The 69,360-nt window shown below is 50.4% G+C and overlaps 4 protein-coding genes and 1 long non-coding RNA gene across 6 annotated transcripts in view; 4 read left to right on the top strand and 1 right to left on the bottom strand.

Moving 5' to 3' along the window:
• Positions 1-1,617, bottom strand: part of LOC135978476 (alpha-mannosidase 2C1-like) — a 9,401-nt gene extending 7,784 nt beyond the window's left edge. The window contains exon 1 of the mRNA XM_065579408.1: positions 1,415-1,617. Within this exon, the coding sequence (XP_065435480.1) occupies positions 1,415-1,515 (101 nt within the window). The 5' untranslated portion in view covers positions 1,516-1,617. The remainder of the gene's footprint in view (positions 1-1,414) is intronic.
• Positions 1,618-30,951: 29,334 nt separating this feature from the next.
• On the top strand, positions 30,952-32,970 carry LOC135978479 (uncharacterized). The gene is made up of 3 exons (XR_010595894.1): positions 30,952-31,106; positions 32,251-32,331; positions 32,756-32,970. It is a non-coding gene; the product is annotated as an uncharacterized LOC135978479 (long non-coding RNA).
• Positions 32,971-33,981: 1,011 nt separating this feature from the next.
• Positions 33,982-41,880, top strand: LOC135978475 (maestro heat-like repeat-containing protein family member 1). The gene is made up of 12 exons (XM_065579407.1): positions 33,982-34,093; positions 34,641-34,736; positions 36,030-36,180; positions 36,387-36,616; positions 37,169-37,310; positions 37,777-37,826; positions 38,164-38,271; positions 38,424-38,540; positions 38,748-38,873; positions 39,640-39,786; positions 40,976-41,095; positions 41,782-41,880. Exons 1-12 carry the CDS (start codon positions 34,004-34,006, stop codon positions 41,878-41,880), a joined length of 1,476 nt encoding a protein of 491 aa, XP_065435479.1. The 5' UTR covers positions 33,982-34,003.
• Positions 41,881-42,272: 392 nt separating this feature from the next.
• LOC135978478 (maestro heat-like repeat-containing protein family member 1) lies at positions 42,273-45,927 on the top strand. 2 transcript variants are annotated; one of them, XM_065579412.1, is made up of 7 exons: positions 42,273-42,485; positions 43,225-43,320; positions 43,817-43,921; positions 44,045-44,171; positions 44,578-44,672; positions 44,908-45,057; positions 45,743-45,927. In XM_065579412.1, exons 1-7 carry the CDS (start codon positions 42,291-42,293, stop codon positions 45,899-45,901), a joined length of 927 nt encoding a protein of 308 aa, XP_065435484.1. In that variant the 5' UTR covers positions 42,273-42,290; the 3' UTR covers positions 45,902-45,927. The 2 variants fall into 2 exon arrangements, with proteins under 2 accessions (XP_065435484.1, XP_065435483.1); XM_065579411.1 differs by lacking the exon at positions 42,273-42,485 and having other exon boundaries at positions 42,704-43,320.
• Positions 45,928-47,194: 1,267 nt separating this feature from the next.
• Positions 47,195-56,054, top strand: LOC135978477 (maestro heat-like repeat-containing protein family member 1). The gene is made up of 11 exons (XM_065579410.1): positions 47,195-47,342; positions 47,432-47,598; positions 48,285-48,416; positions 48,561-48,675; positions 49,021-49,176; positions 49,360-49,542; positions 49,899-50,051; positions 50,897-51,031; positions 51,306-51,375; positions 52,088-52,147; positions 53,285-56,054. The coding sequence occupies exons 1-10, from the start codon at positions 47,226-47,228 to the stop codon at positions 52,105-52,107; spliced, it is 1,248 nt and encodes a 415-aa protein (XP_065435482.1). The 5' UTR covers positions 47,195-47,225; the 3' UTR covers positions 52,108-52,147; positions 53,285-56,054.
• The last annotated feature ends 13,306 nt before the right edge of the window (positions 56,055-69,360 follow it).

The raw sequence follows: 69,360 nt of genomic DNA, 5'->3' as shown, positions 1-69,360 counted from the left end.
CGCTTCTCAACTGTGAGGGCTGCTCTCAACTTGGTATTCTGGTGCTTCAGGGCAGGGGAAAGCAAGTCACAAAGTTCCATGAAAGTGCCCTTACGCATGCGAAAGTTTCACAGCCACTGGGAATCGTCCCACACCTGCAACACTATGCGGTCCCACCAGTCTGTGCTTGTTTCCCTGGCCCAGAATCAGCGTTCCATGGCATGAACCTGACCCATTAACACCATGATTTGCACATTGCTGGGGCCCGTACTTTGTGAGAGGTCTATGTCCATGTCTGTTTCCTCATCACTCTCGTCGCCGCGCTGCCATCGCCTCCTCATCTGATTTTGCCTTGGCAGGTTCTGGTCCTGCATATACTCCAGGATAATGCGCGTGGTGTTTAAAGTGCTCATAATTGCCGCGGTGATCTGAGCGGGCTCCACGATCCCAGTGCTATGGCGTCTGGGCTGAAAAAAGGCGCAAAACGATTGTCTGCCGTTGCTACGCAGAAGCCCCATTAACTTCAATGAGGCTCAGTCTCCACGCTGGGGTCCTCCTGAGCAGAGCCAGTTGCAGGAGCAAGGATTTACGTGACAGATGCCAGGAACAGATGCAGTCATGGTAGGGTCTATGAAAATAGTATTTTTGTTTAACTATGTGAGAGCTAAATAACATGAAGATTGCGGTGCTGGTAAGACAGATGGGTCTGTGAGAGGATCTCTGTTATGAGTGCTCCACAGGGTGAAAAGGAGAACCTCCTCCTACACTGTGAGAAACCCAAAAGAATTGTCAGAATGGGAGAGAAAGAAGCAGCAAACCTGAAACTGACCAGCCTAACTGCAGATTGAAACAGCAAAGGGGAAAGAAAGAGCAGCAGCCTTTGATTTTTAAAGCCTTTAATTTTAAACGCACAATAAAGGATCTTACAAGTATCCCTTCGCACACCCAGACAACCCAAGCCTGCTCCAAGCTTTCAGAGCAGTGACACCCAGACAACCCAAGCCTGCTCCAAGCTTTCAGAGCAGTGACACCCCTCCCGATCGCCCCCCTCCCCGGGGCACGGCTGGAGTCACTGCGACTCTCAGGCAGACCCACAGCCGGGCCAGCAGGAACCAGGGGCCGGTGGCGGCTCGGGTCCCCGCCGGCCAGCGGGGCTCGCTCCGCTGCTCGCTCGCGCGCCCCCCCGCCAGCGTCCCGATCCAGCCCCGCGCCCACCTCGCTCCTGGCACGCCGGGCCGGGCCGCTCCAGGCACGGGGGGGGGGCGCTAGAAGTGACGGCGCTGAGTGGGGGAGGGGGGCAAGCCCCGCCGCAGGGGCTGGGGGCGGCCGGACCCTGCCCCGAGCGGGAGCGCAGGCCCGGCCCGGGGGATGCCCGCGGGCCGCTGTTTCCCGCCCGGAGGGGGCGGAACTCGCGGCGGACCAATCCAGCTCCCACCTGCCCCGGAGGTTGCAGTCGGGGAAGCAGTGCTCGGAGAGCAACTTCTCGGCCCGCTCCAGCGCGGTGCGCCGCCGCTTCAGCACCAGGGACCCGGCCATGGCCCCGCGGAGCAGCTCGGACACGGGCCGAGCCACAACTCCGGAGCCCGGCAACGGGGAGCCTGTACCTGTGGGCTACTGCGCATGTGCGGGGCCGGCGGGGTACGGTGGGGAGTGAGCGCCCAGCAACGGGCAATCCGGCTCCGCCTCCGCTCCCCTGTCCCAGATTCCTGGCCCGGGTTCCCCCTGCAGACGCTGCGGGGAGAGAGCAGGACGCACACCCCTGTGGGGTCCCTCACACTGCTCTGGGGAAGGTTCCCCCAGGCCCAGCTGTCAGGGCTGGCCTTATAGATTCATAGATTCATAGATTCTAGGACTGGAAGGGACCTCGAGAGGTCATCGAGTCCAGTCCCCTGCCCGCATGGCAGGACCAAACACTGTCTAGACCATCCCTGATAGACATTTATCTAACCTACTCTTAAATATCTCCAGAGATGGAGATTCCACAACCTCCCTAGGCAGTTTATTCCAGTGTTTAACCACCCTGACAGTTAGGAACTTTTTAGCCTTCCTGAAATCCATTGTCTCTATTTTGCTGTTCTCCCTTCTACCCTTCCTTAGAATTGCAAACTCTATGATTTCATGATCACTTTCACCCAGGCTGCCTTCTACTTTCAAATTCTCAACGAGTTCCTCCCTATTTGTTAAAATCAAGTCTAGAACAGCTTCCCCCCAGTAGCTTTTTCAACCTTCTGAAATAAAAAGTTGTCTCCAATGCAGTCCAAGAATTTGTTGGATAGTCTGTGCCCCGCTGTGTTATTTTCCCAACATATATCCGGATAGTTGAAGTCCCCCATCACCACCAAATCTTGGGCTTTGGATGATTTTGTTAGTTGTTTAAAAAAAGCCTCATCCACCTCTTCCACCTGGTAAGGTGGCCTGTAGTAGACTCCTAGCATGACATCACCCTTGTTTTTTACCCCTTTTAACCTAACCCAGAGACTCTCAACACTTCTGTCTCCTATGCCCATCTCTACCTCAGTCCAAGTGTGTACATTTTTAATATATAAGGCAACACCTCCTCCCTTTTTCCCCTGTCTATCCTTCCTGAGCAAGCTGTACCCATCCACACCAACATTCCAAACATGTGTATCATCCCACCAAGTTTCAGTGATGCCAACAATGTCATAGTTGTATTTATTTATTAGCACTTCCAGTTCTTCCTGCTTATTCCCCATACTTCTCGCATTTGTATATAGGCATCTAAGATACTGGTTTGATCAGTTTTGTCCTGACCCTCCTTTCTCTCTGACAATATAGCCCACACTCCCTCTCGTTTCTGACCCATCTCCCCGGTCTCCATGTTCCCCACTTACCTGTGGGCTTTGCTCACCTGTCCCCGTCGAACCTAGTTTAAAGCCCTCCTCACTAGGTTAGCCAGTCTGTGTCCAAGTAGGGTCTTTCCTCTCCTCGAAAGGTGAACGCCATCTCTGCCTAGCAGTCCTTCCTCGAATAGCATCCCGTGGTCTAGGAAGCCAAAGCCCTCCTGGTGACACCATCTTCGCAGCCAGGCATTCACCTCCATGATGCATCTGTCTCTGCCCGGGCCCCTACCTTTGACAGGAAGAATTGAAGAGAATACCACCTGCGCTCCAAACTCCTTCACCCATACTCCCAGAGCCCTGTAGTCACTCTTGATCCGCTCAGTGTTACACCGCGCAGTATCATTTGTGCCCACATGGATGAGTAGCATGGGGTAGTAGTCAAAGGGCCGGATAATCCTCGACAATGCCTCCGTAACGTCTCGGATACGGGCTCCCGGCAGGCAGCATACCTCCCGAGGTGTAATGTCAGGGCAACAGATGGGCGCCTCCGTCCCCCTCAGCAGAGAGTCTCCGACCACCACTACCCTACGTTTCCTATTCACAGTGGTGGCAGCAGACCTCCCAGCCTTAGGGATATGAGGCTTCTCCTCCTTTACTGTAGGGAGTGATTCCTTCTTTCCTGTATCAAGAAGAGCATAACGGTTACCTATTACCACGGCAGGAGGGTTCGGAGCAGGGGTGGAGCACTGCCTGCTGCCAGAAGTAACCAGCTGCCAGTGTCCACCCTGAGCCATCTCCTCCTCCACCAGTGGTGTATCAGCAGTCCTGTGTACTGGGACAGCTACCTCAGCTGTCTCCACATGGACACTGTCGAGGAATTGCTCGTGGATTCGGTTGCTCCTCAACCTAGCCACCTCCTCCTGTAGCTCTCCCACCTGCTGCCTGAGAGATTCCACCAGCAGGCACCTCTCACATTGGATGGTCCCCCCAGCCTGGATATCAGTAAGTGGAAATTGCAAGTTGCAGTCTCTGCAAAACCACACCAGGATCTGGGTAGAAGCATCCATGCTCAGGCGCTCTGTCTGGCTACAGGCACAGGTGGAGGAGACAGAAGCAGTGCTGGCACAGGTGTTGCGGGTCTTCCTAACCATCGTAAGCCTCTCTCTGTCAAACTCCCGTCTGCAGCCCCCTGTCCGCTGAAAGGGTTGTTTAAGCAAGAAGTTTTGAATGTAGTTGGTTTATAGGTATTAAGGGGAATAAAGAGAAAACAGATAGAACCGACAAGGGACCCTCGCCCCCTTCCTAACTCCCTTGAGAAACTCCCTGTTAGCAGCCCCTGGTCGCAAAAGCTCCCTGGTCGCTTGTGCGCTGCTTTATAAAGCCCTGGCCTGTATGAATCCCCCGCCCACTGATTAAGGCTCAGCCACTTACCAGAGGCTTCTAGCTTTCAAGCCTTCCTTTGAAGCTCACAGCTTCCAACTGCCAGCCACAGCACACGGTCCTTCAAACAACCAAAACAAACAAACAGACTGACAAACACAAGCTCAGCACACAGCAAGTAACCTCAAACACAAACAAACACACACTACAGACAGTCACTTACCCCAAAAGGGTGCTGTATTGCTCTTCCTTCACCTGGAGAACTCCCTTGCGAAACTCCCTGTTAGCAGCCCCTGTTCGCAAAAGGCCTTACTATGAGGCGAGCTGAGGCGGCCATCTCAGGTGCCAGATGGGGTGGAGGGCGCCACTAGGACCCAGAGTGTAGAAAATTGTATCTGCTGCTGGTGCACAGAGATGGTGGAGTGCTGTGGTGGAGGAAAGAGGGCACATGAGACATAACAGGCAGGCAGGAGAAAAGGTGAGAGGTGATAACAGAAAGCAGCAGGAGCTGCAGGGAGAGAGAGGAGGAGGAGCCTCTTATCTACCTCTCTAGCACCCCCAGGAGCCTGGATTGATTACACTGCTCTACAGCCAAAATGCTTCTGAAATAAATGTAGTCAAACTTTACTAATTCTGGGTCACTGAGAACGAAAATGATGCTTAAAATAGTTGATTGGCTCTAGTTTTCAAGATATGCTATTGGGTCAGTATATACGACCATTGACTTGGGAATGGCGGAGGATAAGTGAGTTATAAAGGGAAGGGATCTCAATTTAAACCAGAAATGACTAAAATACATCTTTAACTGGATCTATGAATAAATCTATGACTGGGTTTGGACAGTACTTGCTTTTTAGGCAAAACAATGAATGATGCAATCTGAAGCTGGTATTGCATCATACATGATATGAATTGCATCATGTTATTCCTAGAAGTCATGTTTTGCCATCAATTCCAGTTGGTCATGCAGTCCATATGAAGGAAACCTATGACAACATGAAACAACTTTTGAGGTGCATAAACTATGACCAACATCAGTGGCAGCTTTGTGGCAATTTGAAGATTGTTGCTCTCTTGCTTGGTCTGCAGACTGGATACACAAAGTACTGCTGTTTTCTCTGCGAATGGGATAGTCGTGCAAGAGATTCCCACTACATCAAGAAAGATTGGCCACTCTGACAGTCATTGGAGCCTGGGAGGAAAAGTGTTCAGCATCCACCACATGTTGAATCAAGGAAGATTTTGTTACCACCCTTACACATCAAGCTGGGTCTGATGAAGAACTTTGTCAAGGCCATTGACAAAACACAAGCAGCTTTCAAGTACCTTCGTGGAAAATTTCCAACGTGAAGTGAAGCTAAGATAAAGGAAGGTGTCTTTGTTGGTCCTCAGATTCGTGAACTTCTTCGAGATGATGCATATGACCATGCACTACGTGGCAAGGAAAAGATGGCATGGAAAGCCTTCCAGTTAGTGGCAATAAATTTTCTCGGAAACAACAAGGCAGACAACTACAGGTTGTTGGTGGAAAACCTCCTCAAGGCATACAAAAGCCTTGGTTGCAACATGTCACTAAAGATACATTTTTTGCACTCTCATCTAGATTTTTTTCCACCGAACTGCAGAGCAGTGAGCAACAAGCACGGCGAGTGATTTCACCAGGACATTGCAACAATGGAGAAACACTATCAGGGCAAATGGAGCCCATCAATGCTTGCAGACTATTGCTGGACAGTGACAAGAGAGGCTCCATTTAATGAATACAAGAGACAAGCCAAGAAGCACCAAGTAGACACTGAATAGGACTAAACTATGTACATAATAGTTTTTTGCCTTTTGTTTCATAATAAATTTTATTTATATAACCCTTTTGCTGATTTTTAAAGTGTTACATAAACAGGACAAGTGAAATATTATCATGTAAAGCAACCATAAACATATGAAAAGACCTAGGTTTACAATTTATGATTAAAACTCTACTATCTTCACAATATACATAGACATAAAATGTAAAAACTTAAATATCTTAGAAACAGTAGCCAATCAGTTGTTTTAATTGTCATATTTGAATTCAGCACATCAAAATACATAATAAATAGCACATTTTATCTCTGAAGCAGACGACTTCTCAAAAATTGTAGACCAGTGTTAACACCAGCTTCTCAGGGAGCTTCCTGTTTCCTGCTGCTTCCCTGAACCACTTAGGAGAACAGGCAGTCAACTGAAGTAGTAGGTAGGGTTACAATATTTTAAGTGTCCAAAAAGAGGACACTCCACGGGGTCCCAGCCCCGCCCCAACTCCGCCCCCGCCCCACCCCTTCCCGGCCCCGCCCCAACTCCGCTGCTTCCCGCGAACATTTGATTCGCGGGAAGCCTGAAGCAGGCAGCAGGTAAGCTGGGGCTGGGGCTGGGTAGGGGGGGTGCAAGGAGGCGCGGCCCAGTCTGGCCCCCCCGGCCAAGTGGCCGGCCGGTCCAGGCCAAGAGGTTCTGGACCCAGCGTCTCCCGCCCGGCTCGGGCTCTGGGGCGCCGGCCCCTGGCCGAGCACTGCCGGCCCCCGGCTCCTGGCCTTGCACCGCCGGCCCCCGGCTCCTGCCCCCGCACCGCCGGCCCCGGCCTCTGGCCGAGCACCACCAGCCCCGGCCCGGCCCCTGATCCCCGGCCGAGCACCGCCGGCCCCCAGCTCCTGGCCCCGCACCGCCGGGCCCCGCACCACTGGCCCCGGCCCCGGGCCGAGCACCGCCGGCCCCGGCCCCTGGCCCCGGGCCGAGCACCGCTGGCCCCTCCCTCCCTATTTTCCCCAGACATGTCCGGCTTTTTGGGATTTCCTCCCGGACGGGGATTTGAGGCCCAAAAAGCCGGACATGTCTGGGAAAATCCGGACGTATGTTAACCCTAGTAGCAGGAGCCAGTTAGGCCCTTAAGATGCTGATATCTTCCCTCACTCAGGCCCTGCTACCAGCCTGCTTATTTGTCTCCTTCAATTGAGTGTTAAGAGCCACTATAGCTGGCACAGAACAGGAGTCATGAGTGAAAGAAGAAAATGCCCCTCTGGGGCAGCATTCAAAAAAAGAAAGAAAGCAAAGGAAGCTTTTCTAGCTAAGCAGGAAGGAGCTCTCCTGAGATACATAGACACAAATGTTCACGGTGAGCCTTCTGGCCCCAGTGAGGATGTGAGTGCAGAGGAGATACCTGATCTTCCAGTTAGAGTGCAGGTGACCTGGCATCTACTTCAGAATCCATATCTCCATCTCAAATGGATGTAACCATGCACATTCCTGAAGAAAAGTGTAGATCAGAGAAGAGTGTGGTGGAGGTGCAAGAAGCAGCTGCTGCTGAGTTTAGTTCCTTAGGTCTAGATGATCCAGGACTGTGGACCCACTTGAGCAGTAGCCTGAGGGACTTCCTTGTACTGCATGGGCCACAGCAAGTGAAAAACTTCATGTTCCCCAAAGACAATGAAAATAGAAGTTTCCATCCAACACATTACTGGCGTGAAATCCCCAATGGTGACAAAGTGGAGAGGCCATAGCTTATGTGCTAAAAAACCCAGAATGCTGCATACTGTTTTTGTTGCAAACTCTTCCAGTCTAATGTTCCAGCCACATTGGGTTCTACAGGAACAAAGGACTGGAAAAATCTGGCTAGAAATCTGGCATGCCATGAGAAGGCAGCAAATCACCAGAGAGCATCCCATAGGTGGAAAGAGCTTGAGATGAGACTAAGGTTAAAGGCCACCGTAGATGATCAGCATCAAGAGAAGATTGCATCAGAGTCTCTTTACTGGCAAAATGTTCTGAAAAGGCTCATTGCCATTGTGAGAATGCTTGCTACCCAAAACCTAGCACTGCATGGCACTTCAGATCAGCTGTATGTGCCAAACAATGGAAACTTCCTTAAAATTGTGGAGCTGATGGCTGAGTTTGATGCTGTACTCCAGGAGCAGCTAAGAAGAGTCGCCACCCAAGAAATGTACACACACCACTACCTTGGAAAAACAATTCAAAATGAGATCATACAGTTACTGGCAACAAAAGTCAAACAGAAGATTGTGGCAGATTTGAAGTCAGCAAGATATATTACTCTGTTATTCTGGACTGCACACCTGACAGCAGCCATATGGAAAAAATGACTTTAATGGTGCGTTTTGTAACAACAACAGAAACTAGTGAAAATGTCCCTGCAATGGTGACTGTTAGCATTTTCTAGACTTTATTGACATTGATGATACTACAGGAGCTGGTATGACAAATGTGCTTCTTAAAAAGCTGGAAGATACGGGAATTGCGATAGCTGATGTGAGAGGTCAGGGCTACGATAATGATGCCAACATGAGAGGAAAGAACAGAGGAGTGCAGACACGGATCTGAGAGTTAAACCCTCAAGCTTTTTTTGTCCCATGCAGTTCTCAGTCATTGAACTTGGTGGTCAGTGATGCAGCATCAGATTCTAGTGAGGCTGCTGAATTTTTTAATGTAATTCAAAGCATCTATGTATTTTTCTCTGCATCAACTCATCAATGGCAAATTTTGAAGCAACATCTGGGAACATCCTCTCTGACACTGAAACCACTGAGTATCACACGATGGGAAAGTCGAGTGGAGGTGATAAAGCCTATCAAACACCAAACTGGGAAGATAGATGAAGTCATAGTTGCCATTATGGAGGATAATGCTATGACAGGAACTGTTCGTGGGAGAACAGTGGCAGAGGGAAATGGAATCACCAGAAACATACATAACTTCAAATTTCTGTGTGGCTTAGTCTTGTGGCATGACATACTGTTTGAAATAAATGTTGTAAACAAGAGACTCTGAGGTGTTGACCTTGATATAGCTGGAGCAATGGAACAACTGGACAAAGCAAAGTCATACCTACAGTCTTCCCGGTCAGATGAGGGGTTTCAAAACGTTCTGAAGAGAGCACAGAAGTTGGCAGAGGAACTTCACACTGAAGCTATTTTCCCACACATTCAAAAAAACAAGAGTCAGCGAAGAAGAAGACATTTTGATTATGAGGCACGGGATAATCCCATAAGAGACCCAAAACAACAATTCAAAGTTGAATTCTTTAACCAGGTGCTAGATTGTGCAATACAGTCAGTTGAAGAACGTTTCATTCAGCTCAAGGAACACAGCATTATATTTGGGATGTTGTATGATATTCCAAAACTCCTCACTATACCTGAAGAAGATCTACACCAGCAATGCAGGGTACTAGAGACTGTGTTGACACATGATGACATGCGCGATATTGATGCGAGTGATTTAGGTGATGAACTGAAAGCCCTTTCAAGATACATTTCAGCAGGATCAACTCCAAAGGCTGTTCTGGAATATATGTGCACAAATAAGATGAACACCCTCTTTCCAAATGCTTTTGTTGCTCTGCGCATACTTCTAACACTTCCTGTAACAGTTGCCAATGGAAAACGCAGCTTCTCCAAGCTGAAGTTAATAAAAACACATCTACGCTCCACAATGACACAGGAGAGGCTGGTCGGCCTTGAAACCATCTCAATAGAGCATGAGCTGGCCCAGACTGTGGACCTTCAGCAGGAAGCAGTTCAAATCTTTGCAACCAAAAAGGCACAGAAAGCACCACTTTGATCATTCAAACAGATAAAAATGCCCGTGTTTATGTCTATGCAGACAAGAAAAGTTACATTTGCTGTTCAGGTGTTTGAAAGTTAAGGGTTACTTACAATTTTTGAACAAGGCATTTTAAGTTGTTAGTTCTCCTTTATTGGGGTAGGTAGCAGAGCAGTACCAAGAGAGGAGTAGTATAGGAAGAAGGCAGAATTGAGACCTTTCAAAATTTTGGCCCAAGCGAGGGGGCATGGGGGCGTCATTTGAGCTCCCCGCCTCAGGTACCAAAATATTGTGGGCTGGCCCTGCCGGCTGTGAACAGCCATGGGGTCAGCCCCGGGATTGCCGTGGGAACCAGGTCCTGCTGTGCTGCAGGCTCCCAGTGTCAGGGTGGGCCAGTCACTTGAGCCCAGATCCTCATGGGTTTAGGCACCTAAATCCCATGAAGTCCTACCTTCTCTGTGCCTCAGTTCCCCACCCCTGCAGTGGGGGTTACAGCCCTGCCCTGCCTCCCAATAGTGGTGTGAGGATAAATACCTTAAAGACTGGGAGGTGCTCAGCTCCTACAGTAATGGCGCCACAGGAGTACCTAAGACAGACTACAAACAGGCAGAGATATGAGAAAATACACACACACACACAGATGTGAAACACACACATTCCAAAACAGAACCATGCAGGGTAATGTATGTTATAAAACACACACACACACACACAGAGGTGAAACACACACACTCCCAAACAGAACCATATAGGGTAATTTATGTTATAAAACACACACACACACACAGATGAGAAACACACACTCACCAGTCCCAAACAGAACCATGCAGGGTAATGTATGTTATAAAAAACACCAACAAACCAACCACACACAGCTAGCCCATGGACCAGGCTGAACTTGTTCCTGTCACTCTCATTTCACAGGCCCTTTCCTCCTAGTGTTTGTCACACTCACTTCTTGCATCACTGGCCAGGATTTCACAAGCTGCCCTGTGCACTCAAGTCTTTACACCTACAAGGAACTCCATGGAAGCGAAGGAGGGTCTGCCACATGCATGCAGGGATCCACCGAAGTGGACCCGTTTGTGGGATTGTGTCACTTCTGCATGAGTTTGCTCATGTGAATAGTTTAATTGACTTCACTGGGGCTCTGCACATGCACAAAAGTCCTTCCATGTGGATCAGTTAGAGGATCAGCGGCTTTGGCCCCCAAACTTGTTTGAGCTCCGTACAGCCGCAGGGGTCCACCCACACTCATCTTATTGTAAAACTGGGACCTTTGAAAGAATACGGCTTTTTCATCTCAGCATTTACAAACATCTCCCTTTAATGTGCTACTTTATAGTCATCACTGCACGAAGAGAGATGATTAATCCATTTTAATTAGTGATAGCACTGGGACTTCGACTGAGTTTGACCCCATTGCATGGCAATTTTACACCTTCAAATATTTTTACTCACATCACTATGTTGTCACTGTTACATCAGCTGCATTGTAAATGAATCCTAGGTAGAAAGGGGACCCCATTTCACACACTCTCAGGCTCAAACCCTGCTAGCAGCTCCGTGTAGGTGGACGCCCGCAGAGTCTTCGGCGAGCTTCATCCTAGGTGCAGTGAGCCACCCACAATGATCAGCTTGTAACATCGGGGCCTTCGTTGTGACAACTTGTTTGATGATCAGAACAGTTGCTGAAATCATTCCCAGAAGTGTGAGCAGCCAGAGAAGCTTGAACTCAATCATGGATTAAAATATACACTCTCTATCTCCACTTCTGCAAATGTGCTCAATAGGCATTCACATTGTTCCCTAAGAGTGTAATAAGCTTGGGCTATTATGGGGCTAGAAATCAGACAAGGGCAGTCATTTAAAGATACATCTCTGTAAGAGAAGAATTTGGGCCCTGTGAATTCCCCATGTTGCAGAATTTGGCTTCCAGAAAGTAGCAGAGTACAGAAAGTTCCACACCGTCGTTGCTTGTTCTCTCCATTCACTCATACTGCACCGTGATCCTTTGTCCAATGAGGGTTTTGATCTCACCCAAATTGTTTTCAGGATGCAGTTCTTTGGGATTCTGCGGCTAAGTCATCCCACCCCCATGGTCAAAGCCATGGTAGAAGGCTCTGCGGGAGGAAATCTCCATGAGGAGACCCTAGCTGAGATACCTCCACAACATCCTGGTAGGGGGCAAAGAGGGAACAAAGCCACAAGGCCCACCCTCAAGCCCTGCACATCCCCAGAGCACCGCAGAAGGCCAGGGCTCTCCATGCAGAGGCCTTTTACCTCCAGACCAGCTCTATCCCCAAATTCAATTGAAGGCAATAGGAACACTGGCTCCACAGCCCCACTGAAAATCAGCCCCCAGGTGTCCCCAGTTGGGCACAAGAAATGAAGGCACCCAAAAATCAGTAGCTGTTTTTGAGAACACTGACCTCCCCCTCTCCGTGTCTCAGTTTCCTCGTCTGTAAAATGGAGATAATACTCCTCACCCACCTTGCTAAAGCACTTTGAATGACAAACGCTTGGTAATGCCTGTTGGAGAGACCGTAGAGAGAGAGGAACTTTCCTCACACACGGATCAGAGACCTAGCAGCAGCCATATTGCTTCCCACCCCTTTGACTGAGTCCCTGGAATGCCCAGTGAAAATATGCGTCCACTGAACAATTCTAGACTGCCTTTGCATCTCTCATGGCCACTAAACTGCTCCTCAGTGGTACATTGGAAGAGCAGATGCCCCTGACAATACTGCCTGGGGTTGGGGGGACAAGATACCCTTGTTACAAAGGAACATTGAGATGATCAGAAAGCCGGAGCCAGGGACCATCCTATAATTTGGCAGCTTTTCCTTAAGAGATTCAAGAGCTTTGATTCATTCTAAATTAGACTCTTCCTCAGTCACTCTGTGTGAGTGTGTGGATAGAGAGAGAGAAAGTACATGGGTGTGTACCTATATGGGTAGGAAAAAGCAGGGAGAGGCGGCAGGGAGCAGAGACAGGCACTAGGGAAAGACACCCATGGGGAATGGGGAGCAAGTGGGTTGGGGGAGGAAGAGCCAAAAAGGGACAGAAGGAAAGAAAGGAGGGGGGGGGGAAGAACCCACAGGCCCCAGGGAAAGGGGTTGGAGGAGGTGCAGAGGAAGAGAACAGAAAAGAATGAGAGAGAGAGAGGGAGAAGATGAAGGGGGAATAAGAATCATAGGGAGAAGAAGGGATAAAGAAATGGCTCAAGGGGAGGAGAGAGCAAGACAAGCCACCACGTTATGATCCAGCTGGGTTAGTGGAGCCTGTTGTAATAATTTGGGCCTCGTACGCCTACCCCGATTGTAAGCTTAACTTTGGGTAAGTGGATAAAAAGTTGATCAAATGTTCCAATAACTCATAACAGGGAATGTTGAGGAAAGGGAGAGAGACTGAATGAACCCAAACGGAAAGGCCAACTAGTAACTCAAGGACAGTGTTAAGATCATGCCTGGTCAACAAGAGAACTGTGGGGCTGGAAATCAAGGGACCAAAACTGGTGTGTCGGAAATGAGGTCTAATTGGTAGACAAAATAATAAGGGGAAGGACTATTCCACCCATCGCTCCCTTTGGGGTCCATTAGAAAAAAGACCTTTGGGGAGAATGAAGCGCTCTGACTAGCTGGGAGATGGGTGGACAGGAAGAAGTGAACTTCACTGCATGGCTGCCACATCCACCATCTCCTCGGGACCTCAGGATCCACCGTAACGCTGTTGGGCCTTCATGATCCTGATCCTGATGCTGAGAAATGTCCTGTCCAGACCAGGCCTGAGAGAGAGGGACTCAGATGACACGGCCACCTCCACTGGCTCCAGCCAAATCCCAAACACCACCTGGGATGTAAGGGGGTGTTTGCTGTGGGACTGAGCAGACCAATGTCTGTGTGTTCCAAAATCCCAAGCCTTGTTTCACTGTTTAGTGCTGTACAGTGGCAGGAGTCATGTTAACACCTTTCAATCTCTAGGCCAATATATTCCATTAAACCGAATACAAAAACCTTCCAGGCTATGGCTGCCTCTCTGCCCCCAATTCATACTAGCCCTTGGGAGAGCTGCATTGCCCAGCTGCCCCACACCCTCCCCACAGCCACCCTCCTCTCCATCAACCCCACGGTCTCAACCTTGGGGTCAGCTACAACTCTACCCCTCCCCCTTGCCCCACCCCACATCCAGGCTGCTGCCCAATCTTGCAGTCATAAAATCATAGACTATCAGGGTTGGAAGGGACCTCAGGAGGTCATCTAGTCCAACCCCCTGCTTAAAGCAGGACCAATCCCCAACTAAATATATCCCAGCCAGGGCTTTGTCAAGCCTGACCTTAAAAACCTCTAAGGATGGAGATTCCACCACCTCCCTAGATAACCCATTCCAGTGCTTCACCATCCTCCTAGTGAAAATGTTTTTCCTAATATCCAACCTAAACCTCCCCCACTGCAACTTGCGACCATTACTCCTTGTTCTGTCATCTGCTACCACTGAGAACAGTCTAGATCCACCCTCTTTGGAACCCCCTTTCAGGTAGTTGAAAGCAGCTATCAAATCCCCCCTCATTCTTCTCTTCTGCAGACTAAACAATCCCTGTTCCCTCAGCCTCTCCTCATAAGTCATGTGCTCCAGTCCCCTAATCATTTATGTTGCCCTCCGCTGGACTCTTTCCAATTTTTCCACATCCTTCTTGTAGTGTGGGGCCCAAAACTGGACACAGTACTCCAAATGAGGCGTCACCAATGTTGAATAGAAGGGAACGATCACGTCCCTCGATCTGCTGGCAATGCCCCTAATTATACAGCCCAAAATGCTGTTAGCCTTCTTGGCAACAAGGGCACACTATTAACTCATATCCAGCTTCTCGTCCACTGTAACCCCTAGGTCCTTTTCTGCAGAACTGCTGCCTAGCCATTCGGTCCCTAGTCTGTAGCAGTGCATGGGATTCTTCCGTCCTAAGTGCAGGACTCTGCACTTCTCCTTGTTAAACCTCATCAGATTTCTTTTGGCCCAATCCTCTAATTTGTCTAGGTCCCTCTGTATCCTATCCCTACCCTCCAAAGTATCTACCACTCCTCCCAGTTTAGTGTCATCTGCAAACTTGCTGAGGATGCACTCCACGCTATCCTCCAGATCATTAATGAAGATATTGAACAAAACAGGCCCCAGGACCGACCCTTGGGGCACTCCGCTTCATACTGGCTGCCAACTAGACATGGAGCCATTGATCACTACCCATTGAGCCCGACGATCTAGCCTGCATTCTGTCCACTTTATAGTCCATTCATCCAGCCCATACTACTTTAAATTGCTGGCAAGAATACTGTGGGAGACAGTATCAAAAGCTTTACTAAAGTCAAGGAATAACACATCCACTGCTTCCCCTCATCCACAGAGCCAGTTATCTCGTCATAGAAGGCAATTAGGTTAGTCAGGCATGACTTGCCCTTGGTGAATCCATGCTGATTGTTCCTCATCACTTTCCTCTCCTCTAAGTGCTTCAGAATTGATTCCTTGAGGACCTGCTCCATGATTTTTCCAGGGACTGAGGTGAGGCTGACTGGCCTGTAGTTCCCCAGATCCTCCTTCTTCCCTTTTTTAAAGATGGGCACTACATTAGCCTTTTTCCAGCCATCCGGGACCTCCCCCGATCGCCATGAGTTTTCAAAGATAATGGCCAATGGCTCTGCAATCACCTCCGCCAACTCCTTTAGCAGGGCTGGCTCCAGGCACCAGTGCAGGAAGCAGGTGCTTGGGGCGGCCAACGGAAAGGGGCGGCACGTCTGGGTCTTTGGCGGCAATTCGGGGGCAGGTCCCTCACAAAGTGAAGGACCCGCCGCCGAATTGCCGCCGAAGAATGAAGCGGCGTGGCAGAGCTGCCGCCGAAGTGCCGCCGATCGCGGCTTTATCTCCCCCCCACACTTCACCGCTTGGGGCGGCAAAAAACCCAGAGCCGGCCCTGTCCTTTAGCACCCTCGGATGCAGCGCATCTGGCCTCATGGACTTGTGCTCGTCCAGCTTTTCTAAATAGTCCCGAACCACTTCTTTCTCCACAGAGGGCTGGTCACCTCCTCCCCATGCTGTGCTGCCCAGTGCAGTAGTCTGGGAGCTGACCTTCTTCATGAAGACAGAGGCAAAAAAAGCACTGAGTACATTAGCTTTTTCCACATCCTCTGTCACTAGGTTGCCTCCCTCATTCAGTAAGGGGCCCACACTTTCCTTGACTTTCTTCTTGTTGCTAACATACCTGAAGAAACCCTTCTTGTTACTCTTAACATCTCTTGCTAGCTGCAACTCCAAGTGTGATTTGGCCTTTCTGATTTCACTCCTGCATGCCTGAGCAATATTTTTATACTCCTCCCTGGTCATTTGTCCAATCTTCCACTTCTTGTAAGCTTCTTTTTTGTGTTTAAGATCAGCAAGGATTTCACTGTTACTTACTATTCTTTCTACACATCGGGATGATTTGTTCCTGCAACCTCAGTAAGGATTCTTTAAAATACAGCCAGCTCTCCTGGACTCCTTTCGCCCTCATGTTATTCTCCCAGGGGATCCTGCCCATCAATTCCCTGAGGGAGGGAAAGTCTGCTTTTCTGAAGTCTAGGGTCCGTATTCTGCTGTTCTCCTTTCTTCCTTGTGTCAGGATTCTGAACTCAACCATCACATGGTTACTGCCTCCCAGGTTCCCATCCACTTTTGCTTCCCTACTAATTCTTCCCGGTTTGTGAACAGCAGGTCAAGAAGAGCTCTGCCCCAGTTGGTTCCTCCAGCACTTGCACCAGAAAATTGTCCCCTACACTTTCCAAAAACATCCTGGATTCTCTGTGCACCGCTGTATTGCTCTCCCAGCAGATATCAGGGTGATTGATGTCTCCCATGAGAACCAGGGCCTGCGATCCAGTAACTTCTGTTAGTTGCCGGAAGAAAGCCTCGTCCACCTCATCCCCCTGGTCTGGTGGTCTATAGCAGACTCCCACCACGACATCACCCTAGTTGCTCACACTTCGAAATTTAATCCAGAGAGACTCAGGTTTTTCTGCAGTTTCATACCGGAACTCTGAGCAGTCATACTGCTCTCTTACATACAATGCAACTCCCCACCCTTTTCTGACCTGCCTGTCCTTCCTGAACAGTCCTTCCTTTACCATGTCTCTACAATTCCCCTCATCCTCTCCAGCCCACCTGCTCCAGGCCTTGATCACCCATCCCATTAACTCTGCCCTCCCCCCACATCTCCTCTCATTCCCCTTCAGAGCCCGCTGTAAAATCATCTCACCCGTCAGACCAGCCCATTCTGATCCCTCCCCGGGCTCCCTCGCAGGTCCTACACTAGAGCTAGCAAATTCCCCAAAAATGCATCTCTCAGGGCCATCCAAACCAGGTGCGAGTTCAGCAAATCCTTTCAGCCACACACAAAAAGGGAATGTTTTGTTTTAAAAGTCAAACCAGTCTGTTTGGACCATTCCACAGCAAAATGTTGTCACTTTTCATTTTGAAATTGAGGCAACTTTAAAAAAAGTGGGGGGAGAGTTGAAAAACACCCACAAACAACCTGAAACGAAAAACCAAAACAATTTTGTTTCAGGCCAAACCGAACCAATATTTATTTTTTTTGTATTTCTCCAACTGGCCCCCAAACTGAAAAGTCACTGATTTGCTCAGCTCCATTCAGCACCCGAGTGCAGCTCCTTGTTGAGTCTTTGCAAACTTCTTCCCCACCTAGCTCTCCAGGCTCATTCCCCCGCCACTCTCCCAGCCATTCCCTTTGTGTCCTTCCCTGGCTCTCCCTTGCCAACCCCCTGCCATGCTGCTCCTCAGGCTCCCTTTCTCCTGCCCCAAACTTCCCTCTCTTCCTTCAAGTTCCTGCGTAAACAAGATCCTGCTCAGGAGAATGGGAAATCAAATAAACCAAGCAAGAGATTCGCTGCTCTTTGGGGTCAGGCCTGTGCCCTCCCCTGTGTTGTACAGCCCCCAGCATGCTGTTGGGACTCAATAAATACCCACGGGTCCTGCGCTCTGACTGCCTTTGATTGCAGACTTTAGGAATGGGATTTAGTGTCTGTGTGTATCCTTAGGAAAGAATCTTCTCAGCCCTTTTATTCTCTCGGCCCAGGGCACCGATGCAGCTGTGGCTGGACTAACAATTGGAGCGCCTCACGCTGAGACGGACGGTCAGTCCAATCTCATGCTTCAGGGATTCCATGGTCACTGAGGGGTGAGGAAGAAATTTTTTACCCATATGTCAGAGAATAGCAAAGCTGGCCAGGTGCATTGTGGGGATTTCACCTTCCCCTTTGCTGCTTCAAGAGGCAAGATACTGGAGTGGACTGACACAAAATGATTTTGCACCTTGTGGTCGAATCTCCTTTTCTCATGACACATTATACAGACTGGGTTTGTGGGGAGGTCCCGGGGCTCCCTTGGATTAAAATTCCCAACAAACGCCAAGAGCAATCCTCCCTTAATCCAATCTGGGGGATGCAAACCCCAAGGGCCCTAGCCAGACAGCCCCAGCCCACCTTGTCTCTGTGATGTCAGCAGTGGCCCTGTGACACGAAGGGGGCAGGCAGCCTGTGGCTCAGTGTGCTCTGGGAGCTGGAGGAGGGAGCACACGGCTGTCTGGGCTCTGCTTTTCAGACAGTTGGGAGCGTTTTTGGGAGCGCATAGCACCTGTTTACACAGAACTCGTGAAGGAATCCACATCCTCACTGTCATCTGTGATTATATGTGAGACATCAAAATTCTTCTGTGGCTCGACCATCCCAGCACAGGGGTGAGGGACCTTTCCTAGTGTATCCTCAGGGTTAGGAAAAAGAAGTACGAAATTATACCAAGCTCTGAGAATCAGCCTTTCTTTAGGTAAATATCTAAAAAGCAAAAATGGAAAACAAGTTTAAAATCACTGATTTAAATCAAGATTTCCTGTGCTTGCTGATTTAAATCACAATGAAAATCATTGATTTGACTCGCTCTGATTTAAACCAGTGCATACTGCCGTGAACTTGGTGTGGGGTGGAAAGGGGTCATTTTAAATTGTGTTGGATGTCAAGTAATTTTATCCCAAAACTTAGTACAAATATTTAGTTTAGAGAAACAAGAAATGCTAGGCTAGTTCTTACTCTCTCTTTTTCTGACAATTCAGGGTGTGACTCCACTATTTTAGTCACAGGGGCTCTTTTACATACCTTAGAGGACACCGTGATTAAAGCCAAGCAAAATAATCACTGTTATTAACCATGGCTATTTAAAGAAAAGAAAACACTAAACAAAACGACAAAAGACAGAACACAAATGATAAAAGGCTCATTTCTGTCCAGTCTCATCTGTATGCTTCTCTCTGGAGAGCTTTTAACAGATTACACCTTTGTGAGCAGGCTTGCCTTTGATGGGGCACTTTTCTTTTGGTAAATTGAAACCAAGGTCTTATTTCCCAAAATTATTGTGAGTCATAGATACTAAGACTGTTTATGGATGGGCAAACATAATTTTGAGAGCAGGCGGATCCTATTAATAACTAGACGGTTTATATAGATGGGCAAAGTAAGCAATTTTAACTCAATCCTCTGAAATAGAAGAAAGTAGTAAAATTACTTAGTTAAAAGAAACCATTTAAGGAGCTGTCTTGAGACTGGCCAATTAACAAAATATTTAGAATCTTAAATTCAGTTAAATCCCACTATTTCTCCGTTTCCCAATGATTAGCCCTTGTCTCTTTCCCAAATGCATGGTCTAAGCATTTAGTGGTTAACAGGAGAAACTGTTAACATCTTAAATTACAACAGCATTTCCATATCACAGCAAAACTGTTGCAAGAGTTTATCACTCTAATCCCTTGGCAGGGTTTTAGTTAACTTCTCTTACCAGCACATGCTGAAGTTTTGGGGAGGTTTCCTTGGGCTGGTTTCTTCCCGAGTCTTCTCTCTTCTGTCTGTGTCAGCTTGCTTGTAGAGAGGGAGAGGATGAGTTGAGTTTGAGCAGGGTAGCAGAGCGTGTGCAGGGTGCTCACTTAGAGTTTTTATACTCGTCTCTTCCCTATTTCTGTGCAATTTTAGAAAAACACACCTCTCTCGCCCTTTCATTGGCTCCGTACATTCATGGAGCCTCTTCATCTTATGGACAGGTAGTTTGTTAATGTGTATATGTGTTAGGGTTGTACGTCTTTCTTGACAGTTATATTTCCTTTGTTTTTGTTGGAGAGATTCTCAGAACATCTTCAAATTTAGTCTTTTAACTCTTAACTTATTCAGTTCATTTTCTGAGGTATTTCTTCAGTTTCATTAGGGTTCAACAGGAAATGAAATTCTGTTTTTAAAAAGTCCAAACCTGTGGTTTATGTACAGGTTTTTAGTTCTCGAAGCAGTCTTTTAAAATTAAATCATTCTTAACGAGTCTTTAGCTTAAATACGATTGAAGAAGTTGTTGATTCTCTAGAACAATTGTTGATGATGATTCTTCTTATCTTTCTGAGTTGGGGGAAGGAGTGGCTAGAGCTCTGCCAGCAACTAATTACTTCCCCATTAATATAATAAATAGTCTAGACTTAAATGTCTTCTTATATTGGTAATCAGCTGAGCAAGGTCATTAGATTTCATGTTAGTACATAATGCATTTTACCACACGTAGTAATGATATTAGAAAACCACATTAGATACTTTGCATTCAGTTAAAATACTTTGCAAATATGCAAATATGCAAATATGCCCTCCAAAACAGTTTGCCATTTCAATATTTTAGAAATCAACTAAGGTTTTCTACAAAACTTTTTCTCAACTACACGCATTCTTCTTTAAAGTTTTAAGGACACAAGCAGAAGGTTTTCTTGCAAAGAGGGGCTGGTAGAGCCCACTTTACAGCCTAGATTTATTGTTCTAACACATCCCTACATTCATTTTGGAATATCCAACATAAATAACATCCTCACCTTCTCCTACAGGGCCAGATCTTTCCTAAAACATTTCTCTTTATAACATTTCTTTTATTGAGATAAAGGATTAGATCTATAATAAACTGGCAGCTTATAGAAGAGGGAAGTGTTCTGGTGTAGATAAAACACTCTTTTGGTTGGTTTGACTCTTGACCCAAGCGATTTGTTATAGCAATAAAACTTCTCTTAAATATTTTGTGCAAAGCACAAATGCCAATAATCAACACATATTTTAAACATAGCACAAAAAGAAACTAGCACTAAAAGGTAAAGGAGATTAAAATGAGCACAGCTGCCTTTTAAAGTTTGTACAGACATTCTTGGGGGACATAAACAGTTTTGTGGTCAAGGAGATGTTATTTTCCGGACATTTGCATGTTTCTGGATGACAGAAAGCTGAAGACTTCTGCAATGTCTTTGATTAGCGTGAACATTTTATAACCTAGCTAACTAAAGCTGGGCTACTGTTCTATTTTCAAGCCTCCTGGTGACAATATACTTATAGCTATGTTTGAATGTTCAGTAAAGGCACAAACATGTTTGTAATGACCTAACATTATAAAAAGAAGTGATAATAATGCTATTCATAAAATTTTACATCAATATTGAGGTCTCACCACCTCATAGCGGTCTTGTCTCTCTAGCCAGGCAGGCAGCAAAAGAACTCCGCCTGGGTCCCCTTGGCCCACCTAGAACCATGTGTTAGTATGGTGGGGTCTGTGTCATGGGAAGGAAGCCCCAGGGACTCATTCATGTTGGTTCTTGTCTTAGGAGCCGATATGGATCTTTACGGCCACCTCCGCCGACTGCTGGTCCGGTCTGGAGGTGAGTAGGAATTCTCCCCAGAAATGGACCCTCCTCTCCCCCCATTGCTGTCCTGTCCAGAGCTACCTGCAGGGGACCACTGGGAATCTGCATGGAATCTCCATGTGCTTGGGGAGTCAGGGTCTCCTGATGGAGGAGGTTTGTTTTCTCCAAGGTTCCTTGCAGCATTTTAGCTTTATTTAAACCCCCAGACATTTCTAGCCCTTCTGGACTGGCAGGGAATTCTCTGGTGGGACCCCAATGCAGCACTGCCATCCCGGCCTTGTCTGCACTCTCCTTGTCTCCTGAGGGAGATCTGTTATTAACTAGAGAAGCGGGGACAAGCAGAGCTGGGGAAGTCCTGGCCTCTTGGGCTCAAATCTCTAATGGAATCCTGCTGGTTAGGGAAGAATTTGGGGCAGATTCTCCCCAAATTTCCCCCTGGCCCCTATTGCCCCTGCCCATGTTATCTCAGCTCCCTACCTGTGGGGTGAGGTGTTTGTCAAATGCCTTGGCGATGGGTGTGCAGTATAAATGCTCTGGGCTGTGACTGGTGGAAGTCCCTCTCCAGAGGTGCCCTGCAGTGTGATTAGTTCCCCACACAGATGTATTGTCTACCTCACCCCCCTGGGATTTCTATCAGTGACCAGGAAAGGAGGAAATGACCCCCACCCCTTTGCACTTATCCACAGCCACAGACCAGGGGAAGGAGGATACAGCAGCAACTGGGTGTTGCAGCACTTCCCTGTCTGGGCCTGCTTCAGGTAAGTAGGAAACAGGGGTACCGACTCCTCAGATTCACCCCGTTTCCTGCGTAACCTTCTGGAACCTTCATGTTGAAATGTTTCCAATTCATAGTAAGTTGTTACAGATAAGGCTGCAACAAAACCCAGGTTCAAGCCACTAGGTCAGTTACAGAAAATGTATTTAGGCGACACTATGAATGATAAAACCAAACTTCATTCCAAAATAAAACGATTAGTTAAGCAAACAGGTGCGCAATTACCACCTACACTGTCAACACTAACTGTTGTATTGTGGATCAATGCGGGATCAGTCCACTGACAACAGCGTGAAGTACAGCCTTAGAACCCTGGGACATAACGGTACCATTGGGGCATTCATTGGAGCGCTCACCGAATTAACAAAACAACTCCCAGGAGAAGCCATTCTCATACTATTGAACGTGCAACTGCCCCTTACACTAATTATATTTCCATCGCCTCCTTATTGACTCTTTACATTACACGTGGTTTACATTAACATCTGCACCAATATCCTTCCCATACTATTAGTATAGATAACATTTTAATAAAACAGTCACAATTCTCAAAAACACTCATTAAAAGCCCTGCTTAAGCCAGTTATAACCAAAACCTAACAGTAGCATAATCCCGGGCCATGTCCTTGCTAACTCTTACTTTCCCATAACAGGATCTCCAACTTATGGCTAACTTTCCTCACACTAACAACTTCAGTTTTCTAAACTCTTCTACACTTAAGCTAACTTAGGCCCCAGACCTATTTTCTACTTATTTCTTAACCTAAACCATCCCATAGGTAGGCCAAATTCACAGCCATGAAAAAGTCATGGACCATGAAATCAGACCTCCCCCATGAAATCTAGCTATTGGAGGGTTGGGGAAGGGCAGGCTACTACCACGCCCCTGACTCCAGCTGCTAGTCCCCTCTGGGCTGGGGAGGGATGGAACTGGCACTTCCCCTGCACAGCCGCCCTTGTGGGGAAGATCAGACCCCCTCCGGGTACATACCCCGGTTGCTCGGAAGGCAGCGCAGAAGTGAGGGTGGCAATCCCACAACCCCGCTACAACAGTTTTGCGACTCCTCCGCAACTCCCTTTTGGGGCAGAACCCCCACTACAACATTGTGACATTTCAGATGTAAACATCTGAAAACCTGAAATTGAGTTTCAAATCCTATGGCCATGAAATTGATCAGAATGGACCGTAAATTTGGTAGGGTGCTACCTATAGGCTATACCTGCCCTTTGCCAACTCCCTCCAGTGGGTCGGCCCCCTCCTTCCCATTACTGAGGTTCTGCTTGTGCCTGGCATTCGACTTCTCCAGAGGCCTTGTGGTCTGCACTGCCTGAATGAGGAGGGCTCTTGGAGTCTCCATCTCCCTGCGGTTCTCCCTCCCCAAGCACTGCACGCGCTAGATTTCTAAATCCTCCAAGCTGTTTGCTGCAAACTAGTCCCCACCCCCTGCACTGCTGAGACCCCATTGCGCACTGTGTAGGAGTCGGGGGCTGTGATTTTTGGCCCCAACCTGTGACAGTGAGAAGGAGAGCTGGGGTGGCTTTGCCTCTGTTTAGAGAATCGCTCCTTTCTGGGTCACACAGGTGTTCTCTGTAACTGAGAAAGTTCTTTGGTGACCCAGGTGTGACTGTATTTGTTACTCAGTGAAATCACGTTTATTGAAGTGTCACAAGAGGACTGGAACCTGCTGCTTTGGGTACAGAAAACTCCCTTCCTCTCAGCACTATCATTCACATCATTCCCCTGGCGGTTCAACCAGAGACCTTTAATGGAGAAATTTAACCCTTCTCTTCTATTGACAGACACAGCAGTGCAAGAGACTGCAGTGTCAGCCAGAGATGGCAACCCACCTGTCACAGAGTCTCCTGGTCCAGGTAGGCAGAAAGCGGCATGATACACAGCCAGAATTCCTTTCCAAGGCCACAGTTGCTGTTCATCTGCACTGTCTTTTAAAGAATCAACATAATGTTTAGTATCGGGGGCAGCCATGTTAGTCTGTATCCACAAAAACAACAAGGAGTCCGGTGACACTGTAAAGACTAACAGATTTATTTAGGCATAAGCTTTCGTGGGTAAAAAAACACTTCTTCAGATGCACAGAGTGAAAATTACAGATGCAGGCATTATATAATGACACATAAACTAACATAATGTTTAGTTCTAGCTTGTGCAAACAGTATAATTCCCGTGGGATCCTTCCGGGTGAACAGTGGTATATTAACGCAGGGTGCTATATTAGAGAATCACAACAGTTATTATGAGAGTAAACGTCTCATTAGCCTCAAAATTCAGAAGGATGTCCACAACTTTAAACTAGGTTTGACGGGGACAGGTGAGCAAAGCCCACAGGTAAATGGAGAACATGGAGACCTGGGAGATAGGTCGGAAATAGGAGGGAGCGTGGGCTGTAATGGCAGAGAGAAAGGAGGGTCAGGGCAAAACTGGGAGGCAAGATCAAATCAGTATCTTAGCTGCCTATCTACAAATGCGAGAAGTATGGCTAACAAGCAGGAAGAACTGGAAGTGCTAATAAATAAATACAACTATGACATTGTTGGCATCACCGAAACTTGGTGGGATAATACACATGATTGGAATGTTGGTATGGATGGGTACAGCTTGCTCAGGAAGGATAGACAGGGGAAAAAGGGAGGAGGTGTTGCCTTGTATATTAAAAATGTACACACTTGGACTGAGGTGGAGACGGACATAGGAAACGGAAGTGTTGAGAGTCTCTGGGTTAGGCTAAAAGGGGTAAAAAACAAGGGTGATGTCATTCTAGGGGTCTACTACCAGCCACCTAACCAGTGGACAGGGCCGGCTCTGGCTTTTTTGCCGCCCCAGGCAAAAAAGCCGCCGGCCGCCCCCCGTCCCCCCTTGCGGGGGGGGGGGGGGGCGGGAGGGCGGCCGGAGCTCCGGGGAGAGGGCGGCGAGCCCCGGCGGGGGCTCCGCTCTCCCCCCGGCGGCCAGAGCGCAGGGGGCAGGGCGGCGAGAGGGCGGCCGTGGCCCCGCTCTCCCCGGGGGCCTGAGCGCCGCGGCCGGGGGGAGGGCACCAGGGGGGAGGGCGGCCAGAGCGCCGGGGGGAGGGCGGCGAGCCCGGCCGTGGCCCCGCTCTCCTCGGGGGCCGGAGCGCCGCGCCGCCCCCTTCCAGGTGCCGCCCCAAGCACAACTTGGTGGGCTGATGCCTGGAGCCGGCCCTGCAGGTGGAAGAGGTGGATGTGGCTTTTTTTAAACAACTAACAAAATCGTCCAAAGCCCAAGATCTGGTGGTGATGGGGGACTTCAACTATCCAGATATATGTTGGGAAATTAACACAGCGGGGCACAGACTATCTAATAAGTTCTTGGACTGCATTGCAGTCAACTTTTTATTTCGGAAGGTTGAAAAAGCTACCAGGGGGGAAGCTGTTCTAGATTTGATTTTAATAAATAGGAAGGAACTTGTTGAAAATTTGAAAGTGGAAGGTAGCTTGGGTGAAAGTGATCATGAAATCATAGAGTTCACAATTCAAAGGAAGGGACTACAGCAAAATAGAGACAATGGATTTCAGGAAGGTGGATTTTGGTAAGCTCAGAGAGCTGATAGGTAAGGTCCCATGGGAATCACGACCGAGGAGAAAAACGACTGAGGAGAGTTGGCAGTTTTTCAAAGGGACACTATTAAGGGCCCAAAAGCAAGCTATTCCGCTGGGTAGGAAAGATAGAAAATGTGGCAAAAGACCACCTTGGCTTAACCACAAGATCTTGCATGATCTAAAAAATAAAAAGGAGTCATATAAAAAATGGAAGCTAGGACAAAGTACAAAGGATGAATATAGGCAAACAACACAGGAATGTAGGGGTAAGATTAGAAAGGCAAAGGCACAAAATGAGCTCAAACTAGCTATGGGAATAAAGGGAAACAAGAAGACTTTTTATCAATATATTAGAAGCAAGAGGAAGACCAAAGACAGGGGAAGCCCACTGCTCAGTGAGGAGGGAGAAACAGTAACAGGAAACTTGGAAATGGCAGAGATGCTTAATGACTTCTTTGTTTCGGTCTTCACCGAGAAGTCTGAAGGAATGCCTAACATAGTGAACGCTAATGGGAAGGGGGTAGATTTAAAAGATAAAATAAAAAAAGAACAAGTTAAAAATCTCTTAGAAAAGTTAGATGCCTGCAAGTCACCAGGGCCTGATGAAATGCATCCTAAAATACGCAAGGAGCTAACAGAGGAGGTATCTGAGCCTCTAGCTATTATCTTTGGAAAATCATGGGAGACAGGAGAGATTCCAGAAGACTGGAAGAGGGCAAACATAGTGCCCATCTACAAAAAGGGAAATAAAAACAACCCTGGAAACTACAGACCAGTTAGTTTAACTTCTGTGGAATCATAGACTATGAGGGTTGGAAGGGACCTCAGGATATCATCTAGCCCAACCCACTGCTCAAAGGGGGACAACTCCCCAGACAAGTTTTTTTTTAAACCCTAGTTCCCTAAATGGCCCTCTCAAGGATTAAACTCACAACCCGGGGTTTAGCAGGCCAATGCTCAAACCACTGAGGTATCCCTGTGTCAGGGAAAATAATGGAGCAAGTAATTAAGGAAATCATCTGCAAACACTTGGCAGGTGGTAAGGTGATAGGGAATAGCCAGCATGGATTTATAAAGAACAGATCATTTCAAAGCAATCTGATAGCTTTCTTTGATAGGATGACGAGTCTTGTGAATAAGGGAGAAGCGGTGGATGTGGTATACCTAGATTTTAGTAAGGCATTTGATACGGTCTTGCATGATATTCTTATCGATAAACTAGGCAAATATAACTTAGATGGTGCTACTATAAGGTGGGTGTATAACTGGCTGGATAACTGTACTCAGAGGGTAGTTATTAATGATTCCCAGTCCTGCTGGAAAGGTATAACGAGTAGGGTTCCGCAGAGGTCTGTTTTGGGACCGGCTCTGTTCAATATCTTCATCAACGACTTAGATATTGGCATAGAAAGTACACTTATTAAGTTTGCAGATGATACCAAACTGGGAGGGATTGCAACTGCTTTGGAGGATAGGGTCAAAATTCAAAATGATCTGGACAAGTTGGAGAAATGGTCTGAGGTAAACAGGATGAAGTTTAATAAAGACAAATGCAAAGTACTTCACTTAGGAAGGAACAATCAGTTTCATACATACAGAATGGGAAGAGACTGTCTAGGAAGGAGTATGGCAGAAAGGGATCTAGGGGCTATAGTGGACCACAAGCTAAATATGAGTCAACAATGTGAGGCTGTTGCAAAAAAAGCAAACATGATTCTGGGATGCATTAATAGGTGTGTTGTAAGCAAGACACGAGAAGTCATTCTTCGGCTCTACTCTGTGCTGGTTAGGCCCCAATTGGAGTATTGTGTCCAGTTCTGGGCACCGCATTTCAAGAAAGATGTGGAGAAATTGGAGAGGGTCCAGAGAAGAACAACAAGAATGATTAAAGGCCTAGAGAACATGACCTATGAAGGAAGGCTGAAAGAATTGGGTTTGTTTAGTTTGGAAAAGAGAAGACTGAGAGGGGACATGATAGCAGTCTTCGGGTATCTAAAAGGGTGTCATAAGGAGGTGGGAGAAAACTTGTTCATCTTAGCCTCTAAGGATAGAACAAGAAGTAATGGGCTTAAACTCCAGCAAGGGAGGTTTAGGTTGGACATTAGGAAAAAGTTCCTAACTGTCAGGGTGGTTAAACACTGGAATAAATTGCCTAGGGAGGTTGTGGAATCTCCATCTCTGGAGATATTTAAAAGTAGGTTAGATAAATGTCTATCAGGGATGATCTAGACAGTATTTGGTTCTGCCATGGGGGCAGGGGACTGGACTCGATGACCTCTCGAGGTCCCTTCCAGTCCTAGAGTCTATGAATCTATGAAAAACTGCTTATTAACTCGTGTGCACGGTTGCAGCAATTAGCTAAGCAGTTGCAGTGACTGCTTGTGCAAACGATCATTGTGATCTGTAACTGGCTGACTGTGTGTCAAGCGACCATGGCTGTGGTTGGAACTGTGGGTGCTACTGAGCACACACATTCCATTCCTGGAAACAGACACCAATGCATTTTTCGTCACTGAGATGCCCACGTTTTTCATATGTATATTACAAATGGCTTTGTGAGTCATGATCAGATTCTGTCTCAAGCACTGCTGGTTTGGTGGCTGTGCAGTGAGGTGGGCCAGAATAGGTAACTTCTTGGTCAGAACATACCTCATAAACTCAAATACCTCATGGAACCAAATGCTGTAGGTGATAGAGCTGCCTTGCTGAATCCCAAGGAAGAGGAGAGGTACCACAAAGATTTTATCCCCAAGGAAGGGGGATCCCACATTTCAGTGCTGCAGCTCTGTACATCTACCTCCATCCGAGCCTCACAATGTCTCTGTCTCCTTGGGGTTCTCCATCTCATGTGTTACGTCCTTCTGGCTGAGGGGGACTCAATGGAATCCCCTTCAAAGCCCCTAGTCAAGCAGAGAGCCTCCCCATGTAAATGGAGGTTCCCCCCTACCTGGAGCAATTCCAGCCATCTTGGGAGCCGCAGACCAGCACAGAGAATTGAGCCTGGGTCTCATTCCACATGGCAATGCAGGGCACCGGGCACCAGAGCACTGGCTTGGCCTCCCAAGAGTGAGGTGTGAATGTTCTGAGGTCTGTGCAGTAGAAGAGAAACTCCTGTGATCTGTTTACATTGGTTCTTGTCTAGGAGTCAATATGGGGTTTTTGGACCGTCTCTGCCAAAGACTGATTCAGACTATTGGTGAGTAGGAATTCTGTCCAGAAGCGTCCCCCACGATACAGATTTACCCCAGTTCCTCTCTGATTCCTATTGCCCTTACATAGAATCAGTCCCACGACACCTCACCCCACCACTGCCCTTCTGAATTACAGGATGGACACCTTTCCAAACGGACAGGACAAATCTGGACTCCAGCCAGCCAGGCCCCACTGACTCTTCTGTCCCAGGTAGGAGTCAACAGCCTTTCGCTGTGACAAATCACCACATGTCTATTTCTGTCCCATCAGGAAGTTCCATCCCAGTGCACACGGGATCATTCAGTGCCTCAGTTTTCCTAGCTTCATAATGGGGCTAACAAGACTGACAATCTTCACTGGGGTCTGGAAGGTGTGGGTAATGTTTGTAAAGGGACTGGAAGAGGAAATGCCCGATCTCAATGTTAAGTAACATGACACTGTCTGGGCAGTGATTGGTGGAAATCCCTCGCCAGGGGTTCCATAAGGTGCAGACAGTTCCCACACAGTTGTATGTCCCTGTCGCCCCCAGGGCATTCTATTAGTGACCATGATTGCAGGAAATTAACCCAGCATCTGCCTGTATCCACAGACACAGAGGAGCAGACGGCGGCCCAAAAACAAGACCCGGCACCACAAACCCTGGCTGCAGGAGCGGGCAGCCACTGCAGCACTTTCTGTGCTGAGCCTCCTGATCCAGGTAGGCCCATGCCCAGTATTGAGTGCCAGGAATAAAGCCGGGGAAAGTAGCCACAGTGACAGCCAAACCCCAGTGCTGAGAGGGCAAGAAGAGACTCCACCCAGGCTCTGTGCTCTGCTCTGCACATGCCCATAAGCCACTGCCCTCTGCTCCACCTTACACGCCAGCCTCCGTGCCATCCCACGCTGGGCTAAAGCCCTGCTGCCATAGGGCAGCACTGGAATCATCACTGGGCAGCCTGGGTGCCAGTAAAGGGGGAACTGACCCACCAAGCAGCTCCCTCGACCAGCTCAGCTCCCCAGTGGCTCTTCATAAGAATATAAGAATGGCCATGCTGGGTCAGACCAATGGTCCATCTAGCCCGGTACCCTGTCTTCTGACAGTGGCCAATGCCAGGTGCTTCAGAGGAATGAACAGAACAGAGCAATTATCAAGGGATCCATCATCCCCTGTCATCCAGTTCCAACTTCTGGCCATCAGAGGTTTAGGGACACCCAGAGCATGGGATTGCATCCCTGACCATCTTGGCTAATAGCCATTAATGGACCTATCCTCCTTGAATTTATCTAGTTCTTTTTAAACCCAATTATACTTTTGGCCTTCACAACATCCCCTGGCAATGAGTTCCACAGGTTGATTGTGCATTGTGTGAAGAAATACTTCCCTTTGTTTGTTTTAAATCCACTGCCTATTAATTTCATTGGCTGACCCCTGGTTCATGTGTTCTGTCAAGGGGTAAATAACACTTCCCTAGTCATTTTATGATATTATCGGTCTTATTATCTATCCCTTTCCTAATGATTCCCAACATTCTGTTAGCTCTTTTGACTGCCGCTGCACATTGAGTGGATGTTTACGGAGAGCTATCCACAATGACTCCAAGATCTCGTTCTTGAGTGGTAACAGCTAATTTAGACCCCGTCATTTTGTATGTGGGATTATGTTTTCCAATGTGCATTACTTTGCACTCATCGACACTGAATTTCATCTGCCATTTTGTTGCCCAGTCATCCAGTTTAGTGAGATCTCTTTGTAACTCTTTCCAGTTTACCTGGGACTTAACAATGGTGAGTAATTTTGTATCATCCACCTATTTTGCCACCTCATTATTTTACCCCTGAACAGCAAAGGCCCCAGTACAGATCTTTGGGGACCCCGCTATTTATCTCCTTGTGAAAACCGAAAATGTATTCTTACCCTGTCTTTTAACCAGCTACAGTCCATGAGAGGACCTTCCCTCTAATCCCATGGCTGCTTACTTTGCTTAAGAGCAACCTTAGTTTCCTTCTGTTCATTTTAGGCACCAAGCGAAAGGCCTATTTGTCACCCAGGGGACAGCTCGCCCCAATCAGCGAGGAGGAGGAAACGCCAAGGAAGACCAGCGTGAGTGAGGAGAGAGCGGGAAATCCACAGCACACTGGGGAAGTGCCCATGGCACAGATGGTACAAGGTTCCCTCCATCACCAACTCAGCCTGGACTCCCGCCCCCTACTGCCTTTCCCACGACACACTGACCCTCTAAGGCTCTGACTCCCTTTCCTCATCTCTTGCTCCCAGATTCACTGCCATTCTCTGGCCCTAGAGAACATGCTCTGACCCCCCCTTGCCAGGGCAGGTGTTGCAGACGGGAGGAGAGAGGCGACTCCATTCCCAGCACCTGGCTCTGGTTTCTTTCTTCTTTGCTGGCTGGTCAGCAATGGGCTGCATTAGGGAACCAGGGAGAGAAATAATCCTGAGCTTCACCTCTCCCTAGAGTGTCCCGCGCACTCACCTCTCCCTGGGCCCGGGGCAGGGTTAGCTGTTAGCCCAGCTATACCTGTGGAGAGCAAGGCTCCGGGAGGGGAAGTGGCTGGCCCAAGGCCAGAAAGCAGGAGTGTACATCCCTGGTACACTCTGGAAGTGACCATTGTAGGAGGTGAGCAGGCAGAGACAATGGGCCAGATCCTTGGCCCCAGTAAGGCCGCATGAAGGGACATTAAGCTCTCCCTTCCAAGCTCCCGCGTGCTTTCCTCAGCCCAGCACGGGGGCAGGGAGGAGCCCTTGGATGCTGTCTCCCCATCCCTGACCTGTCTGCGTGGGTCTCTAGACTGTCAGCCCTTCAGGACAGACATTGTCTCTGTCTGCATTGTGCTGCACCCAGTGCAACAGGGCCTGATCCTGACTGGAGCCTCTGGGCGCTGCCATAACATCAGTAGTGATAAGTAATCAGGGCAGGCCCCGCTCTTCCAAACCACGCCCCGCCATCCCTGCCATCCTCTCAGCACACACCACCCCAGCTGGCGCCCGGTACAACTATCCTGTTGAACCAACCCTAAGTGATACTAGGCTAGTGCAAACCAAGGGGTCAAATGCCCCTCCCAGAGAAGGGAGAGTCCGGCACCAGCTGGAAGCTGCTCTCCACCAGGCCATAACTTTATTCCTTCCAAGTCTGGGTAGTGGTAACCCAGCTGCTGATGGAGACTCTACACATTGGGGCTTGTCTGCCTGACACGTCATCGCCATGCCCTGCGTCTCTTCTCTTGCACAGGGCCTTGCTTGCGTGAGGGACATGGATGAGGCTGCCCTGAGGAAGGACATTGGCACCCTCTTCCCAGCACTCCACTCCATGGTAAGAGATGCTGGGATCACTCAGGCAAAATCCCGGGGCCTGTTGGCTTAAACTGGGTAGGCTGTGGGAAGAGCTGTCCCTGCCTCATCCTGTTCCCATTGGGGGATGGATCCTAGAGAACTCTCCTTTGGTTTCTTTTCCTCCCACTCACCCCACCCCCTTTGACCGGGAACATCAGCATCCCGCACCTTGTTCCAACGCTCCACATCTTCGGTTCCTGACCCGTCAAACTCTGCTTCTACATGAGCCATGGCCCCCGAAGCCTCGGCGTCACTCATAGACTGATCCAGCTTCCTGGCCTGTTCTTTAGATGGGAATTAGAATCTGCCTCTCCACCCTCACCCCTTCACTCTGCCATCCGAGGGCTTGGCCTGAGAGACACTTGATCTAGTTTGCCTTTGCTGCTGTTGCTTTCTTCCCCTAGGTGTGTCATCTCCCCAGAGAGGCCCTGGAGGAGCGGAGAGAGGCCCTGGACTCTCTGATCCATCTGGGTAAGAAACCCATTCACCTTTCCCAGAGAAGGAGATTTCCCAGAGCCTGCGGAATTTCAGAGCCCAGGCATAGAACTATATTCCCTTCCCCTTTATGATTCACTCACCCCAGTCTGATTCACTCCTCTTCCTGCAGCTCACTTGTTCCTGGTGGAGCTGCTCGTGTTCCTGTTCAGGAGGCTGAACAAGGACGAGGAAGAGGAGACCTGTGCCAGTCTCTTCATTCTGGACCGGATAGTCCAATCCAACAGTAAGTGACCCCACAGCGAGTCCTTGTCTTTTGATGTCTTATGGCCTCTTGTGCAGTTAGCAGCACTTAGCACTGGGCCTCATTGGGGGTCATTTATACATGTCTGCAGTAGATAATCCAAGTCCTGCAGCCAGGGCCGTAGCAACAAAGAACATGGCCCCCTCCGAACGGTGGCCCCCTCCGAACTATGTCCGGGCGGAGCCCCTTACAATGCAGAAACTGGAATGTGGTATTTATTTTGTCACTTTTAGGGGCCCCCTTCCTTGCGGGGCCCCCTCCGGTCGGAGGGTACGGAGAGCGCTCGCTACGCCTCTGCCTGCAGCCCCTCAGCCGATGCTGCGGCAATGAGAGAGGACAGTCACTGCTGGAACTGCAAGCGTGGGCAGATGCAGCTGGTTACCCATGGGGGTAACCTGCCAGGAGGGTCATGTAGGGACATTGAGGTTGCTCTAAGGTTCCTGAGATCTCAGGTCCCTGCACACCCCAGTTTAACATCAACCCTGCCGAGCCGTGTGTCTGTGTCTCTTACAGTTTCCGAAATGACGCACAATACCGAGAAGCTGTTCATAGCCCTGGGGCCACTCCTGCAGAGCACAAGCATACGGGTGAGTCTGGAACCATGGCCAACGCGGCCAAAGCTAGTGAATGTCTGCCTGCCAGTGCAGAGCCTGCCGGGACCCTGTGCATCGAAACACATGACCCATCAGTGCTCCATAGTGTAGGGCAGAAGGTGGGGGAGAGAATCCCTGCAGGGCTCCGGCTGCATTGTCATCTCTGGGCTGCCTAGCAGTACGTCACCAAACCCCCCGCTGAGAAAGGATCCCAGCCTGGACTGGGAGGGGACAAGGTCCCTCCACACTGTGTGCAAATCATTTCTGTTTCTCTCTGGGTCTGGCAGGTCAGAGAAGCCCTTGCTTATTTTATAAGGACAATGGCGGCCCATGGGCTCTTGGAGAAATCTGCCTCAAGACCCTTAATTGACTTCTTGGTGCGTCAGTGCACCCTGACCCTCGACAGCACGGTAAGAATCCGCAGAGACCTTGGTGACGGGAGTCCGTGAACAGGGCAGAACATGGGGTCAAGGGATAGGGAAGGGGGGCAGCTGCAGATGGGGATGGGCAGGCGATGGGCAGCAAATAGGACTTGGGAAGCAGATGGAACTGGGGATGGCACCCTCCGTCTACTGATGGAAGATGATGACAAATAGAAGACAGTGTTTTTTCCTCCCAGCCCATTCTCTCTGATCCCTCTCCCAGTTGCCATCCGGGCTCTGTCCCTCGCGCAGGGAGGGCAGGACCCCTGGCTTCCTCCTTCTCTCGCCTCACTGTGATCATCCACCTTAGGAGACTAAGCCATGATGGATCTGGTTTTCACCAGGCAGAGGGGTGGAGCCTAGAACTGGCTCCACACAGATCCTGGGCTGGTTATAGCACAGTCACAGCAAGGGTTGCGCCTTTTCTCTTCAAGCCCCATTTTCACCCCCTGCCATGCCCACTAGAGTTACCGTGCCACGAAGCTCTCCACCGAATCTAAATCTCCCTGGTGTCTCCCTTACTTCTCACCATCAGGAGGAAGCAGATGGGAGGCGCACTATGGAGCTCGAGGTCCGCCAGCTCTGCTCCAGCACCCTGCAGTCCCTGGCTGACTCCCCCAGAATGGCCAATGTAAGTGACCCTGCCCCTCTCCATTGGACACAGGCCTCTCTGGGTCTGAGCTTTTCGATGAGACAGGCCCCAACCAGACTTATTTATCTGAGCCTCCCCGCTCCAGAACATCATGGGGTTGGTTAAAATGGACCCTGGATCCGAGCCAGACCTGGGTCTTTGGAACAGGGAACACTCACCGGCTGAGTGCCCCTGCACGCCAGCGTTTGGTGTCACAGGGGCTCTTCTGCTCGAGTATCCCCTGTGGTCAGTCATGCTGGTTCTGCAGCTTCCATAGCTCAATCCCTCTTCATTGGTCCTTCTGTTAACTTTTCCCTGGCTGTTACAGGCTGGGGTCTATACAGCCCATCACATTCTTGTTTTGCAAAAGCCAACCCTAGCCCAGGAGTTCCTGCCTCTCACCCACACTACCCTGGTGCCTACAGGAGAGTCCACTGAGCTGGGAGACACTACATCCAAATCTCATCTCTGCTGATTATTGCTTAGGTTTCCACACACTGCACAGACCTGATTACTGACCCAGGCGTCAGAACGAAGCCTAAGCAGTCAAGTATTAGCCAGCCCCCTCCACACACTGAACAAATTAACAGCGAGGTTGTGCACGGTCACTTCAGGCAGAGCTGAGACTAGAAGCCACATTTCTAATAAGGCAGACCCAAGTATTGTGCACTCAGCTACACTGTCTTTCAGATTGAGCATGCCCAATATATGTGCTTTAGTTACTACAGGTGGGGATAAACCCCCGGGGATTCCTGATCTCCACTCTTCTATACAGTCTAGCAAAGAGTTGTGTAACCCTCTGGCACAGTGTGTGTGAAGTCCCCCTCTTGTCCACACAGCAGACAGCAATTGCGTCTGTGCTTCAAGTGGCGCAGGTCTGTGTGGGGATGTGAAGGTCAGAGCTCAAACCTCCCTGAGCGCCTGTCATGGTTTCACTTGATAGTATTGGGTTTCCTAGTCTCCTCTTTATTTATCAAGCTGGTGTATTGCGTTCCTGCCGTGAGAACACAGCCTTTCCCAGTGGGACTGGAGTTAGGAAATACTGTGCTGTCAATGACGATGCTACACTCTACAAAAGGCGGGGGGTCAGTCATGTGTCACATGATTTGGTGCTGGAGGCAGACACTGATAGGTGTGAAGGGGGAGGGAGTGGGGATCGCTGCATGGTTCAGGCTGGGCAGAGAGGTCTGGCTGGCGGTGGCGAGGCCAGGGGTCCTGTCTAGTGTAGGAAAGAGAGAGCTGGTGCAGGAAGAGGATATTTCCCTACTGAGATGGCTTTTCTCTGCTCTGCAGGTTTTATGGCCTGGGCTGCTCCTTCAACTGAGCCCAGCAGCCCATGGGCCAGCCCTGCCTCTCCTCCTGCAGACCTCGGTCGGGGTGGTAAAGAGGATGCAGGAGGAAGGCAGGCTGCCCTTGGCCAGGAGGTGCGGCAAGGCGAACAGAGGTGAGTCCCAGTATTTTATCCACGCGCTCTTAGTCCTTCTGTAGCGAGAGGCGTCTGCCCCCAGGTGGGGTGGGGATCAGCTCTTGGCTCTGGTTCCGGCTCACTGCAAGGACACAGCCAGCCGTCAAGGGCGCAGGCAGAGCTCAGAGACGAATGCAAAAGATCCCTCCAGAGCCTGATGGGATGCCTCCCCTTTCTGTTCACAGGGTGTCGGTCAAGCCCCAAGTCCACTCTACCCCAGGAGCTGCTGGCTCGGCTGCTGGTGAGTAACCCGCAGCCAGGAGGTTCCTTATGCTCAGTGGGAAGGGGCCGCTCCTGGAGCTGGCATGCAGTGTGTGGTGGCTCTTCTCCCCGCAGCCCCCAGAGGAGCTGGCTCGTCACATTCCTCGCGTTCATTGCACATCGACCCAGCACCTCTCGGCATTTAACAGAACCAGCGAGCTCTCTGAGCCAGCCACCTTCCTGGCTCCCCTGCTCCTGGGGCTGGACCGGGTCCCCCAGCACCAGTTAGTGCAGCCCTCGGATGGCTCCAATAGAAGCCAGCTGGAATGAGCCCTTAGGGACTGTTGTGCAGGCCCCCTCCTGCCCCCTGGCCTCCAGCATCCTCCCTTACCAAGGGGCAGCTGGGGAGTCCCTTTATGGCCCAGCTGCCTCTTTCGGGCTGCTTCAAGCTCCCCTTGTGCTGCTCTAACCTAGGCCAAGGATCTGACCCAGCAGCTGCCTGACGGCCTCTGGATAATCCTGTCTCCCTTCATCTGAGCTAGAGCCAGCCCAGGAGTGAGAGGATGGAAGGAGCCAATAGCTGGTCCATGGAGTGTCCCTGATCAACTGAAATATCCATCTCAATCCTGTCCTGGTTGTCAGCTCCACCTCCCTGCTGTCTCCTTCCCTCCATCACTGAGCTCTCCCCCTGCACCTGTAGGGAGCTCCCTTCTCACACTGCCTCGCAAGGGAGGGGTACAGCCACCTCTGCCTCTTTGTCCGCCAGATGCTCGGTGCGTCTTCGTTTATGACGGTGCAGGTCAGAAGGGCAGCCATGTTCCTCCTCTTCGAACTGATGAGCATGTTCCAGGCCGGGTCGGGCCGGTTCTGGAATAACTACAAGACGGAAATGCTCCTCTACGTGGAAGGTGAGGAAGGAGTGTCTCCCCTTGCAGGAGCAAAGGGAGGGGACACCGTGATGCTGGGCTCAGAGAGGGAGAGGCCAGGGCCTCCCTCTGAATCCAGTATAATATGATGCTGTGACCTTGGAATCCGAGAGGATCATGTCAGGATCATATCCCTTGGTTCATCTAGCCCAGCCCCCCATGCCTAGACAGGAAGGATCCTTTCCAGGACCGTATCTAACCTTCATTCGACATCTCACACCCTAGGGAAGGATCTTGGCAAGCAGAACTCCTGGGTATTTCACATCAAGGGGTTTGGGTCTGAGGAGCATTGTTGTCCATCAGCAATTTGCAAAGAGCCATGGGTCCCCTCGGGGCCCGTGAGTCGGCAGCTCCTCCCCACCCCCTGCCAAACAAGAGCCAAGTTGAAGGCTGCTCCTCAGTAGAAGGGTCTAAACACAAAGGAAACTGACCTGCCCATCTCTTCCAGATCACAAGACCTGCTTCTGCCAGAGGGAGTGGGAGCAGCAGCTGCTGCAGGTAAGGGTCAGAGAAATGGAGGGCTGGAAAGGAACTCAAGAGGTCATCTAGTCCAGCCCCCCTCTCCCCCCCCCCGCACGCTGAGGCAGGATTAAGAGGCCCCTCAGCAGCACTACATTGTGGGACAGAGGAAGCGGCTGAGTCCAGCAGATGCAATTGGAGAAGCACCAGGGGCAGCTCACAAGGATTCAGAAGCATTAGGAGGGACGTGGGGGGTGACAGTGCACGCTCCCTCTTCCCCTCCCCTCCCAGCTGTGGTGGGTTCCTGGCTGGAGCTATTGAAAGGACCAGTTTCTTGGCCCCTCTTGGTTCTAACTGGCTCTTCTTTCCCTGGCAGTTCCTGGAAGACCTTCTCTTTTTCATCTCGGACCACACCTGGCTGGGTTGTTTCATCACTAGTATCAGGCGCCAGCTGGCCTACGGTGATAAGCGGCCCGGTGACAAGGTCAGTGACCTGGAAGGAATTGGGGTTCAGTGCCTAGTTCAGAACAGCAGTCGCTAACCAGGGGCAGCTTGGGGTCAGTGAAACAGACAACTATACCCAGTGGGCTCTGTGCATGCCCCAATGCATCCAGCATGATGGTGTCTCTTTCACAGAGCTTTCTCTACAAGTGCTGGGGCACCGTGATGATGTTTTTTCCAGCAGAGAGCATCAAGCCCCAGCTATGGCTTCTGGTGGAGATGGTCGATTTCCGAGAAGAAGAGGAAAGAGAGGTGAGGTCTTTGCTCCTCCACTGTCAAGTGATCCCTCATTCTTTGTCAATCCCCTGATGCTACATGTGTATGTTCTGCCTTGGACAAGGTCCAGTGGATTGAAAAGATCTTCCTTATACCCATGCCCATGGCAATGACTTTGAGAGCCCATCTTGGCCCCTTGGCTTGTTGCTCAGCATTCCCAACCTCCATCTTTCTGTCTCTCAGGGATTCGCCCGAGCGCTTGGGCTGTGTGCCAGGCAACAGCTAGACGAGATTTTCGCCATCCTGGAGCACTGGGAAGAGTTTGTCAGCAGGGTGCAGCTCCAGCCTTCTGCCGGTGGCTCTCTGGAGGTACGGTCCCACCTAGCATCTCTGTTCTTTCATCCATCCCTTCATCAGCCTTTGCAGGTAAAGGGACCTGCCAGGGAGGACCCTGCTTCCCAGAAGCCTGTTCAGCGAAGAGCTGAATTTCCAAGCAGTGGCTCAGCCTCCGTGCAGGGAGCCCTTTCCTTACTCCTCTGTGGAGTTGCAATCACAGCACAATGGGATGGATCCGGGGGGAAGGTGGGTCCTGTTGTCTAAGCTCTCCAGGGTATCTCCTGGGGAGCTCAGACATGCTCCATGCAGCCCCATAAACAAGGCTCAGAGAGGGCCCAAAAGACACTGCCAAGCCATCAGCTCCCGCTGACACATTTCTAGCAGAACAGACCCTTGGTCTTCCCCTGAACTGGGCTATTTCACAGACCTTCCTGGCAGACTCACCAGGGCTGGCATGTCTGACATTAACCTGCATCCCCCCCTTCCCCCGCACCACCACCACCACCACCTTCACCACCACCTTCTCTGGACCAGTGCAATCCACTGTAGTCCCAGTGACATCTCTGGAGCTAGGCTGAATTAAAGCAGCTGCTAGTGCGTCCCCTTCGGCTGCCGGGTCACCTCAACCACCCAATCCTGGGGAGCTGGGAAGGGCCTCGGAGTCCAGGCAATTCAGCTCAGCAGAGTAGCCTTTGGTTGCTAAGCTGGCTGGGTGAAAAATCCTCCCCTGGCCCCATTTGTAAGTTAGGAGCAGCTGGAGGCCATCCCTTCTCCTCACTCTTTCCTTTGCAATTCTCAGGAGCCAGCTTCCATCGAGCAGCTGAGAAGCCTCCTGCTCCTCACCTATGGGCACGTGGTCCACTCAGGCCCCACGGATCTGATCCTAGAGACCATAGGCTACAATATCCTGGCTCCCATGCGACAACATTATTTTCTGAGCCCACACGTAAGTCAGAGCCCTCCCCTGACCACCCACACAGCACCTACCAGGGCTATGCATAGCAGCACAGAGCTATGTCTTTGCATAAACTCAGCTCAGAGGGCTGGCCCTTTGCCCCAGGAGGGACAGGAGACATGGGAACAGCACCATTCTCTGTGACTGCCCCATCTCAATTAGCTTCTCTGATTCCAGGCCCATGGAAGCTAATGGAAGGACTCCTATCTGGGCCTTGTTAGAGTGTAACTGAGCATCATTTGGTGCTATTGTCCCAGAGACGACTGTACCCTGTTTGGTACCTCTAGGCTTGTGCTGCACTCACGGATCAGAAGATAAAGATTTAGGGCCTTTTTCCCCACACACTGCCGTCAATGGTGTAGCTGGACACAAAAGGCGCACAGGGGGATTCAGGCCCCAAGCCCGGTTGACAGGCTCTGGTGCTGAAGGGGGATTTTTGAGATAACTCTAGGTTGTTTTCTTGCCATCGGAGGTTTGAGGCCAACGTTCAGTCCTACGCTGGTTACGATGCCCCTATGCGCGTCCCAGCGAAAAGGAGAGGGGATGCTACTTTGGTTTAACTGAATGTTCTCTTTGGAGAACGGATGCCTTGGTAGGGAGAGCCCAGCCAACTGCAGAGAGCAGCAGATTCCTGTCCCAGATCGGCCAATTACGACCTGATTGTCAGGGGAGCTGAGCAGTCCCAGGGCCCACTGACAGCTCTGGGAACTGCAAGTGCTCAGCACCTCTGGGAATCAGCCCATTCCTTGCATTCATCTCCAGAGATATTCCCCTAGGCCAGGGGTTCTCAAACTGGGGGTCTGGACCCCTCCGGGGGTCACGAGGTCATTACATGGGGGGGTCGCGAGTTGTTAACCTCCACCCCAAACCCCACTTGCCTCCAGCACTTATAATGGTGTTAAATATATTAGAGAGGGTGTTTAATTTATTAGGGGGGTCACACCCAGAGGCTTGCTGTGTGAAAGGGGTCATCAGTAAAAATAGTTGGAGACCCACAGCCCTAGGGAATGCAAAGATGTTCCACTCAGCAAGCCAGGTCCTTTCCCTTAGGGCATGAGGGCAATCCCGCCTAGGACAGCAGCTCCCTTGTAGAGACTCGCCCTGTAGCCTTGTGTCTCAGCTCTCTATTGCCTGTGGCTGTTTCCTCATTGTTCTCTCCCCCTCCTGCCTGTGAGCCCAGGACCCACTGGTGAGATCTGCTTTTCTGAGAAGCCTCGCGCTGGTGGGTGAAGCTGTCACCCAAGTGAGCAGGATTCCCTTGGTGAGCCAGGACACATACACCGTGCTGTCCCCCCTGCTGGTGAGTGAGCACGCTTGGGTCCTGGGAGGGGTCCCTAGGGCAGATGCACGTGCCACAGTCTCTAGCATTTAAAGGCCATGTGCTGTGTTTGCGACCCGGTGCCCAGGGTTCTACATTGTGCACTGCAAACCCAGTGCTGATGCCAGATTCTTCTGGTGCGATTCCAGCCCAAGGAATTAAATGACACTATTTTCCATTAGCGGATTCATCCTGCTTACACCTGGGACCATTCCCCATCCCACTTCTCAGGGATCTGCCTGGCAGCCAGAAAGCGCCCTGGGGATTAACTCCAAGGGTTTTCACTCCGGGACATGATCCTGAGGAGTTAATAGGCGCAGCCCTCCCTTGGTTTGCAGGAAAATATTCGACCTCAGCTGTTCAGGACTCTAATGCTCCCCGTCACAAAATCGCCTCTGCCCAGATCCCCCTTCCCTGCTCCGTGGCAGATGCTGAAGTTTCCAGATGTGCCGTCAGGAATGGCGAAATAGGGGCTCTGGTGAATGTCTCCTGCATTCTGGCCACATGGCCGCTCCCAGGCCATCTTCCCAGCTCCGTGCCCCAGTGCACTGCACGCTGGGGCTGAGGGTCGGTGGGGGCGTCAAACTGCGTTTGGAGATTCCACGTCTTGCTGAGGAACCGGGCTCCCCCAAATTCTTTTGCCTTTGACTCTCTGCTTTGTGCTGCAGGAGATGCTCAGAGGCAAGGACCGGGCCCGGCTGCAGAGCCCCGATCACCAGCATGCCCTGCTGGCCATCTCATACATAGGGTACGTCCATGGGGCCTGACTCAGCTGCGGAGCCCAGCAGCCGGGGAGGGGCAGATGGAGGGAGAGGAAGTGGGGGAGGGACGAGCTGCAATAAGAACCGGAGGATATTTCTCCCTGGTGGCTCACTAACGAGCCATACCCTACTCGGCCTCTGGGTCTCTTTATCCAGCCCCCATCTCTGCGTCTTGCCTGGGAAGAGGGAGCCCCTCCTGTCAGCATGAAGTGCTGTGAATGGGTGCAGCTGCAGAGCAGGGCCCAGGATCAGCCCCGGAGAGCAGCTTCCCCAGCAGAGCCCCTGCCGGGCCCAGGGGGCAAAGGCATCTCCAGACAGGATCATTCCCTAGGCGGTGGCTCTGCTGGAGATGCCCCCTGGAGGTCTGCTGCTAAGGGAGGGAGCTGTCCCTCGAGCCATCAAACTCAACCTGACTCATGCCAGGACCTGTCTCCGGTCTAATGGCCCCGTCTGCTCCGTTCCTTCCAATCAGGAAATTTGAGCCTCACCTGTCTAAGGAACAGGAGGCTGAGACCATCGGGACTTGTATCGCCAGCGCCATGATTCAGCGCCCAGCCCTGGCGAAGCTGAGAGGGACTGAGGTGGCAAAAAGCTCCGCTCTCCGGGCAGAGGTTAGTGAGGCATGGACAAAGCTGCAGCTTCCACCTGCCTCCTTGGCTGGGAAACTCAGCCACCCCCCTGCTGAGTAGCTGGACCCTGGCCCGATGCAGAGAGCTGCGTGTCCAGCCAAATCCAGCCCCTCGGTTTATTTTCCAAAGGGCTGGTGACAAGTGGCTACGCAGTTGACTCTGCAGTGGGGTTGGCAGGGAGAACAGCTGTAGAGGTGAGTGTCTGTGAGACTGTATAGAATTACCCTGGATTCTTGGCACAGGGAGCTAGAAGCTACCCCCGTTTACACCAGCTGAGGCTCTGGCCCAGAGCGTTAAATAGCATTTGGTGCAGAGGGAGCAAAGCATAGATTCGGGACAGCCACACGGCCAGGCCATGACTCGCCCTGCCACAGAAACAGAGATTGGCTGGAGCGGGATGAACAGCTCAGCCCTTGGGGAGCCAGCGGGGTGTTGGGGGGCAGCTGGGGCCCCTCCAGAGCGGGAGGGAGGAGGCCTTCCCTCCAGAGCCCAGCTCAGTACATGTGTTGGGGAGCCCAGGTGGGAGGAAGGATTCTTTGGGGAAGGGCAGCCCGTGGTCCAGGTGAGACCCATGTCTATGTGCAGGGGGATCAGTATCACCTGGGTAAAGGGACCCCGAATACCAACAGCACCTGGCTCCAGACGGGGGGATCCACTCGTCCCCCTGCCTCGTGCACCCCACCTCCCTTGTTATTTACTTCCCTGCTTCTCTCTGCTCCAGTCTCTCCAAGAACTGCCCTGGGAGGGCCTGGATCTTGTGCTGCAGACATTCCTGGAGCAGCACCTGACCCCCACCACGCTACTGCATCTCTTTCTGGTATGATAGGGCGGGGGGAGGGGCCCATTCGCACTGGCCATCTGGGGATGGGCCGGCTGGTCAGGTTCTACCCGAACCACAAGAGGGAAGGCTCCAGTTGATCCCGAGGGGGCTGAGCAGGCCTCCCAGCTGCTATGAACTAGCCAGTCCCCCTGGGGCATACACTCAACCCTGGGATCCAGCAAGACAATCCTAGTCCTGCTCCAGGGGTGTCACTTTGGCCTCCTACATTTGGCCTGGAGCCCCTGTTCCCCTGAAGGAAACAGCCCCGAGACCCTACAGGATCAATGGGGAGAATGCTCAAAGCGCTGAGCCCAAGACCCTCAGACCTGTGCCAACGCCCCCCAGACAGGAGAGGAGCGCTGAGTTCCAGTGTCCGGAAGCGGAGGAGAAGAGGTTAAATGCTCCATGTCCTCTCCCTGCTGGGGCGGGAAGCAGGTTCTGGAGGTCGCCCCAGCATTGCTGCCGCTCACACGACTTTCTCCCTACTCCCCAGCACTTGCAGCCGTGGATCTGCTCTCCCCGGGCCCAGGAGAGGAGCCGAGCTGTGAGAGCCAGCGCCCGGCTCTTCATGTTCTACCGCTTCAAAGCCATCACCGAGGTGAGCAGCGCAGACCCTGCTGCCCCCCCCACCCCCCCAGCACTCACGGGAAGTGGGGGGAATACAGACAGAGCTGGGCTCGTCCCGACCTATGCCCTCAATTTCTGTTTGGTGGCCCATTAGGACCTGAAACCCATGGTAGAGCAGGGCTACATGGCCGGGCTGCTGACAAGCCAGGCCTTCGATGCTCAGGAGGCCACCAGATACTGGGCATCTCAGGCTCTCTACTGGCTCTTCACGCCTTGCAAAGGTAAGATAGAGCGGAAGCAGTCGCCACTTCTCAGCCTTCACAGCCCCGGCTGTTACCTAGCGAGCAGGGCTGCAGAGAGAACATGGCGCCTTCATCGCAGCCCTGACCAGAGGGACACAGAGCAGAAGTGGGTTGGTACCTCCCGGGCTGACCTGGCATCTGCCCTTCACCAGGTGCCTGGGACCATCTGGGACCTCCCCTGATCCCACCCCAGCCCCAACACACCTTCTACATCAGGGTGAAGAGTGGGCAGTTGGCCCAGAAGCCATCTGAGAGCTCACCCTAGCTGGTCGTTCCCAGCTGCGGCTGGAGTCTGGCTCTTTGGCACCTCTGATCTGGCTCGAAGGGGAGGGGGAAGAATCCGGCCCTGAGAGCTCTGCCTGAGCACTGCTGGTTTCTTGTGCAGCTGTCGTGTACACCAAGACAGGGGCGGTGGTGAGCGTGCTGAGCAAGACGCAGAAGGATGCCAGCTGCAGAGAGAACCCTGTCCATGTTGCTATGGTGAGTAAAAGACTGTGGCTGGCGAGACAGACACACACATGGGAAAGGGGGGTTATTGGCTCCTTCCCTCGATGAGGAGCCGGCAGATGGAAATTCCTGGGTATGGGCTCCAGTGCCCACTCACATAGCCCTGGGCACAGGCTGCCAGTGCCTCTGTCCCCGTTCCCCGAAGAGCAAACCCACCTCCCCGGGCCGGGGCTCGCTGCTCACACTCGGCCTGTGCCTTTCCCTGCAGCTCATCGCGAAGCACCTGCAGTCGAGTGACCTCATGCCCTTCAGCTTCACCCTGCTGGTGGGCCTGCTGGAGAAGGAGGAGTGTGCAGACCAGCTGGCGGGCGTCATGGAGGCGGTGCTGAGAGAGCAAGAATCAGAGCTGCAGGGCCAAGTAATGGCTGGGCATTGGAGGCACCATGCTGACATCTCGGGCAGCTCCATCTTGCCCCGTGCCTAGAATTCCTGGGGCACGAGGGAGGATGTGGAGGGGAGACATCCCTTCTCACCATCATTGATCAATGGGACCCATCCATGCCCTGTCTGCAAGGGGGCCGCTGGGCACGGCCCTGTAATGGTTTTCAGGCTTTGATCCCAGGAGTCTGGCTTGCCCAGCTCACTCCCTGGGAAATGTGCCCTATCTCCAGACCCATCCCCCAGCTGGAGGAACAGAGCCTGCGGTGGGGTCCCCCGTGTCCACTGACTCTTTGCCCAGTGGGCATGGATTGACGTACAGGATGGAAATGCATCCCAGATGCTTAGACCCCACTCTGGTGCTGAAGCAGCCCAGGCATGTTGTCACAAGGGGAGGTACAGCTGGGATATCCGGGGGGTGGGGTGTCACTGGGCAGCGGGATTGGGACCCTTAGTTCTACGGTGCTGGATCACGGGTGGGGGTTTCAAGGTACCGAACCCAGAACCCCCCTCGGCTCAGTCACTCGCTAGGAGAGTTTATCCATGGCCTCCGCCGGGCCATGTGACCGCTGCCTTGTTTCTGAGCCTGCCCAGTTCCTCCTGGCCCTTGCCTGCCACCCACCCACAGCGGGGGTAGGGTCTCAGCCCCTGCTTTGCCTCTGCAGGTGCAGGATCTCCAGGCGGCTCTTTCCTACACACTGAGCCCACCCCGGGGGGGGCGGCTGAGTGAGGGGACGAGAGACATTCTCCACCTACTGGCCAGACAACACACCAAGACCGCGGTCAGCATCCTCCTGAAGATGCCCTGGCCTTACAAACGGTGAGCGCCAGCCCCAGGGAAAGGATAGAACACCCCACTCCGGCCTCCAAGCCCCCCCTTAATCGGATCACTCCACAGCACCACGGTTACATGCAGCACAGACCCTCCCCTTGCACACAGGCCCCCAGGGAACAGCCCTGCCCCGGCATAGCCTCCCTGTCCCTTGGAGGGCTCCGTGTGCTCTGGGACCCCCGGCTCAGGGCTCCCCCAGCTGAGCTATTCCTAACACAGCTGTCACCCTCCCCCACTTCGTTCTGTGCACTGCTAACCAGTCCACCCCATCCCGGTTCGGCTGTGCAATGGCTTGGCTGGCTGGAGGCCAGAACAGTCTTCCAGCCCCCACTCCCCCCATCACTACACAGACCAGGAGAGACCCCATGTGAGCAGGGTCACCTCCTCTGTCAGCATGGCCCCCCGCTCCTGGCAGGGCATCCCTCCAGGCTGAGGCAGGAGAGGGGCCAACCTAACTGCATTGCCCCCACAGACGCCCCTACACTGAGCATGTCCCCGCAGGGGCACCCCCTCCCCGCAGCTGGGAAATGCCCTCTCCCCCATGGAATCCCAGCCTGGTATCTTCCCCATCACCGCACGCTTTTAGACGTCTCATCCCACCCCTAGAGGCTGGTCTTCTCCGATTCACCAGCCTGCCAGGTTCCCCTGTGCCAGCAGCGCCTTCCCTGCATCCTGCCCAGAGCCGACAAGCACAGAGCCCATTTTACAGCCTTCTCCAAACCCCGCACCCCAGAGCCATGGCGTGGCCAGAACTGGAGCCTTGTTCCTCCTGAAACCCCCACACTCTGCCCCATGGGGAAGGAGCTCCTGCTCTCCTTGGCCGCAGCTCCCACTCTGGGCCACCCCCCCCAGTTCAGGAGATCCAGCCCAGCACCTAGCCCTAGCCCCTCCCAAGGGTGGGCACCTCCTCACACCAGCCCCCACCCCTGAGCCCAGAGTCACTGCTTTCCCCCATGGGGGCTCTAACCCCAGCCCCTCTGGTTCCCATCAGGAGAAGGCAGCAAGGGAGGGAGGGGGCCCCCAAGCTGGGAGAAGTGAGTCTGGCCACGTCCACCCATCCCTTTCTGTGACACAGCGCCCCCTGGCAGTGCCCAGGCAGGAGGGTATGAACCCCTTAGGACTGGACAGTGCCTGAAGGGCCTTGAGGTCAGCCACCAGCAGGCTCAACCTGCTGCTTCTGGCCCGTCACCCCTCGGAGGGCATCATCCCTGGTGTGTACCAACTGGGCCCGTCCTCTGTGTGAATTCCTTACCTGCCGTCCCTCTGTCCGTCACAGCCCCACCAAGGCCATCTGGAGATTCCTAGGTGCAGACCCCATGCTGACCAGGGAGGTATTGCACATCCTGCTGGACGACAGCCCAGAGAAAGGCCGGGCTAACCGTGGGCAGACCCAGGACAGGAGCTGCCCCCAGCCAGCCCGGCTGCCCCCGGCGGTAAGTTCCCATCGCTGGCATTCAGCCCTCTTTCCCGGCTGCATTCTGCGCACGGCCACGGTCTTCTGACTGTATCTTTTCCCTTCCAGACCACATGCGGCCTGTGGGAGCTGATCGGGGCCTTGGGGCAAGCGGACACGCTGGAGGGACGCGAGGACGACCTGTTCGCCTCTTGCTTCCTCGCCATCGCCTGCCCCCCGGCACGGCACCTCTCGGGAGCCCAGCAGGACTTGCCCAGTGACACCAGTCCACGCAGGTAATGTGTGGGGCCGATGGATCCCAGCACCCACGCAGTGTCTGGGCTAGCCCCTAGGAGGGGGAAGCTTCCTTCTTGGACCTTCATTGTCCAGGGATCCCCGACACCTTCGGGGGACCGAGGGTTCAGATCAGCCAGGCTTCTCGTGCTTAGGAGCGGGCAGAACTGCCCCCGGATACTCAGGGAGCCAGAGAGCTCCTCAGAATGGGCAGCTCAGCAGGGTGATGAGGGAGCTGAGCCGGGGGCAGGGGGAGGGAGAGCAGAGCTGGGGAGCAGGGCAGAGCTGGCTGCTGTCTCTATTTACTGTCTACTTTGAAGGCTTTGGGACAGGCCCGGCCTGTCACTGAGCCACTTCACCCCTTTTCTGCAGTGGGCCCTGGGGGGCAGGGCTCAGGGCAGCAGGGCATTCAGGGGGGCACTGCATGTACTTTTCTCCCCAGGGTCAGTTTCCTGGGAGGGGCGGGGCGGGGCAATTTTCACATCTTTGGAGGAGAGCGAAGGTCACATCTGCAGACACTCCCCCCTGCCCCCACAGTTGCGGGGGGAGAACCAAAGGCAGAAGTGGGGCAGCTTCTAGGCTCAACCTGATCCCTTCAGTGCTGCAACAAGGGAGTCCTGCCCGCCCCCACCCCGCCCAGAGAGCAGGAATCCCTGCATCACCATCTCCTGCCTCCTTCTCTTCCCAGCATGGCCGTGCAGGCCCTGGCGCGGGTGCTGCGCCTCAGGGGCAGTCAGCCAGCTGTGGAGCTAATGGACCAGGAGCGAGGCTGGCAGCTGCTGGAGGAGGCCCAGCCCGAGGGGTTCACTCTCCTTAGCAGGTGAGGACAGAGGCTGGAGGAGTCACGTTCTCGCTCTGGAGCCCAGTGGGGCAGAGATGGGAGGGGGTGGCCGGGACCGGGCCGGATTCCGGCATGTGCAGGGTTGTCATGCACACATCAACACGAACTCTTGTTCTCTCCCAGGGCCATAGTGACCCACCCAAACCTGGCCCTGAAGAGCATCCCAAAGCTTCTCCTTCCCAGCCTCCAGGCCAGCCAGGAGGGCGAACGCATGGCCTGCACCGCCCTGTTCGCAGAGGTGAGCCTGGAAGACCAGGGGGGAGGGTTAGCCAGGCCCAGAAGCTCATGGAACAGGGGGCCAATAGCTGGTCAGCCAATGAGAGATGGTCCTGGTGGTGTATTGCTTGTAAATTAATCCCTCTGCTGGGGGCTCTGTGGTGGGATTTGGGAGCACCCCACTGGAAGCAGAGGGAGCGTTCTGCCCTGCACATGTCACTTCTGTTAAGCTCAGCTGAAGCCAGCCCCTCGTGAACAGCAGTCGGTACGGATCTATGTCACCTCCTGGCCCCTGATCATACTCCCTTCCCCTTGCTCCTCCTGGCCTCGCCCAGCCCTCTCTGACAGCTCCTTTCGGTCCCTTTAGTTCCTCGGCAGCCCCCTGCTGATGGAGAATGAGCCCAAGGCGATGCGGAAGCAGGTTGTGAAGGCCATGCTGCAGCGGACAGAGGACAGCAACATCCACGTTCGAGGCAGAGCGCTGCACGGCCTCAGGAACGCAGTGACCGAGTTCCCGGACAAGGTGGGTCTGGAATGGCAGGAGACTAGGCAGAGAGGGCTGGGTAGGAAGCGCCTGGTTCCCCTTCTCCCCAGCCTGTGGCTCCTATGGAGCAGACTAGGCTGTAGGCTGACTTGCCCGGACTCTGCTTACACTCAGGCTGACAGAGCGTTGCTCACCGAGCGGCGTCCAACCCCTTCTCTGCAGGTCAGGAAAAAGCGAGACAAGATCCTGGAGAGTTTTGTCCGCGCCGTGTGCGAATGCTGCAACCCCCGCACCGTTCTGGAAGCCATGGAAGGGCTCTGCTGGATGCTGCGGGACCCCAAGGCGCCTCTGAAGGCTCACGTCGCCGTCCCACTGGCCCTGCAGGCGAGAACGTTCTTTGAGGATGTAAGTACCAAGCAGGGCAGGCCCCATGGCGCTATAGGGCACCCCACAGGGGAAGGTGCTCAGGACCTGCCTTCCCGTGGAGGGGGCTCAGTGTCCGATGCAGGCACATTTCTGGATTTGTGGGGCAGCTCAGCTCCTCTGCTAGGGGAGGCAGGATGCAATCATTCTTGGGCCTTGGGCCCACAATTGTTCAGCAGCCCTGGGGCCCAGCAGGAAGGAGGGGAGTTTGCAGAGAATTGTCCTGTCGTTTGAACTAGCTGAAACCTCTCCGGGCTCCGCAGCTGCCAGGCTGATTCCCAAAGCATGTGAGGGCCTGAGCCTGTCCTCTCTAACCACCCTGCGCCCCCTGTCTGCAGGAGACCAGCGGCCTGAGGCGGGCCTCCATGGAGCTCTTTGGCCACCTCAGCAAATTTGTTTCCAAGAAGTCATCCCTCTTTGGGGCTGAGGTGGAGAAGAGCATGGGGACGCTGCTCATCCACCTACAGGACGGGGACCCCCAGGTGGCCCAGGTGAGTGCAGCTGAGGGCTCATAGGGGCAGGGGTGGCTGGGGGCATTCTAACAACATGGCAAGGGTGGTGCAAACTCCCCCCTCCAAGCCCCAGATCTCCTCAGTGCTGCCCTGTGGCACCCAGGACCCCCCACTAATCCAGCCCTCCCCCACCCCACACAGAGCTCTGCCAGCCCTCAGAGTGTAGCTGTGGGGTAGATCTGTGGGGTTTCCTTCTCCTCCTCCATTCCCCACAGGCACCTCCAGTCTCCCTGCCCAGCCAGCCTCTCCGCGGCTGTGGCTCCATTTTACAGCCTGCCCTGTTTAGTGGCCAGGTCCAGGTCTATCTCTGGCCCCTAGCAAGTGACCTAACCCAAGCAGGGCCACAGGGAAGGGCAGGTCGCTGAGGCCGATTGGGTCTCCATTGCTGCTGCCCTGCCCTCACTTGTGTGCTAGCTCCTGTCTGGGAATGACCAGCCTCCTGCAGCAATCCCACCACAACCCGCGCCCCAGCCGAGTAGCAGCCCCCGATAGTGCCTGGGATTGAGGGGAGGCCAAGTACGTTGGTCACCGGGCAGTGCTGTTAACCGCCCACCGGGGACCCACAGGGAATGGCCCCTTCCCTGTTCCAGGAGTGTACCTCCCCGGCCCCAGCACTCGGGCCTGGTTCCCCTCAACCCAGCCAAGCTGGAGATGGGGGCTGTGGGGGCCTGGGGAACAACCGTCAGGCCAGAGTAGGTTCTGCAAAGAGGTGGCTCCTTGCTGCTCCGGCACAGTGGAGTCTCCCCAAGCCACACAGAGCCTGCGAGTTGGCAGCCTGTTGCGCTCAGGGACTCAACCAGTTTCCTTCTCGCCCTCTCTGGCAGGCGTGCAGGGTGGCATTGCTGCAGTGCGCACCCTTCCTCAGCTACCAGCCCCTGCGTACGCTCGTGCGGAGCCAGCTAGCCGAGGGGGCGGCCCCTGCCATCCCCGCCTTCCTGAGCGAAGCCTGCAGGATCCTGGTGAGTGAGCTCTGGGGTGTGGGCCCTGCAGGACAGGGGGGTGGGAAGACCTAAGCACACAGGGAGCTTCCCTGCTCCAGGGAGCCCCCTCACTGACTCAGCCCCATCCCCCACCCTTGAGGATGGCTCCTGTACAAGTCATCTCTGTCCCATGGGAGGAATCAAGGGGGAGAGGGCTCTGACAGCCAGGGGTTCCTCACCTCCCTACCAGGCAGCTCCCCTCAGCCTGGGGAGGATGTGTGGCTTGGGACTAACTGGGTTCTTGGCTTCCCAGCTCCAGGACTGCCCAGGGAGACTGAGCAAGAAGGACGCCCTGAGAGCAGCAGCTGCCCAGCAGCTGATAGGTAAGAAAAGAGCTGGAGCTCTTCTTCCTATTATCCCTCCCTGCCCCATGAGTCCGGGGCCCAGCGCCACATGCACACTCCTAACAGGGGGGAGGGGCTGGCCTCCGTTGTCCACACACAACCAAACCCAACTCCCCCCCCCACCCGCTCCTTCCCATCTCCCTGGGACAAAGGGGGAACCAAGACTCCCTGCAGCCAGATGCGGGAGGGCTCTGTGGCCAGAGGGTCTCCTCTGCCCTGGCCCTGGGGAAGCCCGGCACCTGCAGCAGGAGCAGGCCCGAGGGAGAGATCCTGCCTCCCAAAGGTCTCTCCCTGGTTCCCCCGCACCCTACCCCGCACGAGGCACTGGCCCCAGCCAGGTCCCCCTGCAGCCTGTACAGGGAGGGCAGAGATTCACAGGAAGCCCCAGCCCTGCACACCCCAGCTACCACCAGCCATGCAGGCAAAGAGCCAGGGCAGCAGCTCTGCCACACTGTGCTTCACGCCAACTCCCAGTGGGGCTTGTGTGCACAACACCTCTCCTGGCCTTTGTGGGGCACGAGGCCAAAGGCAAAATGATCCCAATAATCTTGGGGACTGACTCTCCACCCAGCTCCTTCCCCTCCTCTGCCCAGATGGATTGGGGATGGGGGGCACCTTGAAAGACAGAAATCCAAGCGGTGGCTGGTGCCCTGCATGCTGTTAAATAACCAGGCCCGCCTGCCTCCCCTAGGATACATGATGGACAATTGAAGTCAGAGAAGAGCAGGAGGCTTGGACCACCCACCCTGCTGTGAGTCACAGCTGAGGGGTATTGCTGTGCTGGGAGGAGGGGCGGGGGGAAATCGGGGCAGAGTTCTAGGGGCAGGGGGCAGCAGCCACATCGCACGGTGGCTGAGAGCCAGAACCCAGTTGGAGTGACCTGCAGAGCGTAGGAGCAGGGAGAAAACCCTTGGGGCTGGTTCTGGGGTATCTTCTCCCCGGCTATAGTTTGAAACTCCCTGCCCTGTGGGGTGTTCCCATCCTGGCCCAGGCAGGAGCCATGGCTGGTCAGCAGGGTCTGGGAGTCAGAAGTGAGTTGTTCCTGGCAGGCAGGGGGCAGTGGCAAGCAGAGAGGGGGTGGACTCCACAAGAGGGAGGGAAACCACCTCCTATGGGAGACCCGGCTGCTGGAGGAGACTTTTCCCCCCAATCCCTCACCAGCCGCGGTGCCTCTGAGCAGCTCCAGCCAAGGGCGAGGCCGGGGGTTCCTCTGAGCCACATTTGGTGCTAACTCTGCAGAACCCAGCCTGGATTGCTGCCTGCCCCCTGCAAGTGGCAGCTCCAAGAGCCCAAGCACGCACGGAGCAGCTGACACCACCCCAACCCCCCACCCCACCCCAGCCCCAGCTATGCTTATGGGGATATGAAATTCTACCTCTGAGTCTCCCTGCCTTCAACAGCTGATCATGCCCCAAAGGGCTGCACCAGAGCTGAGGAAACAGAGCCAGGTGCTGAGGAAACACATCCCAGGGCTGGAGTGTGCAGTCCAACCCCTCCCCCGCATCACGGGCACTCGTTCTATCAGAGGCTGACCCTGCCAGCTGCTCACTAGGCAGAACCCAGCCAGGTGCTGAGCAGACTCTCCTAGGCCTGGTGCTTAAATACCTGGAGAGGCTGCAGTCAGCCCAAGAAGGGTGGGCAGGGGGTGGCGTAGAGTCGCAGGCTGAACTGCAGGCCGCAAGCAGACCCAGCGTCACTTCTCACAGCCCCAATCCACTGAGCAAGAGGGGAATAAGGCTGCTGCAGCCAGAATTTCCTTCACTCCAGTAAACTCCTCTCCCCACATTTCCTGACACCCTCCCTATTTACAACCAATGCAGTTGGCTGCTTTTTAAAGATAAGTGCATGTTGCAAACTCATGTTTTGTTATCCATTTCCTTCTTTGCAGACAAAGATTCAGGCGGAGAGAAATTCCGGCATAGTTCTTCCCACAGGTCTAGCTACTTAGATGCTCTGCTCACACAGGCAGGCTGATCATATGGGCTGGACCACGCTGCTGTGTGGATGAGGGAAGCCTATGGAAGATGGGGTGTAAAACAGCAGCTGACGTAGCCTAGATGGGCGCATACTCACTGAAGATGCTCAGACCAAACTTGGGTCAGGATGCAATGCTGAAACAGTCCAGCAGAAGGAGCCACCGCAGGAGTAATGGGCAGGCTGCCAGTAGATGTCCCCATATAGGCAAGAGAGCACTTGCACAGACCTGTGAGAAAGCAGGAGGATACCCAGGTTACTGCCTTGCAGAGTTCCAGAAGGGAGGGGTCTCTTTCTCACCAAGATCTACCCGAGCTCTGATCTCTAGGGCAGGAGCCTTTTATTTGGCTCCACAGGCCTCACTCATAAACCTGCCAACCAAGCAAGGCTTTCGAGCTCAGTTTGCACCATACAGAATGAACGGGTGGTCAGACTCACTCACCTCTAGGGCACCCTTTTTGTATGTCTAGGACATTTCCATCTTCTCCTCCTCCACTGAGGGGAAGAGGATGGAAGCTCCAGCTCTTGAATTGGGCTATTAGGGACACACACTGATCACCAGTGACTTATTAGGGAACTAAATAGGGAACCCGGGAGACAAGGGTATTTCCCCGACCTGCCTATGGTGGAGAAACATTAAGATTCAGGTCCCAGGAGTCCAGAACCTCTCGAGTTTGCCCTCTGCAATCCGTTCTCTCTGGATGGAGCCTAACAGAAAAACAAGAGATTAGTGGCCAAGGGCACAGAGGGCTGCCATGTATACCCTCCGGGAACCAAGGCTCAGGAGAAAAGGCTAGTGGCCTGCCAAGCAGCAGCAGTCAGGCTTGGCCTTCTCTGGCCCCTCAACAAATCTTCCCCAGAACCTCTGAGCTACATGCAGGCTGCCCGGAGGGTATCGCTCAGTGAGAATTCACCTCTGGCAGGCAGCCCTATCAAGAGGGGGCGGGATCAAAATTACATGAGCCCAGGATGAGCTTCCTCTCTTGGACAGTAGAGCTGGGCAACCTGCTGCAGAGGCGAACGCTGCAAATCCAAAAAACATCATCATCATGTTCAGCCTCACCTCCACGAGCAGACGCCTGGCATGTAATCAAGGCTCCATTTTGTCCTCATCCAAAACCTGAAATCAAACTCTTACCTTCTCAACATTAAAGACAGTGATAGATGTCCTTGTTGTGTAAACAGGCAGGGAGGTTATGCAACTTGGGCGGAAACAGGCACTCAAATACTGCACTGATGGGGGCCTTATAAAGATGTAGACAGATGATAAGTAGCATCTTTATATAGGAGATCCTTGAACAATGCACCAAGCTATTGGACTCAAAGCAAGAACAAACTTCTCTTGTTCACCCCTCAGTAGGAGAGCTCAGGGAAGAGAAGAGTGAAGCCACAGCTCGTATCGAATCTGCTCTTCAGCAGACTACACGCTGCACATCAGACGTACAGCAGCAGTGTTGGTGAATTAATCTAGTACAGTGGTTCCCAAACTGGGGTTCGCGAAATGTTACAGGTTGTCCGCGGGGAAAAAATTCCCTAATGGCGGACAGAGCTGTCCCTAGGGACCCCGGGCAGCATGGGGCCAGCAGCCCGGAGCCCCTGGACGTCCAAGAGCGAAGCAGATCAAAGCAAGCATCTCTATCACACTGAGATTTAAACTTCAAAACTCCTTATAGGAAATGCAAAGGGAGGTGGATATTTTTTCCTGTTTTTAAAATTAAACAGGCAGCTAATATTGTTTTTAAAATTATTAGGAAGAACAAGTTTAAGCTTTGTTGTAACGTGCGTTGTTTGTCTGGACTGCTCAAGACCTGAATGCTTGTGTAGAAGGAACTCTAAGTTGACTTCTTAAATACCTTCATCAAGGAGTATCAGGTGTGAAACAGCATGAAACGTAGGAGCCTTGTCTTATAACAGATTTATTCAAAGTGATACAAGCTACGAAAGTAAGATCTTGGAAGAGTGTTGCCGTTTTCATAATGTAATAAAATACTGTAATGATAAATAATAATTAATAATGAAGTGTGTAATAAGCTTGTCATCAAAACAAATTTTATATTTCCCAGATTACTGTTTTTATAATTTATACTCAGGTAAAGGAGAAAATCCCTGGAAATATTTATTTTGAGGAAGGGGTTCGCGAGACATGACATTTTAGTGAAAGGGGTTTTGTCATAACTATAAAGGGAAGGGTAACAGCCCTCCTGTGTACAATACTATAAAATCCCTCCTGGCCAGAGACTCCAAAATCCTTTTACCTGTAAAGGGTTAAGAAGCTCAGGTAACCTGGTTGACACCTGACCCAAAGGATCAATAAGGGGACAAGATACTTTCAAATCTTGGTGGGGGAAAGGCTTTTGTTTGTGCTCTTTGTTTTTGGGGGGAGTTCGCTCTTGGGACTAAGAGGGACCAGACATCAATCTATGCTCTCCAAATCTTTCTGAACAAGTCTCTCATATTTCAAACTTGTAAGGACAGCCAGGCAAGGCGTGTTAGTTTTATCTTTGTTTTCCCAACTAGTAAATGTACCTTTTGCTAAGGTGTTTACCTCTGTTTGCTGTAACTTTGAACCTAAGGCTAGAGGGGGTTCCTCTGGGCTCTTTAAGTTTGATTACCCTGTAAAGTTATTTTCCATCCTGAGTTTACAGAGATGATTTAGACCTTTTTCTTTAATTAAAAGCCTTTTTTAATAACCTGATTGATTTTTCCTTGTTTTTAGATCCAAGGGGATTGAATCTGGATCCACCAGGAGTTGGTGGGAGAAAGGAGGGGGTGGTGGTGGTTAATTTCTCCTTGTTTTAAGATCCAAGGGGTTGGATCTATGTTCACCAGGGAGTTGGTGGAAGAGTCTCTCAAGGCTACCCAGGGAAGGGAGTTAGCCCATTGGGAGTGGTGGCAGGGGACCAGATCTAAGCTGGTAGTTAAGCTTAGAAGTTTTCATGCAGACCCCCACATCTGTACCCTAAAGATCAGAGTGGGGAAGGAGCCTTGACAGGTTCACAGGTTGTTAAAGTTTGGGAACCACTGATCTAGAATGAGAATACAGTATCTGCACCATCCGGGTCCAAAACAGGGTAAATGCACACAAGGCAGACTTTTAATAATGCTTGGACAATACAAAGCCAACTCCCTCCTCCATGCAAGTTCTGCTGGTTGGATGTGAAGATACGAGGGTGGGGTTGCAGTCGTGGAGGTGATGTTTTATAAACATGCTCCTGGAAGACCAATAGACTGCTTCTACTACACAGCCACTTCCTAGGGGAATCCAAAGAGACTAGGTTTCATTTGGGACACCTTCCAGAAAGCAGCTTAGGAGAGAGGTGCTACAGCTGCCTTGGGAACATGTACTTCCAACAGATTCTCTACCACCTGTGACAATGCGGTTCTGGCGGAACCCAACTGAGAGTGCCAACTCAGGACAAATTGCTCAAATAGGGCAGTTACAGCCCAAGGCTGGGGGTTTTTCCACCTCTAAGGCAAACCAAACCAGCCAGACTAAGAGGACTTCGGTCTCACCCCACTGGCTAACCGCAAGTCTCACAAGCAATCTCCTTAGACACTCCAGTTTCCCAGTATTACCACCAGTGCCACTCGTTATGGGGACAAATGGTTATGAAAACCAATACCCCAGTAAAAGAAAAAGGTTCTCCTGATCCCAAAGGACCAAGCCCCAGACCCAGGTCAATATACAAATCAGATCTTACCCACAAATCACGCTGTTGCCAATCCTTCAGAATCTAAAATCTAAAGGTTTATTCATAAAAGGAAAAAGATAGAGATGAGAGTTAGAATTGGTTAAATGGAATCAATTACATACAGTAATGGCAAAGTTCTTGGTTCAGGCTTGCAGCAGCGATGGAATAAACTGCAGGTTCAAATCAAGTCTCTGGAATACATCCCCCGCTGGGATGGGTCCTCAGTCCTTTGTTCAAAGCTTCAGCTTGTAGCAAAGTTCCTCCAGAGGTATGAAGCAGGATTGAAGACAAGATGGAGATGAGGCATTAGCCTTATATAGTCTTTTCCAGGTGTAAGAACACCTCTTTGTTCTTACTGTGGAAAATTACAGCAAAATGGAGTCTGGAGTCACATGGGCGAGTTCCTGCATACTTTGCTGAGTTTCAAGGCATATTTGCCTTCTCTCAATGGGTCCATTATATAACTGATGGTCCTTAATGGGCCATCAAGCAGGCTAGGCAGAGCTAACACCAGTTTGTCTGGGATGTCACCCAGCAGCATAGCATAAGTTTGAAATACAGACAGTATAGAGCCAATATTTATAACTTCAACTACAAAATGGATACACACATATAGACAGCATAATCATAACCAGTAAACCATAACCTTGTCTTAGACACCCATTTGACCCCCTTTATACAAGATGTGCATGCCACTACAGGACCTTGGTTGCAACAATGATCTATATGGTCCCAGATTATATCAATAACGTCACACCACACAACTAGGAAAAGTCTCCATGTGTGTCAAAGACGGGACTGCTTACGGGCCGAAACGTCAAATTCCTGGAAGCTGAGAGTGAGAAGTTTTAAATCACCCCATGGTGAAACTCCTCTGATTACCAGACAATGCCAGGATTAATTGCCTCAAGTACCATGTCACTAATCCAGCATGCCAGGGACATCACAGAGTGCAAAGGCAAACACGGTGGTTTACGAGCAGCTGTTTTGCTTGACCTAGATACAGAAATCTGGTTTTGCCTGGGAGGGGAAGGAACAACAGATTCTTTAGAACTTTTCAGAGTAGCAGCCGTGTTAGTCTGTATCCGCAAAAAGAAGAACTTTTGACAGCGCTGCAGCTTTAAGCACCAGAGAAGCAAATGCTTCCTCAGATTTTCAGCCTTCGGTAAGATGTGGCAGCCCTTACAGAGACAAGCAAGAAACTGCCTGGAGACACAGAATGGCTACCCTGAAGTCACAAACCTTTGCTGACCTGTCACCAACTGCTGGCGAAGGAAGCTGCACACGCTGCAGTGCTCCTGGTCTGGCCACACAAACACGCTTGGCAGCGTCACTGAGTCAAGACAGCACTCACCAGATCTTCTGGCTCCCTTGAAAGTACTCCAACAGCCCAGCTTTACAGACATGCATGTGGGGCAGTGGGCTGCACTTCCACACGCATCTTTTGGGGATTTTTTTTTTTTAAGCTGCAGTTCCAAAGGAATGTTTTGGGGGAAGTTCTGGGTTATACAGGCAGTCAGACAAGCTTCTAAGGCCAGAAGGGATCATTGTGCTCTATGGCATCCCTAAATTCAGAGTCCAAAAGGGGTGACTTCAAAGGGAGGCTCAAAGCACTGTTGAAAACCAGACAGGCTATCCAGTAACTTAGAGCACCTTCAGACATCGCCACTATTTGCATCTCTCGGGTCCCCCGATTCGTTACTAATAGACTTACAGTCTGTATTCAGTGCTCCTTAGCTTATGGCTTTGGATACCCAATGACAGCTGGTTGAGCTTTTCTGGTAGTTCTACCTGTGTATTTATACAACACAATTACCTCATGGGGCTTCCTCACCCAACGGGAAGAGACAGAAAGCAGGGAGGAAAAACTATTAAACTCTTCCACAAAATACTGAGCCATATAAAGTGCAATGTTACCATTTAGGCTAAAAAAATGCAACGTTCACGTCAAGGGGGCTGGGAGTTTAGTGGCCCTAAACACCACGACTGTGTTTGTGATAGACCTCAATCTCCAAGCACTGGATGTAGGCAAAGGGAGTGCTGAAGACAGCTCTAAATCAAAAAAGAATCAGGCTAAAGAGAACTGTTAATTTGTTAAGGAACCAAAAAGGATTGATTTGTTATTTAACAGCCCTGCTGCTAACAAGACGGAGGGATAGATTTTTTTTTTTGACATTTCCACTGGCTGGTAAATTGTATTACCCCGTTTCCCAGAATGACTCAAGGGATTTGGGGGGGAGGGGGGCAACCTCCCAACTCCAGTGGAAGAGGTGGCTAATTATTAGCTCTCGACCACCACAGAATGTTGCAACTGCTACAAAATAAAAAGAGTTTATAACCTCTGAACAGGAACTGGGAATTGCTTACAAATTAGTATCTGGAATCCAGAGGCGATACCCTTACATTTATCTGCTAGGGTAAGTCAAACATTGGTCATTTGTGAGGGTCCTAAACAGAGATCAAACTTTCAGGTCTACTACTATCTTCTCCCACCACCACTACTTCTGTTTTTATTAAAGGAGTGATTCCATCAGATGCATCTTCCTCCCTTTCCTCAGGAGAGTGTGTGTCAAAATCTCATTGTGTATGATCAAGAAGGAAGAAAAATCTGTACACAATGATTAGCCCTGATATTTTAATGGAAATACTGCACTACAGTCAAGTTTACATTTGTATAGAAATCATCACATGGATAGGTGGCCAAGGATCACATTACAGAATACAAAAAGCAATTTAAAGTAAAAAGAAATCTTGCTATTGTACAGGCTGGGATCAGAGCATGGAGCTCAGAAGTCAGACATCGGGAGGGATGAAAGCTTGTCGGAGAAAAACAGAGTTCTCATTCTTTTGTTTAGGTACAGCAAGTCAGATGCTTTATTAACTCTCACAATTGTGCAGAGGGAGAGAGCTAAGCAGGTCTCTCTCAGGTAACTAATTACAGCAAGCATTTATACCTTTCATTACAGAAATAATGAGGGACAGCTGCATTTTGTTTATACATAGGCCATCTTGATATCTTATTTCCTCACTTGTTTTGACTCTAGCCAACATACAATATTTCCTATACCTTATCTATACAAGGTCACAACGACTTCACACACAGTTCTTTCCCACCCACCTCACACAATCCTCGCTTCTACAAATCTCGCGTTATTAGGGTTACAGTTAGCCTGACTCTTGCTAACGAGCTGTCATGCATTGCAGTTCCTTTCTGTCAGTTCTTTCTCTGCTTCCACAACCTGTAGGTGAAAACCCTGCTGCAGGAGGAGATCGCCTTGTGTTTTATTGGGTTTTTTCCTGGGTACCTTGAACAGCAGGAATCCCGCCATGTTAATCCCATTCCGCTCAAATAACATGCCGGCACAGACTCTTGGACAAAACACCCACAAAGCAGCAGCAGCTGTTACTTCCAAGCTGGTAAAGTCTAAATCATCCTGACTTCCACTTCCAGATCAGCTTTAACATATATTAAAAAGAAACACCTGAGGGTGGGATGAGGCACAGGGGAGCACGTGTAAAACCTTTGAAATGGAAGAGGACACAATAAAACCCCCTTCCTGTCTGAACACAGCAAAAGGAGGAGAAACGGGACAGGTAACTTATTGCTGGCAAACTCTGAAAACTCCCCTGTGGGCTCTTTACTCTCTTCTCCTCTCTCCATAGGAGGCTCCCATTCATCACAATGGCTGGAATTACTCTCTGTACATTGGCTGCCAATGACTAGTGACCCTTATAGGCCATGCATTTTCACCACGCTGCTCTCCCAGCTGCACAAAGGCTGGAGCCATTGCCTTCCCCCGACCCTCTCTCCCCAATTTCTCCATCTCTCTGCCGGGGAAGGGAAGAGAACTCAGTTCTGAGGGGACAACCAGCTGGCTTGAAATCCCTGGGACAGATTTCAGAAGTGGACTTTGAAAAACAGCAGAGCTGCATTCACAGCTCTCCAGCTGGGACACGGAAGCTGTTCGGGCACAACTGGCAGCATTGTTTTGTGCAAGGAAAGGATGCCTCCTTTGAGGAGAGACAGTGCAGTTGGGTCTGTCCTGGCTTACGAAGTCCATGCCAACTTGTCTGAAAACCAAAATCTTCCAATGCTTAAATATCTGCCAGCACTAAACTTCTATGCTTAAAAAAATATATATCCCATTTGTGGATTTCACTAGTGAAATGCATCACACAGCCTACCCGCCTCGCCGTTCTCTCTCTCTCACACACACACACAGACATAGACACAAAGCAGCTCTAATGAAATACTGGTTTGATACTTAGGATGTTTTCTCCAATACTGAGAGGGAAAATACATAAGCACAATCAACCCCAGCTAGGTAGCTCAGCAACACTTCAGATTATGAAGCCAATAATAAAATGGTCAAATGTCCCCTCTCCGCACTGCAAACTGCATGGTGCCTTTCAGAACAGGAACAGGGCCGTGGGTGAGCGAGTGTCTTCCTCAATAAGAACCAAGATGTATTTTTATTTACAAAAGAAAGGAGAGAACAATTTCCACACAAAAGCACTACAACGATAACTCCCTTTGGTAAAAAGTGTAATAAATGTCTCCATAGGTCTGTTTGTTGGTACTAACTCTCAAGCCACCTGGTACTATGGTACACAAGAAGCTGGTACAGTTATACTAGCACATCAAGCATATTTCCTTTAATAAAAAAAGGAAAAAAATTGACAATATGTACATTTATTTACAAAAAAGGAAGGGGAACATGTTAAAATTGTGTTGTTTCTGCTGAGAATCCAGTTGTGATAGGCACCTCTGGTTTCACGACATATCTGAGCATATAACTTTAAATGCGCCACTCCGGTCAGGATGTATGCAACATCCAGTTCTCTTCCCTTGAAGTTCAGGCCATTGAGGAGTTAGTCTCAGAAGTGCTGGTGCATATGAGCTAGCTGCATTTCTCTAGGATCACTCAGTTCTGAAAAGGGTCCTTCCCTCCACAGTGCACGCTGAAGTCAGAGGCCTGTTGGCAACAGTTCCAGCTTAGGGTTGTAGAGATCCGTTTTCCTAAACCGAATCCCGCTGGTGACAGGATGTACCAGCTGTGCACTAGTCAACTGGCCACGTTACGGAGATACACAGTGAGGGGAGAAAGGCATCTTCCTCGTTTCCTTGATACGCACACACATACACACACCACGTGATCTTCCCTCACTCAGGGACTTTACGGTGTCTTGAATATTGTGCCGTATTTGACACGGTACTTGTTAATGCTCACAAAGTGCAGGGTCTCTGTATCACAGGTAGTGGTACAGGGCACCAAACCCTCCAACCCTTCTCCCATTAGCCACTTGTTTGTCTCACCTGCCATTTCACGGGTCACATGCTCCTTGGTCCATTTGTCCACCCGGGCTTGGAATCGCTGGTGCAGCCGCTTGCTCACTCTTTCATAGGACTACAGAAACGGGAGAGACAAAAGATCACGAAACACTTAAAAAGCGAAAACAAATCCACTTCCCTAGACCAACAGATTTGGCATGTTTAGCTCTGTTGGGGAACTGGGAATACAAACACTGACCCTTGCCGACTGATCAAGGGAAAGCATCAGTAAATTGGAGGCAGTGTATGAACAAGCAGGCACAGCCATCCTTATTCCCAACTGGAAATCCCCCAAAGCCTCGTGTTAATGAAAATTAAGTCCGTGAAATCAAGTGCTCAGAAGTCATCAAAGTCAAAAATCATCAAATGTTTGTTGAACTCTGAACCAGAATGTTAACTCTGCCACAGTGTATATCCTGTATATTGTATGAAATGGATTCAACACTCTGCTAATGATCAAAACAGGGACACACAAAACATACATGTGCACCAGAGCAGAATTAAACACCCAACAGAAGTAATTTCCAGAAGTTCCTGACTTGACTGCTTGATTAGAACTGTCGGAGAAAAACAGAGTTCTTACTATTTGTTTAGGTATAGCAAGTTAGATGCTTTATTAACTCGCACAATTGCGCAGAGGGAGAGAGCTAAGCAGGTCTTTTAACAGGTAAACAATTACAGCAAGCATTTATACTTTTTGTTACAGACAATAATGAGCAACAGTTGCATTTTGTTTATACATAGGCCATCTTGATATTTTATTTCTTTACTTGTTTTGACTCTTGCCAACATACAATATTTTCTATACTTTATTTACACAAGGTCTTCTACACCTTATCTATACTAGGTCATAATGACTTCTTACACAGTTCTTTCTCACCCGCCTCACACAATCCTCGCTTCTATAAATCTCGGGTTATCAGGGTTACAGTTAGCCTGACTCTTGCTAACGAACTGTCATGTATTGCATCCCCTTCTTGTCAGTTCTTTCTTTGCTTCCACAACCCCCCTTTTTGTACTACTAGTACAACAAACATTTTTAAATCTCTATTTGCATTAAATTTTGGAATTCAGATTTTACATTAGATGCTTTAACTTTAGGGGTTTTGATTGGATGTAATGACAATGCATGATGAGCATGGACATGAAAGGTATTACTATTATTACGTCTTTTACAACAACAATAACATACTTTTGCACAACACAAGCAATAACATTTTTATAGCGATAATATGATGGGGTTGTTGTACAATTTTAGTTATATAACACAATACATTATACTTAGTACATAAGGTGGATACTTTATAAGTTGTCTGAAAGGCATACTTTTTAACTTGATACATATTTTGAAGCATGTGAATTTGCCTTTGTACTTTAGAGATTTTTTGAACTTCTGGTAACAGTGAAAGCAAATTTTGAAATCGATTAGGTACTAAACTAGTCTAATTAAAGGGTATTTGGAACTTAAGGACTACTTGCAAAATTTTATTTGCAGGCCAGTAAATAAGATGATTGCTTGCAGTGGTAATGAGATTAAAATGTATGTCTTGCAATGTGGTGGCTTTAACATACACACAGCTATTATTAGCTTAAAAAATAAGTGTCCTGTTAGGGTAGTTCTTTGTCCCCTACTCTTTTAGAAAACGTAGTCATGAAGAGTAACAACTTCTTCTGGCTTTAGTTTAGGGTTACCATATTTCGAGCCTCCAAAAGGAGGACACTCCACCGGACCCCGGCCCCACCCCCAGCCCCGCCCACGCCCCAACTCCGCCCCTTCCTCAAAGTCCCCGCCCCAACTCCGCCCCCTCCCCTGCTTCCCGCGAACATTTGATTTGCGGGAAGCCTGAAGCAGGCTTCAGGGGGAGGAGGAGCGGCCCAGACTGCCCCCCCCGGCGTTTCCAGCCTAGGCCACCCCCCGGCCGAGCACCCCCTGGCCCTGCCGGCCCCTGGACCCCCGGCCGAGCATCCCCCGGCCCACTCAGCGGCCCCCAGCCCCGCCGGCCCCCCGGCCCGCTCAGCACCCCCCGGCCCGGCCCCCGATACCCGGCCGAGCACCCCCTGGCCCCCCCGGCCCGCTCAGCACCCCCCAGCCCCACCTCCGGACCCCACTTCTCCTACCTGGGCTCCAGCTGAGCTGCTCCTCCCCTCTCAGAATGTAAGAGCCGAGCTGCTGGCTTCGGGCAGCCCTCCCCTGCCTCAGAACCCAGAGCTGGCTGGGCACGTCCCTTCCCCGGCTCCAGCTGAGCTGCTCGGCTCCTCCCCCTCAGACTTACAGAGCGAGCTGCCCGAGCCAGCGTTACCGGCTTCGGGCAGCCCTCCCCTGCCTCAGGACCCAGAGCTGGCTGGGCACGTCCCTTCCCCGGCTCCAGCTGAGCTGCTCGGCTCCTCCCCCTCAGACTTACAGAGCGAGCTGCCGGAGCCAGCGTTACCGGCTTCGGGCAGCCCCCCCCTGCCTCCGGACCTTGCACCGCGGGAGCAGCTCAGCTGGAGCCGGGTAGGAGAAGTGCCTGGCTGGGGGCTCGGGGTCCGGAGGCAGGGGGGACTGCCCGAAGCCAGTAGCGCTGGCTCGGGCAGCTTGGCTCTGTAAATCTGAGAGAGGAGGAGTGGAGCAGAGCCGCAGCGGGGGAGGAAGTGCCGGCCATTTTCCCGGACATGTGTGGCTTTTCGGCAATTCCCCCCGGAGGGGGGTTTGATTGCTGAAAAGCCGGACATGTCCGGGAAAAACCGGACGTATGGTAACCCTACTTTAGTTTACGGATACACTGAAGCTGTGGGGGTTGTAACGGCTAAAATGTCCATTGACTCTTTAACCTTATTTAAATGTCAGATGTAATCCCAGGAGCACTGACTAAAAATCGATTGGGCATACCAGGAGGTCTAATTTTTCAGATGTCTCGGTGAATTACTTAATTCTACATGCATTTTTTTTATGGACTTGGCAGGATTCGGTATGTGGGAGCCCACACTTCTTGAACCGGTCCATATGCTTGGAAGGAGCACTGAGAACGTCTACACTTTTACTCAGAAAGTTTTTAAGTATGTTTTTATGGCCACAGATCAGATGGTACTCTTGATGTGTCTGTAAGGGCAGTGGGCCAAGCCTGGTGCTCTAGATCATTTTGAATGGCCATTAGCTGGTCTTTTAAGAAATCTTGAATTTTTGAGCATGCTAGATTCTACTGCAATGCTTTTCTAGCCTTAGTGATATTTAATACTATTTTTGTTAGCAACTTTTGGGTCATTGAACTAAGGGCGGAAATAACATGTAACTTATTAACTTTAGCCTGTACTTGAGTTAGTTGTGCTTCAGAAACAAGGCCAATGGCTTTTTTTAGTTGCCCTAATTTTTTATTATGTTTTTGGTTCTTAAAAATATTTTAAACTGCTGCTGCATTATTGGCCTCATTCTAAAGGGATCCGGTCAAGTCTTTTTTTTTTTTTAGAGGAAATAACTTAAGCTTTTTGTTGTGCTAATTTAATGGCAGCCCCCTGTGAGCAATTATAAATTCTTGGGGTTCACTGGTAGTGATATTATATACTTTTATTTTTACTGATTTATTTAATTGTTCGCTTATATGGGATATCTTGAACTTTAAAAATATATTTTTTCAAACAATATTTAAATAAATCACTAAAGTGTGAAGGCCTTAGTCATTGGTTTTATTAAATATATGGCATTGTCTGTATTTGGATGTGTTACAGGGGTAATAGTGTAATGGAGGAGATGGCAGGGGCAATGGCAACAAGGTGCCTTTGGTACTTATTATTTAAAATTTAATTAGGGAGGGCAATACATGCTGAAGGACTTATTCAAAACACAGGGCGCAGCCTGTAGAATAAACTTTAAAATCCAATTAATATCACGTTCTTAAGCATGGGTCTCACAAGTTTCTTCTTGCCAGTGTATAATTTTTTGGTTTTTTACTAGGGTCAGTTTTTAATGTTTTTTGTAGTCAGGAATTTTTGGACTTTGTGGTTTTAGTGAAGCAAGTGGTTTTTTTTTGAAACAGTGTGGTTTAGCATCATACAGGGGAGAGGTTACTAGCACATTACTTTGTAATGGTTTTGCTTTTTTTAGAAAAATCTAGAGGCACAGTAGGTCTGTCAGTGGACAAGGGAGAGGTTACTAGCATTTTACTTTGTCTTTTTTTTTTTTTTTTTTTTTTTTGCTGTTCAGAAGACACAGCAGAGCTAGAAGGAGAAATAGGCTTATCATTAGTCGGAGAGTCCTTTTGGGGTGGAGGGGTCTTTTTACAGTGAGAAGCATGGGTCCAGGCAGGTAGTCCTTGGCACTTCACAGTGGTGGTGGTGGTTAACAGGACTTGGAAAGGGCCTTTCCAGTGTGGAGCCAAAGCAGTCTTTCGTTGATGGACTTTACGTAGACTCAGTCTTTTTGTTTTAATGAATGGCAGGGCTGCTAGGGTCTTTGGGTAGCACTTTTTTTATCTGTGAGAAAAGAAACTTAACACATTTCATTAATGCTTGGCAGTGTTTTGCAGATTTTATAGTTGCTTGGGCACATTTAGGCCCTCTTTTTTTGGCTATTAGCCAAGTCTTAGCTGTGGGCAGTGTCCTTGGATGGTGCCAGCATTTTATTTTTGGACTGAGCTTGCTAGCTATTTTTTTTTAGTTAACTTGTTTTTTTTTGTTTTTTTTGTTTTGGCTTTTTTTAACTTACAAAGGAAACTTTTACTTTTTACTCATACACTTTTTTTTAACAGTGAACACATACACATTGCCATCATACAGTACATTAGTCTTATTATTTAATGTATGCCATGTACACTTTTTTAGTAAAATAACTTTATTACAGAGCTTTGGAGCAACAAACCAGGACAAGCACACCCACTTTTGAGGAGTCCACTTGGTACAACTTTAGGTGTCCAATAGCTTTTTTTCCTCCCCAGCCCTCTGGCTAGAAATCTGAAGTAGCCAGAAGGATCCCATGGGCAATATGGGGAGTGGGTTAACCTTCCATGTCTTTGCTTTTAAAGACTGTTGGTATGCAAATTTTAACAACAATTTTTTTCAATTAAAAAAAAATCTGGCCAATGAAGTTTCTTTTTTTTACTTAAGCAACTGTATTAGACTTTAGTATATCACATTTTTTTGATTTATTTAAACACTTTTTGTATTTCAAGTTGAATAAAAACAAGTATTTGCTTTTTGATTTAACCTTTTTATTTAATTTTGAACTAGACTGTCTTATGAAAATATTAAACTTAACAATTTTGGCTACAAGACAAACACTACAAGACAGGACAAAGAACACAAAAATAGTTTTTATTGTACTAGTAAATGCATGGTACATTGAATGCTGTTCAGCTGGCATTTGTTTTTTTTTTTTGATGATTTGAAAGACAAAAGAACAGAGGTCTACTCTTTTTGGGTAGTTAGTCATTGCTTAAAATATTTTTTTTATATACACACATACTTTTGTTGATTTTAGACAAAACAGAGGAATTACTTCATATTTTTTTGTATTTGTTTTATAGGCAGCCCAGGTTTCAGTGGCTTTTACTTTATTAGTTAGAAAATTGCATTAATACAGATGCTTTTTGGCTTGCTTTCAGATCTAAAGCTATTCACAGCTTAAAAATTCTTATGTAAAAAGGGACACAATTAACTTTTTCAGACTTTTGATTGCCTTTTACTTTTAACTTTTGCTTTTAAACACTCAGTGATTTGAAAGAGACAACACAACCTATATTGGTAGGTTTGCATTTTTTTTACTTTTGCTACAATATACACTGCACATGTTTTGGGGAAAATGCACATTCTCTTTACAATTCAATTTTTACAACATTAGCTATATCAATTTTTACACAAGGTGTAACTGTTTTTTTTTGTGCTTACAAAATTTTCATGCACCTTTAGTAAAGTGACAGCTCGACCACACAGAGCCAGGGGCACTGTTTTTTTTTTTTTTACTAGATTTTTTATTTGCTATTTTGTTACTTAAAAACAAATTCAAAAAAAATTTTTTTTTGAACACTGGGTAAAAGCCATTTACTTAACATATAATTTAAAGGGCTATCCTTAGAGGGTTTTACTAGAGACCCACCCATCTGCCTGCTGATACTTGAACAGAGAATTACACAGAGAACAGAGGGAATTATGGCCTAATAGGATTCTATTACAGGAATTTCTACTAATACTGACCGCTACAGGGGACGGGACAGAAGGATCCCAATTCAACCTCAGAGCTTCATTGCACGCGATGGCTTCCACTCTGAGGAATTACAAATGAGAGGCTCAGTTCCGTCCACACACTTAACACCTAAATGTATAAGACAGAAATTCATTAACTGGAGTCGCCAGTAACTGTCACCAAAATATCGAGTCCACCTAGCTGAGAGCCAATAACAGCCAGACAGGGATAAGGAAGAGTTGCTTTATTCAGCAGAAGAAAGGAGAGCCTTGCACCTTGGTACAAAGACTCTGTCTTACACACATTTTACTATTTCAATTATTATTTTGGGGATTTGAAATTCTCATGCTTATAATTACTTACTTTTTTTTTTTACTATGCCTTTAAAGTTTTCAACTTGTTTTCTAATCTTTTTATTTATTGCCTGCCCGCTTGGGCTCGATCTTGCTTTTTTCGCTGAACCGTCCCTTTTATGGGCACCAGCTTTTTTACTACCAATTTAGATAGGAGGGTGGGCTTTTTAACTAGCCCCCACCCTTTTTGGTCTTTTTTTTTAAACATTTTTACTTACAAGGCTACTCGAGTCTTTTCTTGTGAGGCTTGCCACTTGGGCAAAACGCATGACCCATTGGCATTTAACTATTCAATTTTCTCTTGTGGCAAACACACTGCTCTTACAGCATATGCAAACACAAATGGTTAAATTCTGACAAGTCCTTGAAGGACCGGTACTTGCTTAGCCAGTGCTTCCTTTTCTGCCTGGAAGTCTTGTCTCAAGGCTTGCAACTTGCCCTGGGCGTAGGTTTGAGTTGCTG

Source organism: Chrysemys picta, unplaced genomic scaffold (assembly GCF_011386835.1).
Source record: "Chrysemys picta bellii isolate R12L10 unplaced genomic scaffold, ASM1138683v2 scaf277, whole genome shotgun sequence".
Taxonomy (NCBI): Eukaryota; Metazoa; Chordata; order Testudines; family Emydidae; genus Chrysemys; species Chrysemys picta.
Note: the sequence above shows the minus strand (reverse complement) of the source record. Positions and strands in the feature narration are given on the sequence as shown.

Coding starts and splice junctions, on each gene's coding strand:
- LOC135978475 (XM_065579407.1), top strand. CDS start 34,004: ATGGCGGCCCATGGGCTCTTGGAGAAATCTGCCTCAAGACCCTTAATT. Junction 34,094..34,640: donor CCCTGACCCTCGACAGCACG/GTAAGAATCCGC, acceptor TCTCACCATCAG/GAGGAAGCAGATGGGAGGCG. Junction 39,787..40,975: donor ATTATTTTCTGAGCCCACAC/GTAAGTCAGAGC, acceptor CTGTGAGCCCAG/GACCCACTGGTGAGATCTGC.
- LOC135978478 (XM_065579411.1), top strand. CDS start 42,859: ATGACTCGCCCTGCCACAGAAACAGAGATTGGCTGGAGCGGGATGAAC. Junction 43,922..44,044: donor GCTTCAAAGCCATCACCGAG/GTGAGCAGCGCA, acceptor GTGGCCCATTAG/GACCTGAAACCCATGGTAGA. Junction 44,172..44,577: donor GCTCTTCACGCCTTGCAAAG/GTAAGATAGAGC, acceptor TTTCTTGTGCAG/CTGTCGTGTACACCAAGACA.
- LOC135978477 (XM_065579410.1), top strand. CDS start 47,226: ATGCTGACCAGGGAGGTATTGCACATCCTGCTGGACGACAGCCCAGAG. Junction 49,177..49,359: donor TGACCGAGTTCCCGGACAAG/GTGGGTCTGGAA, acceptor CCTTCTCTGCAG/GTCAGGAAAAAGCGAGACAA. Junction 51,032..51,305: donor GCGAAGCCTGCAGGATCCTG/GTGAGTGAGCTC, acceptor TTGGCTTCCCAG/CTCCAGGACTGCCCAGGGAG.